Raw genomic sequence first — 72,089 nt, forward strand, 5'->3', positions numbered from 1 at the left:
TTAGTTTTACTAATTTACTTTGGTTATTACAGTTATTTCCTTATATAACAAATAGAAACTTAAATTATCAAAAGCAGTACACGAATACTACGGTATTCTAAGGAGAAAAATTAAATCTTATAATTTTACATTAACTATATAAAATATAAAAAAGCAATTTTAAATTTAAATTTAAGATACTTAAATAAATGTACTTTTAATTTCAAAAACCTTGCATGGAAAATACTTATTTCCTTTTAAGGTAGGAATCCAAAATTGTTTGGATTGTAGTATAAATCACATTTTTCAACTATTTCAAGTGACTAAATTGTTCATAAAATATTAATAAACTGATGACATATTTAAAGTAATACCATAAACATTCTTCACCCCAAATTAAAAGCTTTCACCTAAAGTTCTAATAGTCATCACCGAAATTAACTATAGATTTAGACATAACATTTGCCAATAATTTTGAGATATTCAATTGGTATAACGCTGTCAAATTAATATCAGCAGTAACAAAATTACCATTATATATCATTAATCAGCGTAATATATATAAAAGGTGTTTGCATATATTGATGATTGGTTTTACACGGGATGAATACTAATAAGATCGGTTTTATGCTTGCTGATTTACATTTTATGTGGTGATCTTTTGTATATTAACTAAGAAGACAAAGGTACGTTTTGTAGTAATTGAAAATAACTGATTTTGGTACTTACTTTATTGTCTATTTTTGGGAAATATATTTGTTTGATTTCCCAAAGGTGATCAGCCCTTTGTGAGGCCTATATCTCATTGCTGTTTTAATTCGTTGTTCGATTCCTTGACATGACACAGAGCAGTCCCATAACGTGTAATGTTAGATCATACCACAGTAAATTATCTTCTAGCAAGGAAGCCCATAGCCTGAAACGTTTTAGTAAAGAGTCCCATAGCAAGGTATTAAACGGGAAGGCCTGGTTCGTGACAACTTGGTGTCAAAGAGGGAAATTCTTCATCAAAGGGATTGAATGCCGTCACAAGTGAACGCATATTTCAAACTTATGGTGAAGTTAGCATCAGTATTTTGAAGCGAATTGCGTCAACGAGTGTTTCATATTTTTTCAGGTTTTGTTCAAGTTTTACTGTCGTTGGGCGCGTTCATGGTTAAGCTAATCTGATTATTATGAATTATGTTCGACACCATGGTTGAGTTTCTCAACAATATACATGCACATAGATGTATTTCACGTATTGAAATAAAAAACAAAGATATAAAGCCTCTATATTTTGTGGGATTTTATACCTACATCTTCAGGAAGCAAAATAAAAATATCAAAACAAAAAGAGCATAACAAATAAGAAGAAAATAACCACATATATAAATACGCAACTAAAACATTCGAATACCCAGTTGTTATATCAATAATGCCAAAAAAGGAAATTTGGAAGAGTTACTTTTGTCTCAAATGTAAACCATTTTGGTATTTAAAGTTTAGAATTAACTGATGGACTTGTTTGAGATTTTTTTAATTTTCACCTATTTAAATTTTCTTCAGGACAAGGGAAGACCTTATTAATCCGTTTAAGATTAACACTCTTCAATTTTATATTGTTGTGCTCAGCAGTATGTTTGGCCAATGGCTTCTCATTGTCTTTATGAAAATTATCAAATCTGTGACCTGTTATTCTGACTCATAGGTGGTTAGATGTTTGCCCAATGTACAGATTGTTCCAAAATTTACAATTAATTTGATAAGTTACATTTTTAGTCACAGTTTACTCTGTCAATGATGGAATATGTTAAACCAGTTACGTTACTTTTGAATTCCCTAGAGTTTTTCATACCCTTACTATTTATTTTCTTTATATTGATTAGGTATATCATACTTAAAGTTTGCTAAAATGTAAGGTGGAAAGTACACTTTTATTATATAGAGAAAATGTTTAATTTATAATAAGTGATACTTACAAGCTTATTCTAGGGTTTAAAAACCATACATGGAAACACATTTAAAGTTGCAATTAGATTAATTAAACATAGTAGGCTCTTTACACTAATTTAATAACATGTGATTGTACCGATGCATTTCTAATGGGATATTTCACAAACTTAGAGAATAGTAAATGATAGCCAGGAGGTATTCGAAATAAGAATATGCAAATATTATTACCGGGGATCCTATGAATGTCCATGCAAAATTTTTGTACAGTCGTTTTAAAAAGTTTACGAGTGAAAGCGTAACACACAAACTAACTTTCGCATTTATTTTATTATAGTATTACCATCTATGTATAATACAAAATAATAATAATGTATGAATGAAAATCCTTAATACCATGCTAATTCTAAACATATAAATACTGTTTCAGATTCACAATCGTTTACTTTGGGGTGATGTTTAAATGAGCTGATATGACAAGAACTTTATTCATAAAATTTTTAACCGAAAATGAGCTATTTTGATTCGGAGTGAGGAATAAAAGCGAATACTTCATTATTTACTCTTTAAGGGGAGTCTGAAATCCTATCTTACGTAATGTTAAGTTAATGCCACTTTTCTCAGGGTAGAAACAAGTTATAGCTATCATTTTTTGTCTATTGAAGATCACTCTTTTACCTAGCCACAAAATTGTTATTAGTTTAAAATGAAGTACTAAATTTTCACCAATTATTTTATAAAAAAAACGTTTTTTCTTAATGAAAAATGTATATAATGCAAAACCCTTATGAGGGTTGAAAGACCTTAGTAAGAAGAAAGTGCAGTGCAAATGTAGTGGTTGTAGGCCTTATAGTTACTGAGAAAAGTGGTCAAATATAAAAAACATAAATTTCGGAAAACCGCATTTAAACTTTATTTTATGATTTTTTATTCTACTTTAATAATTTAGTAGTTCCCAGCTAGATAGACTGTATTTTCATTTTCTTCAAACTGATCCTCCAATGTTTTTCTTTACTGCATCCTACAAACTCAAATCTTTTTTCTAAGTACATCGCTGTTTTCTCAGCTTTTTGTAGCCTAAGTTTTTCTAGCCGTACCATAGCTAGAACTGTATGTTTCCCCAGGCTGGAGTCCAAGTTCTTCATTATCTTTACTTTACTATTGAAACCATCATTAAAAAACACAAACAGCTGAAAATACTCCATATTTTTATGTTTTCAGAGTAACGAAGACACTTTTTGGTATTGTTTGCCCAAATGACATTATTCAAACTCTCATTAGGGTTTTGAGTTTTGCCTTTGAGACATTCTCTAATAGGTGAGTATCAGATAGGTCTCTAAAAATTTGTTTAGTGGCAGGTATAACAATTTCATTGATATGGAAGTGTGCATTATGGTCATAGTTTTTGTTTCTTTGTTAGCATTGGTTATATTTACACCAAGTATCGACATCGGTTGGGCAGAGCTGGTGCATAGGTTTTGAATTTGATGAAGACACATGGAGGTATGTGGCCCAAAAAGCTTTACGTTTAGCAGACACACGTTCAACAACGTTCATCCTAATGGCCAGGCCACAATACGTTTGAATCCTATGTACCGCTTCTCCTGTTATTTGATTGCGATCAGATAATTGTTTTTTCCATTGCTGAGAAAAGTTTTTGATTGTCTTAGTCTCAATAGTCTGCTCCCCATCCTCTTCTGCACATGTCCTATGCATTCTAATTTGTTTAAATTTATATTGCCATATATTTTTGCCCCATTTACTGCCATATAACCTTTAGAGTCACCATCCCCTAAATAGTCTGTATATCTCACATCATACAATCCCTGAGACCGACCGAACAGTTCAAGAGCACAAGCCACCTCCATCGCACCACTAGTTCCTGAATAGTGGACAATAAATTTGTCCAAATGTTAGTTTCTAAGGGCAGTGACAATACTTTGATATTACTGAAATGTCCAAACCTTTCCCTGTGTCAATTGAAGTTACTGATAAAATGCCATTCAGTGACACATGGCCTCTCTTCTGCCACGATCCGTCTACCGCTGCACATAAGTCTCTGCTCCCATATTCAATTCAACAGCCTCCTCTACAACATTAGTCATACTTTGTTTACATAGTTTTCATCAATTGTAGACCATAATAGACTTTTATGTTTTTTGAACATAGTTGGAGGATTGATAACACAATATTTGACCTGAGGTATAGCTTTTTCCGATGGCAAATAGCCTATTTATAAGCCTCAAGTTGATGTCATAATATGTTTGGTCTTTTCCATCAACATTTTTCTTGCATATTTTCTTGCTATTTACTGATTATTTTTGCATATTGAAGTTTAGCTACATAATATTTAATTTGAAAGCTAGGCCTACAATAACTTGTTTTACAAAACTTAGGTTATAATGGCAACTCCTACACACAACCACCTCATTCAAATAATTGCCAAGTTTGTTCAAATCTACAATATTATACTCTAAAGTCTCATTTATTTTCTTCATAATAAGTAACATTATTCTTAAATTTCAACTTACGGCTGGTTGAGTTTGATGGTAGGTTTTCTTCTGTTCCAAATAGGCCTAAGCCTAGGTTGGAGGTAAATGGTGTTTCTAGGTTGGTTTAAGAAGATGTTTGCTTCCTTAAATGGACCTTTCTTCTTTTAAAAAAGATGACCTACGTGCTTCTTTTCAACATTTATACATAAATAAACACTACACACAACCACGGCACTTTCTGTAAAGTAAGAATGTAAACAATAAACAAATAAGCACTTGTTACTGCTATTTTTGTGCTCTCAACAGTGCAGCCAACATAGTAAACTTGAATACCACAAAAACAATTATCTGTATGTACTATATGAATGTAAGGTGAAAAGCTAACAATGTGTATCCTAATCAGAGTCAATCAAAGCCCGTTCCATGATTTATAATTTTATTTTTAATGCGCTTCTGAACAACTTAGGAATATGATAGTTATACCAAATTACACAGACATTTATGGAGTATAATAAACAGTGTAAAACAAAAATAAACTAATATTTTTAATTTTTCGATTTGTACTCCCCTTAAAGAAAGTTTAACTGAAATGTATAAAAACACACTTAACGAACAGTTATAAGGGAAGGTGAACTGGAACGTACAAAATTTTCGTCCTTCGATGGCGGTGAATACAAAGCATCAGGAAGATTAGAAAGATTGAGGGAGGAACTAAGAACAGTTATCATAAAGTGTCCAGGGCGCGCAGCGATATCGTTTAGAATCACTTTATGTAGGTGTCAACCGTGTTTTTAGTCCTTTTACATGATTCTTAAACCAACCTTCTTATAAATTCATGAAAGTTAATAGCGTTCTAGTGAACCTTGCTCTTAGTAATCTATGTAAAATGGTATAATTTGTACTAAGCATTCGATATATATGCTTAAAGTTTAAAGTAAATAATATATAAGTAAAAATTGAATCACTAAAAGTACTTGCTCCGCCGGGACTCAAACCCTTATCTCTCGAACCGATATATATATATATATATATATATATATATATATATATATATCAATTATTAAACTTCTTGATACAAAGTTCCTTTAATATTTCGGCTTTTTTGCCGTTTTCAAAAAGGTATAATACAAAAATAACAATACAGCAACAAAATGTACAAAAGTAAATAAATAAAAACTGACATAAATAAATAAACAAGAATTTTTGAACATGTGGTTAACACCAAAGAGAAATAAATAATATCATGAACAGAGAATGAATTTAGAAAAATAATTTAGAAAAAATAATATATAATAAAAACAATTGATCATTTCATCTTTTATTATTATTATTTTTTTTCTTTTATTCAGACCATTTTTTTTTTAAATAAATAAATAAAAAAAAATAAATAAATAAAAAAAAATATTTTTTCTAAATTATTTTTCTAAATTCATTCTCTGTTCATGATATTATTTATTTCTCTTTGGTGTTAACCACATGTTCAAAAATTCTTGTTTATTTATTTATGTCAGTTTTTATTTATTTACTTTTGTACATTTTGTTGCTGTATTGTTATTTTGTATTATACCTTTTTTGAAAACGGCAAAAAGCCGAAATATTAAAGGAACTTTGTATCAAGAAGTTTAATAATTGATATAAACAGAGCAATTCTGCTTTTATACACTCGAAGTGAATATATATATATTCACTTGAATAACAGATATAACACCGGTATATATAATATATATACCGGTGTTCGCTTCAAGGGCTGAAGCACCTTACAGCGGACGGCTCAGGTACTACAGTACGTAAGTACGCTGTACCTGGCTGGCTCGCTCTCGTCGTCGGAGTCACCGCCCCTACGTACGACACGATAATGTGCAAGTAAGTTCTAGCCGTAGTAGATACTTATTTTATCTGCCAAAACACGTTTTTACCTGCACTTGCCCAGTCACTAACGATACGATAAGTACATGATATTACGTACTTAAGCTACTAATAGAATATTATTTTTAGATATAAAATATAGCAAGAAAATAAATCAGTACGAATAGGATTAGATTCTATTATTAGTAACGAGGAGTTTAAATTTAGTTTATCGTTTCGTTTAGAGGCCGCTGGGTCGCTTGACGTACGTTGGCGCCAGCGTTCCTGAGCTTCGGGCTAGGTGATTTTAGTTTTAGTTTAATTGGTTTATCGTTTCTTTTCGAGGCCGCTGGGTCGCTTGACGTACGTTGGCACCAGCGTTCCTTAGTTTCGAGCTCTAGTCGAGCTAGGCGTGATTTCGAGCAAACTAGTGTTCGCATTTAATTTTTATTTAGCTTATCGTTTCTTTCGAGGCCGCTGGGTCGCTTTATGTACGTTGGCACCAACGTTCCTTGTTTTCGAGTTTCAGTTGAACTAGCAACTGTCGTATTTGGGAACGTGTAGGTAGGAGAACAGTCATCCTAAAGCAAATGCTGACGCCCTACCTTTATTTCCTTTCGTTTCCGAGTCGGCGATGATGAAAGCATGTTGATCCGTTGATCATCGGTGCTCTATTTGCTTTGGCTTTTGGTTTTACATTAATTCGGTTCTGAGCTGAACTTGGTAACAACCTCTCCTTCTCGAACCCTGGATTTTACCCCTCTCAACTGTTCTATCCGGTGTCTTAAGGTTATATATTTTTATAAACTATGCCTGACCCAATTAAACGTTATAATTGTACTTTATAATATCAATACAGTAGGAAAACTATATATTTATTTGTATCACATATAAAAAGTATGTTATGTTGTAACATGTTACTTTTTTTTAAACATACAAAATTTAAATTTAAATTTAAAATATTATTAGTAAAATTGTAAAATTAGAACAGACAATTTTTTTTAATATTACGAATAACGACTTGGGTTTTAGAATTATCATAAAAAGGAGCGAAATAATTATTTTACTGACGATGAGTCAGACGCTATCCTGGCAGGTTCCGTGCCCGCACGGATATCGCCGCTTCCCCTCCGATCACGGTGAGAGGAGAAGGCTTCCCCCCACCCCCGCGATCGCGCGAACCTATATAATGACGGCCGATTAAAGACACGAGAGAGACAGCCAGTGACCGCGACACCGCCGACGACCGCTGCTCACCACACTACTTCGACCCCCTTCCCCCGACCCCGCTCGCTGAACGACTACATCGCGACTCGACGCCCGCCGCCGATATCCAGCACCAGGTAAGGAACAACGACCCTGTTCCTTACTAAAGTGTTTTATCTCCGCCATCAACAATTCTTCCAAATTTTTTTATGTGAAACAGAATTTAATATTTTATTTGTCATTTATGAAACTTAATCGATCTGAAATATATTAGTAATGTTTGATGGTTATAGATTTATTTTGATAAGATAATTGTTTGATTTTAAATATACTCTTAATAATTTATTTGATATTTAAGGGTATCATTAAATTTAAATAGAATATATTTGACTTTCTCAATTTACTGAAACTTTAATTACTTTTTCAACTTGAATTACTAAAGTTATTCTTTTCTTCAATTTAACTTATATTTAGAATTTCAATTACTCAGATTATTTTTTTGTCATTTCGACTAAATTTTAATTACTGTGTTAAAATTTTCTTTTCTAAATTTTTCAGATCTCGCATTTCTTTTCTGGCGATCGATCTGGCACCTCATCCCGAGTTTCCTTTACGAACTTTCCTACCGATTATCTCCTACCCCGGAAAAAATTATAACAGTCGGGACTTCGCCTTACCACTGCTTTCTTTCCGGCGATATATACTGGCATCCTATACCCCACGACTTCCTTTTATAAATATTTTCTTCCCACCGACCCCGTCCTCATAAAACTAAATCTTATGTTCAATCGATGTAAATTTTTTATATTAGGTATAAAGTTTTCTCGACCATCATTCTGTTGTCTGATTATTATCACATTTCTTGGCGAATCTCTAATCTACGCGGAAATATTTTTCTTTCTTATTGAAGTTCAATCTAATTTTCATTTTATTAATTATTTATATTTTTGTAAGTGATTATCTTTATTTTTCTCCTTTATCTATTTCGGGACTCGCAACCCTTTCTTTTTATTTTTGCGAACGTCCCCTGACACCCTCACGCCCGATAACCTCCATCAAAATATTTATTTAACGATATTTTAATTTATTTTTCTGGTGAACTGTGCAGATAGGGTGAGTGTTCAATTTTTCTTTGATATTCATAGAGCCCTAATATTTATAGTAATTTAGCTTAGTAGCCTTATTGCATGGTTTTAAATCATTTACCTTTATCTTAGCTTCCATATGGTAGGGTAATTCTGCATGGTGTGTTATAAGTGATTACTTTGTTTTTTTTATTTTCCAAAATTATATGCCTGAGACAGTAAACTTGATATTTTTATTTTGGAGCTATACACTTGCCTACAGAATAAATACAGCTTAGTATATTTTTTATATTATAAATTCATCTAGCTTTTGCATCTCGTAGAAATATTTTTGTTAATGGGTTAGTGCTTGCTTTATGTATATAGTAGTTGCACTGTGATATTGGTGCATGGCTAATCTTTAATTTATAAGATTGTATTTTTGCTATTGGTGTTATTTGAATATTGCTTTTTGTTTGCCATTGCTATTCATATTTTGCTTTGATTTTGTATTTTGCTTCTACTAACCATCATTATTTAACCGATTAATTATTCCAACCCCGGCTCTTACAATAATTACTGTATACGACTCCCCGACCAAGTTATCAGTGGAGACTACTCAGCTTACTTGTAATTCCTCACTGACCGACGTATTAATAAACAATACAGTTGTTTCCGAAAATCGAACTCGCTTGAACAATAACCTTCCTAGAACAAGAAAAATTTTTTATTTTTCTGAGCAAGATTATTTTTTTTTTTTACTTTTTCAAAATATTATTGGAGTTGACGTGATGAAGTAAGCCCAACGTTATTTTGGAAGTATCAATTTCTTCCGCAGGGCCCTCTGATTCGACTCCTAACAATAAATAATAGTTATATGAAATTCTCGAACCCTGGAATTTTCTAACCCAGCTCGACTGGCTATCTGGCAAGTTGCGAATATTTTCGCTTGCCCCGAAAATAACATCGCAATGTGTTGGGAAATTAAACGTTCGTTATTGATGAAACTCTATAAGCACACATTGAATAGCTTTAGTTGCTTGTATGAAGCTGATTATTTTTGTATCGACCTATCCCCGAAAAAAATAAAAACTGTGACAATTATTATAGAATAAGTAAAAAAAATTGTATTATAGGTCTCCATATTGTACAAGGCTGGTGTAATGGTCTATCACCATTACATTCCTCATTTTATTGAATATTTTTCTATTTTTTGTACATAATTCAAGCCTTGATATCCAACGTGCGGCTATTTACAAATCTTGCATTTCTATCTAAAGGCATTAAAAGCACAGTTTAAAGAGCACCAATAGGACACATTGTCCAGTATTATTGTGCAAGCCTAATAAGACTGGTTTTTATGTATTAATATTTTGAAATATGAATATAAAGTAAAAGACGTTAAAATACCTCGGTCTTTTCTAGGAAACGTGGGGTTCACTACTTAAATTTGAAATTAAGAAAAACATATTATCTTTTCTGTATGTATAACCGTCACACATGTGTAAAAATGGTAGATATTTATCTTAATTTTTTGGAGACTTGTAATGTTTTTTTTTTATCAAACTTGATAGGTTTTTATTGATTCGATACAAATTTGGCAATATTTTAAAATACCTTTTTATTGAGTGGAAACAAAGTGACGATATTCTTTATAGATCAGATTCAACACGGATTTTACATTTCAATTATTTACATTTATTCTAAGTTTTTTTTATTCTATAGTACTTAAAAAGTTTCTGTTTGAACATACATTGCTTGTAAAATGATTTTCTATTAGATATCGTTTATTTCTCAATAGATTTTGTTAAAGTTTTTCATTATATTTGTTTTATATTTTTTGTTATATTTCATGAACTAAATCTTTTTTTATCGAGTTTATTTTGATATTTTCCTTTCACACTGATTTTTTATTCTAATATTTCTCTTAATAAATGGAAACATAGACAGAGTTAGAGAGTTCAGATCACTTTCTGCTTAGTGCAGTGTCTGCTATTTGACGCTGTCACAGACTTTACTCCTAGAATCTGGAGTCAATTTAGTCTGAAGAGAACCAAAACAAGTCAACGTAGGTAGAAACATGAAATTACTATTTAAAACTAAATTATAATGAGCTGTTGCACAAAAATAAAGACAATATCCACCAAAGCACTCTAACTTTCTAAACCACCAGATTCAAAATCTACTTTTAACCGGTCTGTACGACTATTGTATTTAATTTCTAATTGGAACAACTTTCTGAATATAAGTAACATATATATATTTTACATGCTTATTATGTGGGAAGCGAATGTTTTGCTAAATATGTCTTTGTGTTGTTGTGGTAACAAAAAGTCCAATCACTTTACTAGCCTTTTCTATGCCTAGGTATTTAAATCTACTCAATTTTCACATTTTAAACAAGTACAGTCCATGTGCGAATTAATCTGAACAGAGAGGTAAATTTGGATTTTCGGCGTTGGCCAACCTGCAGATGTGGTGTTATTTCTTTTGTACATGTGATTCATTGTTTCTACATCACTACAACACTTTTTGAGGTTATGTTTATGTTTGCACATGGTTAAGTGATATTACTGTCTTTGTGTCGTCATTTTTTAACCTTCCGATTATTTTGGTGAGTTCTTGGGTTATTTTCGATATTAGTTTATTATGGATCTAACTCCTAGGAAAAGAAGCAAGATAGTAACTTTGCATGAACACACTTCTTTGACTCAAAGACAGATTGCTGAACAATGTGGTGTTAGTTTGGGCTCTGGAAATAATATTATTAAGTTAAAAAACGTAACCGGGTCAATATCTCCCAAAAGAAAAGGGTTTTGTGGAAGAAAAAGAAAAACTTCAACCAAAGATGATGCAATTTTGTTAAGAAATAGTAAACTTCACCCTGAAAAAAACAATTTTGATCTTAAAAAAAGACAGAAGATGCTGGGGTTCATATTCATGACTCAACAGTCAGAAGACGTCTTTTGGCCGTTAGCAGAAAAAGCCAGAAGGCCAATGAAAAAACAACTGTTAACAGCCGCTATGATGAAAAAACTGTTGGCTTGGGCCAAAAAGTACAAATTTTGGAATGTTGAGAATTGGAGGAAGGTTTTATTTTCTGACGAGAGTCATTTTTGAAGTCCAAGGTAGGATGTTGTCCCATGTAAGAAGGTCAGATATTGAACCTGTGTCCACCGAAACATTTGCATCAAACAGTAAAACACCCAGTTAAAAAAATATTTTTGGGTTTGTTTTTCGGCTTAAGGCCTTTGGTACCAATATCTGGAATGATGAACAGTGAGAAATATATCCCTATCCTACAAAGCAGAGTGATTCCTGAGCTTAAAAAACTAGAAGCTGACTATCACGTAAAATATCCCGTGTTTCAACAAGATCTTGCACCCTGTCACGCATCCAAGGCAGTTAAAAAATTCATGGATGAACATGGTATTTTGTGCTTGGAATTGCCTGGAAACTTGCCTGATGTCAATCCAATAGAAAATCTCTGGTCCATTTGTAAGAAAAGATAAAGAAAGAAACAAGGACTGCACAACTAAAGAAAAGATGATTTCAGCCCTGATTCAGGTTTGGTTTTATGACCTTGAAATTCAAGAAATGTGCGAGAAACTGGTCGATTCAATGCCAAAAAGACTTGAAATGTTAATAAAAGCAAAAGGAGGCCACATTAAGTATTAAATGTATGTATAATGTGAAAACTTGTGTAATTAGCCTAACAAATGTTTGTTTTTTAACTGAAATTGGTTTTGTTCAGATTAATTTGCACATGACTGTATAAATGAACCAAATGTTTACTTGTCCACACTATATTGCACACATAAGTTGTTTAAACAGTCAAATTATGTAAATTTTTCAGTACATATTTGATTACATACAATTAATTATAAAAAAGCTGCAAAAACATGATATTTTCTTGTAAAATAAGCACTATGGAGAATCTCAAAACATAACACGTATGAAACACGTAAGTGTTATTACTTATGTAATACAGGTTAAATAAAAAATGTTGTGTTAATCAAGAACTTCATTCAAAAAATTGCCATGCAATAAGGCAGCTGACTCAGAATAACGCAACACTACATGAAGGTGTAATTTGCTACAATATGGATTATTATGTCAGAGAACCATTCATGTTATCTATAATCAATTTGGATAATTGCTGTTGAATTAGATACTGAAAGAGTGGAGCAAGTAAACAAATAAATTCGAGTTAATGTTTAATGGGGTTTTCAAGGAAACTGTAATAGTTTTGCAATTAACTGCAGACACGCTTATACTAGTATTTCATTGGGTTTAAAAATATTTACTCAGTCAATTCTAAAATTAATAGCATATATTTTGTTTTTAAAAGTTGGCATTATAATAAATATTTGATAAAGCATAACTATTATTCGTAATAGATAGTTTTATTTAACTTTCTTATTCTATGGTAAACTTAAATCCTATGAAAATTGCATGAGTAAATTTGGGAATTTTGTTTGAAATGATGTCTATATAAATATACCTAGAAATAATTGAATTACCAGTGCCAAATAAACTCGAATTAAATAATATAAAACAGAAAGCAAAGAATATATGTTTTATCTTTACAAATACAAACCCCATCCTCCTTTCCATTATAACGATGATTGATCCGACGTATAAAGGCGAATTTCTGGAAATGCAAGCAAAGTATATTCTTTAACTATCTGACGCCATGTCTGTGTTATGGATTGACAGTCGAAAGGGTTCAATGGGAGCCTGGGCCCACCTATATGTCCAAGACCATATCCTACCTATATCTGTACGTAATTTGTCCTACAAACTCCAATCTAACCGAGGGAGTTGCACACCATTTATGTTGGATGAAGAATCAAGAAACTTCATCCGCAGTCTTTTGTAGGTGGGGTTTAAAAGTTACCGAGTTATGTTTTTTTAAATCCTAGGCACTTCATTCTGTTAGGTTACGGTAGTTAGCTGCCGGCTGCGCATCTGAGGCTCGATTTTAACATGGTACCAACTTTTCTGAACTTATTTGAACATCTTATAATCCTAATACATTTTTACAAACACATTAATTTGTTCACTTGTTTGTCACACACAATTGTTTTATAATTCGTATTTACAACAGATTTCCTCTTCACAATCCATGAGTTATGGAAGAATATACAATATATAGTCTTTCTAACCAAATTTTATGGAAGAAAATCGAAAAAATGGACAGAGCTAATCTATTTATATGTATAGACTAAAGTAAGTTTTAAAAAACTTATATCACCTTTTGATATCGATTTTGGGGTTAACGGCTGTTGAAACTTCGAATAAAATTGTATTACATTGTTCCTCTGTACACAAAGCTTACAAAACATCCTAAACGAGTTACGAGCTTTCATTTTTCAATCATTTCAATGAAATCCATTGTTTTCATAAGTATTGACGCTCATTTTGATAGAATTTGTTTTTAGTTTCTAAAAGTACAAATTCCAAATACTCGTAAACTTCTGGCCTACGGTTACATAACTGTATTACATAACTTAATAGCTGTTAATATATTTACAAGTTTAGTTCGAAATGTTTGTGCAATAAAAGGCTACATAATTAATTTAACCCAAAGTTATACTGAATGACAGCTGGACTTTAATATTGTTAATACATATGTACCAGTGTAAAACGTATCATAAAACCCTAATCTAATTAGGAAGTGACCCGGTTTAACATTTTCACCAGCTATGTTTAAACTTTGCAGTAATGTGACACAGTATATCACTTATCTGAGACCCTACAGCAGTAACTGTGTAAAATGTCAGCACTAAACTGGTGATAAATAAAGTTTATATCGTCCCAGCCTGGGTCGACTCTGTGTAACGGTGTATCATTATGCGGTAGTCCAACTCATCTTTTACATTTCATCTCGTAATTATTGCAATTATATTATATATCAAGGCATATGCTTCAAGCTCCCTGTACAGTAAAATATAAAAAATAATCAGAATATTTAAATGTAATGTATGTGCTGGTATTGATTCCTAAAGCCTGTTAAATCGTAAATGTGCTTACTAGTCAAATAAACAAAATGTAAAGATTATAGATTTTATGACACTCGCCATCCTTTAATTTTACAAACATTCACCAACACTGTTGTGAGATCTGTAAATTGAATCGTTGGATAACCAACATAAGAAAAGGTTAGTGCGCATAAGTCAGAAATCACTTTCATATTGGTAGCTTTTGTCATTCATATGATTTGTGTGATTAAACTGTAATATATTTATGTGTAATATTTAGTTAGATTATCAGGTGGATACCTGAGGATGAGATGAGATTGCACATTTTAAATGTGTTGCTGATTCTTTCTATAACTGAAAGACGAAAATGTCTAATAATGTCTTGTTACACCACTCTATGCCACCTAATTAAGGGTGTTAGGCTTTATGTTCTAAATTAGGGTATTCGAATTAAAAATTTTTGTATTTTAATTTCTTTATATGTTTCAAACAAGTATCCTTTCTTACTTGCACAAAAAACAGTAGGATTGTTTTTTCGATTGCGTATTAAATTATAGTGACAATAAGATAGTATAAACTTTTATGTTTCAATTAATTGTATAGGTGAAAATAATAATAAAGTCATTGATTTTTACCTTTAATTCTACTTAGATAATCAAGAAGTAGTTTGTGTATGATATGCAGGATTTCTTGCCTTGCATTATTCCGCGGCTATGAGCAGACAGGAACACTGCGTTTCACATTTTTCATTGCTATGAATGCGCTTCATTAAATCCACTCTCATTTATTTTAAATCACCCAAAGTAATGTTATAGCGCCAGAATAATACATAAATATTTGATGCGATGGCAAGCGATATGGTTGGTATGACTCTCTCTGTAACCGACAAAAATAATGAGGTTCAGACACAAGCTTGTCACCACTTCTTAAGATTAAAATCGACTATGATATTTTGAAATCCTTTCTTACTAGCTCTGCAACTAGACAAGAATCCGAGCCAACAGTCTTGAATCAGTCAGTAGTACTTATATTAACAATGACTGTGGTGGTGGAAGCACAATAATTACTCGCTCTGTTACCAGACGACAGTCCCAGTCCAATATCTGGAGAGCTCCCTGAGGTTCTTCACCGTGACTCGCTCTCAGATTCTGTCTTCATCTATTGTGATGCCATCGAGGCTGCCTAATGTGTTCTTTTCACCTTGTTTATTTTCGAACAGTAACAAGATATCGCTCTCAGATTGCATTTTTAACGTATTTACTAAAACTTTAAATTATTGGAAATTTGAGTTTTATAGGATATACCAAAGTGGAATATCCTATCTCAGCAGTGTTATAGGTATCAATACTTATATTCAACTATTATAATTATAGATTAATAATTTACAGATGGTTTAAATTGATTGTTGATTTATTTTGTTTCCAAACAAAAATTTTACTTTACTTATGTTAACACGGGCGATTACAAATTGCGTTCCAACTGCTACGCCCTTATTATCACGATACAACGAGCTGCTTCGCTACACGACATCTGATAGCTGTAGATGATAATACGTTGGTCTGTGTTTATTTGAACATTTAAAAATCTACAGAAGTGCTGTTTAATTGCACCACCACGACACAACACACAGATCCTTGATCAACGGACAAAAAAGAAACTTTTGTTCTTTTGATTTTAAACATACGTAAAGAGAGTTGTAAAATGAGCCTATATATAAGAATAGAACTGGGCTTCCCGTAATACTCACTGGGTCATTATTGGCCAGTCATATTTTCTATTTAAGAGTGTTCCGTTTACATTCCTTTTAAGTGCACGTGAGTCAAGTATAAAGACTACGCTTTGCTTTCTGGACACATACAGATGAAATCACCTCTGTCTTGTAAAAAAGTGAATTTTATAGATTATGGTAATTATTTTTAAATTATATAATATCTACAATATAACAAGAACCACACCTAAAATTATTTGAAAGTTTGTTTGTGGTTACTAATAAAAAAGTAAAAATTTATATTTCACTTCTCCCTCATCCCCCAATATCTCTTCAATATTCTTTAGACATTAACAAATATAAAAAAGTTAATTTATTTTATTTTGGGTCTGTTTGCGACTTTTATTCTTTTATAATGTTTTCAGACAGCGGCATATCCATGGAAAATCGATTCCTTGTAAATGTATGGTTTAAAACCGAGAAGAACGAAATCATAACCAGTAGTGTGGAAAACATAGTTCACCGTTCAACCTGGATGACACCTCAGTAAATTTTATTTAGGAAACCGCAGCTTAAGGGCCGAAAATCCCCTGTGAGGAATTATCTACAAAGCTATGACAAGACGAGTAGCAGAACTTGTAGGCAGTAGTACACAGAAGAAATTAAGTTCCCTGCTAATGTTTGAGTGGGAAATATTTCAAATTCTCATCGATAATCTCTTGCTCCTCGTCAATCGTTCGCACTTTATTTATTAGAGCTCTTTATTTATAATGCATTAACCTCTGTTGGTAATTCTGTAAGCTTAGATTGTTTTCGTACTTTACGTAAATTGAATCAAGCTAAAATTTCTATAATTGCAATTGAATTTGCTAGCGAATCATCTTCTGAGGGAAACTTATAACATTTACTTCAAATGACATCTCAAAGGATAACAAAAAGTGTACATTTAGGGAGGAACCTGGATTAATTGAAACTTACTTGAAAAAATGTGTTTGATGGGACCAATGGGCACAACCAATAAATAGATGTCAGGATGTAGGTAATAATAGGAGTGATGAATTTTTTTCTTAGCAGCGATGCAACCTTTGAAACTTATTGATATTAAAACAAGTAGGATTTTGTGGACTAATCCAAAAACATAATCTACTCTCTACAGTAGACCCATTAATTTCTTATTCCAAAAAGATACCCCAGATATTTTGAGTAATGAGGAAAGATATATGAAAAAACAAATCGTAACTTGATATCTGCCATGTTATGTCAAATGACCAAGATATTGGTGTATAGTAAACACTTAAGATATTAAGTTAACTTCATGTACGGGAGTGTATCCTGATCTCACACGTATATACTCTATAATAACACTTTATAATACACTAATGCTACTACTAATTGTGTACTTTTTTGGAGCTACACCCACGTTTATAGTAGTGAAAAGGTACCCAAACGTCCTCATCAGTTGTAAAATACCGATTTGGTTTATTTGCATTGTTAGATCAGGTTTTCAAATGCATCTTACATATTCGGTATATAATACCTATAAAAACTTGGTAAATCCGAGGAAAAGACAGTAAGCAAGTTGTAGACGAAAACTAAAAGTAAAAATATTTTAAACCTAAACCTGGTTACGGTTCAACGAACGATGGTATCATGGCGAGATGCTTCTTCCCAAACTTTTATCTCAGTTAGAACCTTTTGAATGAAACTAGGCAACTGTATCTTACTTTTATAGGCCACTACATGCGTAACAGTATACACAAAGTACTTGTAAACGGGTGTGAAGTAATTGATTCATTTTCTTATTCTATTAACCAGTTCTCTGAGGACGCACTGGAAGCTAGGCATAAGGATGTTAAAAATAATAGATTATATCACACACGTAAGCGATCTAGAGATTGCTCTAACAGAGATCTGATGAGGGTCTTTCTTTTTTTTTTCACCTAAGATCCTTTAATTGCTTCAAAGAGGAAAATCGCATCAAGGAAGTATGTTGACTTTAGTGAAGGATTAAAATACTATTTTTTCCAAGAAACGCAATGTCCCCATTAAAATATTTTAACTTCGATTTAGCTATGATTTCTTCAAGTGACGAAGAAGGATCCCTTTGCAGGAATCTGATTAAATTTCTTGTCTTAGGGCGTTACCTTAGATTTATAGTTTTGAGTTGAGTTTGGAAGAAACTACAGTTAAAATTGTACTGCATTGTTTAAGAAGCAAACAGTATGAAAATTTTGCATGGTATAATATACTTTCTTTTAGTTTGAATTTGTTTTTGAGGTAATATAAAGTTAATATACAATTACACAAAATAAAGATTCGAAGTTTTAAGAAAATGGCAGTGGAAGTTCTACAATTTCGGATGTTTAATTATAACTATTTCAGTCTCTCGTATTAATCCAAGACTTTTGTCCCCGTATCCTCATAACAATCACTGCAACTAGTGACGTGAACGAATCATGATATTCAGTCGTAGTTTGGTAAATGAAAAACTCTCTCTCTCTCTCCTCATCTCTCTCACGTCTCTCTCCTCAAGGACAAAATTTTATTCCTTGCAACAACTATAAACTAAAAAAATAAGGTTGACCTGATGATATTAGATAATTAATAGTAAACACCCAGAGTCAAGGAAAAACACGGATTTTGCCTCCTCCATTCTGTTCTGCAATTAACTTCAGAGAGCATACAAACAATTTGCAAAATGTAAAAATCAAAGAGGTACACGACTTGTCTTCACTAATTTTTATTCATCATGTAATAATGGTGACCGCATCTTTAATCGTTTCAATTAAATTTGGTAGGAAAAGTATAATTCATTTGATTAGCTCGTTTGCCAGTAATTTACTAAACGAAAACTTGGTTCACATATATAGAATAGTTACATATCACCATATTTGTCACATACTCCTCTACACGATTCTGCAGTTCAAAAAATTCCTAGTAAATACTATAACCCACGAAAGCAGTAGAAGCACATATTTCATTTTCATCTATCTCTCTCTTCGCATCGTCTCCTCTCTCCCTCACTTCCTCTCTCCATCTCGTCTCGTCCCTTCCGCAACCAACAACATGCACCGCGCGAACCAGCCAACACACGATATCGCCACCTCCGGCTCGCTTCTCCTCTCTCCCTCCCCGACGTCTTCTCTCTCACTCTCTCATCTCTTCAATGGTTTGTACATATAACATTATTTTTTATAACTGTTGCTCGATTCAATTTATTGTTAGGTTATACAGTGGGTTATCTTAACTTGTAAAAGGAACGTATTTAACATATTAATCTTTTTGGATACAGAATGTGGTCTACCGGAGTTTAGTTTGGTTGGTAGATTGAGAGAGCTCATCGAAACCACGAACAAATCTCTTATCTCAAATGTCTCTCTCACTACGTTATACATGATTTGGAATAGGAAAAGCTAATACAATACTAAATATTAAACTTCGCTATGTATGATAAACATTTAGTTAGTTTTTTAGTTTTCTAAAATTGCATAATTTTTAGATTATATTCGAATTCGATTACTTATACGTAAATTTTTAATAAGCATGGTGGTAAAATCGATAACCAAATATAATATTCTGTCAATATCGCTACTTGAATCGATGTTCTAAAACGCAAGTCATAGTCCATATATTTCATAGACCTTTGGCTTATTTGGGGAGTGGATCATTTAAATCCATGAGTAAGGAACATTTAGGAGTGGACTCTTATATTAAAAAACTACCAGCCTCAATCTCCGAGAGTTCTCGGTACAAAAATTCCTAGTCAGGGAAAGGAAATTTGTAAGTTCAGGTTTTCACACCTAAAAACCATCATCTTATAAACTCTTGTACATTCTATCAGCAACAATGTATCATAGACGAGGCTGGTTTTAAAAATTTCGCCTCTCAATTTTATTAAGAAAATATTTAAGATGTCAAATTAAACAACCCAAATTGAGTCAATAGGTTCATACGAAAAACTAATTAGATTTTTTGTGCTGGCAAATGTTATACATTATTCCCAAGACCAATATAATTTTTTTATTTTTTTGAAGCAGAATTTACCATCGTTGTGATAAGCTTCCCCCCCCCTCTCTCTCTTTCACTCTCTCTCTCTCTCTCTCTCGATCTCTCACTCACAACTCTCCTCTCTCCCTCCTCCTCTCTCTCACATCTCTCTCTCAACCTCCTCCTCTCTCTCTCGTCTCTCTCTCCTCTCGTCTCTCTCTCTCACAGAAGCGCAAAATGCATTCATAAGATATATCTCAATTTAAGGTGGGTATTTCAACATGTAACACCATATTATAAAGACCTAGGTCTTATTGAAAATTAAGGAGCGGTTGAAAATTGAATCTATAAAATCGCAATTGGCAGTGTAAAGTACTTAAAAATGGAACAACCATGGTAATTTAGTTTTGAAAGATACAAACGAATTGACTGGTGTACATGTTAGAAATACTCATTTTTTTCAGTAATAAACTTTACATAGAATTCCGATTCATAGAACTGTTATCCACAAATAAGTCCTTCTTTAGTGACATCTATTAATTAGATATTGAATGTACTAGAAAAAGAGAACTGCAGGAAAGTGATCAGGGAAAAGCAATGCCAGCTTTGGTGAAGAAAAGTATCAAACAAAATGAAACCTTTTAGAAAGATAATGAATTATAAGTTCATAGTCACATCAATACTGTGTAAAATTATTCTTTCTTGTGTAAGATAATTTTTTCCTGTATGTATAGGAATTTAGAATTGAACAGATACAAAAATAAGAAAAAAGAAAAAAAAGAAATTAATGTTTGTATATGAAGAATAAACATATAAAGCCAAAATAGTAAATAATATATAGAACTTATCTGTAAGCAGGTGTATTATTTAAAGTGATAAAAGTAGATATATATAATATATTATAATGATTTAAATAAGAATATAGATGTAACAACAAGAATTTTATAAGCACATAATAAAATTGGAATCAAGATAATAGATATAAAAAAAAAATGTAATTTGTAAAATAAGCCTACCTGCTCAAACAGATGTATTACAATATGAAATTTGTGTTTGCCTTGTCCCATGGATGGAGTGAGTAACTATTGTGTTCTAAACCCATGGCAGGAATAAATAAAGAAAAGTATCAGTAATCAATCTCTCTCTCCTCCTCTCTCTCTCTCTCTCTCTCTCCCTCGTACGTCTCCTCCTCATGCTCCTCTCTCCCCTCATCTCTCCTCCTCTCTTCTCTGCTGCTCTCTCTCTCTCTCAATTCCACTCTCCTCTCACTCGCTCATCTCTCTCGTCCTCTCTCTCTCTCTCTCTCTCTCTCTCGTCTCGTCTCTCTCTAAACATCTCTCATCTCTCTCCCTCTCCTAACATCGTCTCTCTCCATCACTCTCTCCTCTCTCTCATCTCTCTCTCCTCTCTCATCGCTCTCGCTCTACGCTCTCATCCTCTCTCTCATTCCTACTCTCTCTTCATCTCCTCGCTCTCTCTCACTCTCTAAAATCAAATGATGAAAGACAGTGAATAAAGTTTTACAGTCAATATATAAGGACGAAATGATCCTAAATAACTTGGGAAAATTACAGAGTATCTAAGAAATCAAGTAAAACGTAAATTAAAGAACTCGAGAAGAAACGCGTGCATTTTGACTCTTTTATTGAGAAGAAACCAGATAAGCATTGCAAAGATATTTGGAATGTAATTAACAGTCAAGGAGTAGGTATACAATGCTAATGTTATGTCAATGATGTAGTTAGTACAACTAAATTAGTTGAAATAGTTAATTTTCTGATGGTGTTAGACATAGTAATAAATGTAGAGTTGATTGATTAGTATAAAAGACAAAGAGGTTGTCTTTAGTGGTATTGCTGATTATGTTTATTTTTTCTGTAGAGTACCGAAGAGAAGAAATTTCCTAAAATGATTGTAGATATATCGTCTAATCTGTTGGTAATGATGAAACTACATATTACATTTTTAAAATTGGTATTGTTGAAGAAAATCAGTGCAAGTGTTGTGTCAGCATTTTTAATACTATTCCTTTATATAAATTCTTTTTATCCAATTCAGTGGGAATAAGAAGCTCTTATTATACCATTAGCAAAAGATAAAAAAACGACCTTCAGAATGAAAAGACATAAAGCCTATAAACATATTAAAGTGTATTAGGTAAGATTATTAAGATAAAATAGTTTAATAACCAAAATTTTGTAATTATGTTTACTAGGAATACGTATCTTTAGATAAATATCATCTTGGTATCGAATCCTTTTTACAAGTACACAAACCGCACTGGTTAAAATAACAAGACAGAGCAGACATTCTATTGAGTTAACAGAGAGATAACATTATTAATGCTTTCCTTGATTTTAGTGCCCGTGCCTTTGTTGACTCTGTACAATCATCATATTAATTATTGTCTGTTATAGAATCTTACAATGTTAGTTCCGCTGTGGTTGATTGGTTTCGAGATTAACTTGACCAATAGACTTCAGCGGATCAAAACCAAATAATGGAAATTTTTCAGATATGAAAGAATAACTCTGTAGTTTTCCGCACAGGGATTCCACACTTTCCTGCTTTGCTTTTTTTTCTTTATAACATTCATAAGATTGGTAGATTCTGTTATAATTAGTATATATAATGGATGTCTTATGCAGATAATATTCAGTTATATTTTAAAACAGTAAGGCCTAATATTCAATGTGTAAATGATGCCTGTATCTGTATGAATGGCGGATTTGGGTACCATTACATACATGGTTTTAAAGGATCATGGATTACAAGCTTAAATAATAACAACAGTGTAAGCCGTTATTGTTTTGGATATCCTCAAGGTTTGCTACCTGTCACATTATGTTAACAGTTTGTCACCTCTTGATGAATAAATCAATGTACAATTTAAATTTAGAGAGCTCAATTGTCAATTTTAGGTTTTAAGAATGTCTAATGATTTATTCACATGGCGTAGCAACAAGTAAATTTATATTGTTCGGAGTGTATTCCTTCAGTGGTTTTGATATAAATTTAAGAAAATTGAGCTTTAATTCCTCCGAATTTTAAAATTAAGATACTTCTAGGTAGCAACACTAGTATAACATTACCCTTATCTATTTTTTTTTATTGCACGCAAAAATAGCATTATTGTGACATAAATTAATGAGTGCACGATTAAAGTTTACAGAAAAGCGCCAAAATGCAGTGCATGAAGATATATCTAAAATGTAATAGTGGGATCAACATGAAACACCATAATATATCATAAAGACCTTGGTTATATTGAGGTTAAGGAGCAGATGAGAATTGAATATAATTAAAATTGGCAGTTAAAGTACATAAAAATGAACAACCAGTGTATTTGTATGAAAGATGATACAAAAGAATTGACCTGGATGTACATGTCTAGAAATAACTCGTTTTTCAGGAATAACTTTACAAATTCCCCGATTTCCATAGAACTGTTTATCTACAGTACGTCCTTCTTGTGACATCTATTTGTAAAGATTATTGAATGTAACTAGAAAGGAGAACTGCGGGAAAAGTGATAAGGGAAATCAATGCAGCTTTTGTTTAAGAAAATACCAAAAATGAAACTTTTAGAAAGGGATCATGATATTATAAGTTTTCCTAGTACATCCAATACTGTGTAAATGTATTCTTTCTTGTGTAAGATTAATTTTTCCTATATGTAATAGCTGTGGAATTTCGAATATGAGACCCATACAAAAAAATAAAAAAATAAAAAAAAAAGAAAATTATGTATTGTATTGAATAAACATATAGAAGCAAATAGTAAAATATAGAACATTAACTGTAAGGTAGGGTATATTTAAGTGATAAAATTAGATATTTATATATATGATATTAAATGAAAGAATAAGAGTTGTAAGAACAAAGATTTTATAACAACATACATAAAATTGAAATAAGATAATAGATTATAAAAAAATGTAATTTTGTAAAATCATGGTGCTACTGATCAAACATTGGTATTGACATATGAATATGTGGTTTGCCTGTCCATGGTGGTGGAGTGGACTGAATTGGTCTAAACCATGCAGGATAAATAAAGAAAGTATCAAGACTCTCTCTCTCTCTCTCTCGTCTTCTCTCTCTCACTCGACACACACATCGAGCACCACACACACACCCAATCACACCACTCACACACACACCACCCCAAAATATTTTCATCATAAATATTAATTTTTGGTAAAAAATTAAATATAATTAAAGTAAAATTAGTAACTACGTACGTTCATAGACTGAAAAAAATGTTAGTTTTATAGTATACTAAATATTACATTTTGACAACATGATATTTTTAAATTGGTTTGTTTAGTATAATTGTTTAAATACACGATAAAAGACAAATATAAATTTTAATTATTAAGGCAATTTGAAATTCAATGTACCCAGAGTATTATACAAATTAAAATATAATTAAATTTTATGTACACATCGTTTTGAAAGACTTTTAACCAACGTGATAAAATACGGTAATGTTAGAGAAAGAGATGTAGTTAGTCTTTCTATACCAGTGAGTTATCCTTACACAATTGTGGGAATTTAATCATCTGCACATTTATACACAAGTTCATCCCATTAAGAATAAAACATATTTCCTGAAAATAATTTAGTGGTCAAAGATTTTAAATTTCCTTGCACAACTATATAATAATAAAAATAAAGGTTTCTGATGGAAACTTAGATAATTATGTAAACACCCAGAGTCAGAGGATAAACACGGAGTTGTCTCTCCATTCTGGCAATTAACCTTACATAACAATGACAAACAATTTTAGCAAAATGTAAAAAATTCAAAGAAGGTTACACGACGTCTAGTTTCACTATATTTTTTATTCATCAGTAATTAAATGGTGAACCAGCATCTTTAATCCTTATTCAATTAAATAATTGTAGGAAATTAATTTCATTTGATAGCTCCGTTGCCATATAGGTTACTAAACGAATACTTTTTCACAAGATATAGAGATATTTGGATATCACCATATTTGTCACATTCTCCTCTACACGATTCTCTCGCCAGTTAAAACAATTCCTAAAAATACTATAACCCATGAAACTGAAAAGCAAATATTTCATTTATTTCTATCACTCTCTCTCTCTCTCTCTCTCTCATCACTCGGGTCCCTCCTCTCTCTCACTCATCCTCCTCTCCTCTCACAGTCTCTCTCTCTCTCTCTCTCACTCTTCTCGTACAATGTGTCCAATAACATTATATTTTATTAAAACTTTTGCTCGATTCACTTTTATTTAGTTATACATATTGTTAATACTACTTGTAAGACTATTACATATTAACTATTGAAACTAATTGTACCTAGTTAGTTTTGGTGAGATTAAACTTAAGCGAAATTTCAAAAATGTAAGCTACGTTATAACAGTTATTTTCGGAATAGGAACAAGCTAAAACAATACATAAAAAAAACCTTCTCTATGAATATAAAACTTTTAGATTGTTTGTTTAGTTTCTAATTGCATTGCAATAAATTTTAGATTATCTTCGAATTCGATGACTTATACGTAAATAATAACTAATATTGGTGGTAAATCTGAATAACAGAATATAATATTCGGTCAATAATCGCTACTTGAATCTATGTTCTAAATAAACGCAAGTCATAGTCCATATATTCATAGACCTTCCGGGAGTGGCACAGTTAAAATTCCATGAGTAAGACATAAGGAGGAGGACTCTATATAAAAAATACAGCCTCTTCTGATGAACTGCGTACAAAATTCTCTAGTCAGGAAATTTAAGTCCAGTTTTACCTAAACCCATCATCTTAATACTCTTTGTACATGTCTGTCCAGCACAAGTAGCATAGACTAGGCTTGTTTAAAAATTCTCCTCTCAATATTATTAAGAAATATTAAGATGTCAAATAAACAACCCAATGATGTCAATAGGTTTCGCATACGAAACCAAATTAGAATTTTTGTGCTGGCAAATGTATACATTAATTCCCATACCTATAAATTTTTAAGCAGAATTTACCATCGTTGTGATAAGCTTCCCCCCCTCCTTCTCTCACTCCTCTCTCTCTCACTCTCCTCTCATCTCTCTCCTTCGCTCTCCTCTCTCTCCTCTCTCACTCTCTCTCCTCTCTCTCTTCACAAAAGCGCAAAATGGCAGCATAAGATATACTCTATAATTTAAGGTGGAATCAACATGTAACACCAAATTATAAAGACCTTGGGTTTAATTGAAAATTAAGGAGCGGAATGAAATTGAATATAATGCAAATTGGCAGTTAAATACTTAAAAATGAACAACCAGTGTATTTGTTTTGAAAGATACAAAAGCATGACTGGTGTACAAGTTAGAAAAACCTCATTTTTCAGGAATAGACTTTACAAATTCCGATTCATAGAAACTGTTATCCCACAGTAAAGTCCCTACTTAGTGACATCTATTAGAATTATTGTAATGTACTAGAAAAGAAGAACTGTAACAGGAAATGTTGATAGGGAAAAGCAATGCAGCTTTGGTTAAAGGAAAACTACAAAATGAATACTTTTAAGAAAGATATGAATTAAAAGTTCATAGGTACATCAATACTGTGTAAATTATTCTTTCATTGTGTAAGATTAATTTTTCCTATATGTAAAGGAATTTAGAATTGAGAACAATACAAAAAAAATACAAAAGAAAAAAAAAGAAATTATGATTTGTAATTGAATAAACATATAAAGCAAATAGTACAAATATAGAACTTAACTGTAAGTTAAGGTATATCTTAAGTGATAAAATTAGATATAAATATATATGATTCTTAAATAAGAATATAGTTGTAGAACAAGAGTGTTTAATAACACATAATAAAATTGAATAAGATAATAAGATTATAAAAAATAATTAATTTATGGTAAAAATCAGGTCTACTGCTCAAACGATTGTATTACATATGAATATGGTGTTGCCTGTCATGGTGGTTCGGATTGACTATATGGTCTAAACCATGCAGGATAAAATAAGAAAGTATCAGTATCAAGTTATACAAAGTCTCTCTCTCTCTCATTCTCTCCTCTCCTCTCACTCCTCTCTTTCTCTCTCTCCGGTCGTCTCTCATCGTCTCTCTCTCTCTCTCTCTCTCATCGTCACAAAGCGCAAAATGCATGCATAAGGATATATCTATACTTTAAGGTAGGGATCAACATGTTAACACCATATTATAAAGACACTTCTTGGTTTAATTGAAAATTATGGAGCGGTATGAAATTGTGGAATATAATCGCAATTGGCAGTTAAAAGTACCTTAAACAATGAAACTACCAGTGTGTATTTGTTATGAAAGATACAAAAGAAATGACTGGTGGACATGTTAGAAATACTCATTTTTCAGGAAATTTAAACTTTACAAATTCCGAATTCATAGAACTGTTTATCCAACGATAAGTCCTTCTTAAGTGGGGACATCTATGAGATTAAGTTGAATGAGTACTAGAAAGATAACTAGCAGAAAGTGATAAGGGAAAAGCAACTGCAGCTTTGTGATAAGAAAATACAGATGAAAACTGTTAAAATGTATTATGAATTATAAGTTTCAATAGTAACAATCAAATACAGATGTAAATTATTTCTTTCTTGTGTAAAGATTGAATTGTTTCCTGTATGTTATAAGGAAATTTAAAATTGAGACAATTACAAAAAAAGAAAAAAATGAAAATTAGCAACGAAAATTATGTTTGGTAATTGAATAAACCATTTAAAGGCCAAATAGTAAAATTTAAACTTAACTGTAAGTAGGGTATATTAATGATTAAAATATAGATATATATATATAAATATATATGATTTTAGTATAAGAATATAGTTGTAGAACAAGATTTTTAATAACACATATATAAAATTTGAATATAGATAATAGATATAAAAAAATGTAATTTGGTAAAAATCAGGCCACTGCTCCAAACCATTGTATTACATATGAATATGTGTTTGCCTGTCATGTGGTGTGAGTGGACTATTGGTCTAGAATCCAATGGGCAGAGATTCAATAACAGAAGTATCAAGTATCAAGTCACTCTCTCCTTCTCTCTCTCAACTCTCCTCTCTCTTCCCTCTCTCTCATCTCTCTCCTCGGTCTCTCCTCTGCTCTCCCTCCTCGTTCTCTCTCTCTCTTCTCCACTAGCTCTCTTCTCTCGCTCTCTCTTCTCTCTCCTCTCTCGTCTCTCTCTCCTCATCTCTCTCTCTCTCTCTCTCTTACTCTCTCCGTCTTCCTCATCTCTCCTCCTCTCACACTCTCTCCTCTCTCTCCCTCTCTCTCTCTCCCAGTCTAGTCTCTCTCTTCTCCCACCCTTCCCCCCTTCCTCTCTCTCACTCTCCTCTTCTCTCTCCTCTCTCCTCTCTCCTCTCTAAAATCATGATGAAGTAAGACAGGGATAAGTTTGTACAGTCAATATAATAAGGAGACGAAAGATCCTATAGACTTGAAAATTACCGAGTATTAAGGAAAAATCAAAGTAATAACGTAATATTAAGAGACTCGAGAAACCGTCATTTTGACTCTTTTATTGAAACCAAAACATTGCAAAGATATTTTGGAATGTAAATTATCCAGGTCAAGGTATTAGTAAAAAATGGCTACAATGTATATGTCCATATGTAGTTTTGTAACAACTAAATGAGTTGAATAGTTATGTTTCTGTGGTGTTAGGCCAATAGTAATTCAAAGTAGAGCGATTTGATTGATTAATTATAAAAAGTCAAGAGGTGTCTTTAGTGGTATTGGTGATATGTTTATTTTTTTTCTGTTAGTATCGTAGAGAAGAAATTCCTAAAATGATGTTTAGATATATCGGTCTAATGGCTGGTTGGTAATGATGAAATACATATTAATATTTTCATTCATTGCCTCTACCTTTTTAAAATTAGAGGTTTGTGAACAGAAATCAGTGATGTGTTGTGTCATATTTTAACTATTCTATGATATAATTCCTGTTTTATCCATGTCAGTGGAAGAAGAGCTCTTATTATACCATTTGCAAAGAGAAAAACACCTTTCACATGTAAAAGACTATAGCCGATAAACATATTAAAGTGTATTGAGGTAAGATATTAAGAATAAAAATTAGGTATTATAACCAAATTTTTGTAATTATGTTAGCTAGGAATAGTATTTTTAGGATTAAATCTATCATCTGGATATTGCGATCCTTTTACAGTACACAAACCGCCAACGGGTTAAAATAACAAGACGATATCAGACATTCTATTGATAACAGAGAGATAACATTATTAATGCTTCTTGATTTTAGTCGGTGCCTATGACTCTGTAAAATCAAATATATTTTATTGTCTGTTCTAGAATCTTACAATTTTAGTTCCGCTGTGGTTGATATGGTTTCAGAGATTACTGACCAAATGAGACTTCAGCGGATCAAAACAAAATAAATGGGAAATTTTTCAGAATGGAAGAATAACTCTGTAGGTGTATTCCACAGGGATCACACACTTTCTGCTTTTGCTTTTTATCTTTATACAGTACATAAGGATTGGGTAGTCTGATGAATTAGTTTGTAAATATATGATGTATGCAGATAATATTCCTTATATTTAAACATAGTGCCTAATATTCAATGTTAAACTGATGCTGTTAAACTGTATGAATGCGTGATTTTGGGTACATTACATACATTGGTTAAAGATCATTGGATTACAGCTTAATATAACAAAGTGGTAAGCCGGTATTGTTTGGAATCCGTCCAAGGTTTGCTTACCCATCACATTGAGGTTAACAAGTTTTGACACCTTTGATGATAAACAAATGTACCATTTAAATTTATAGAGCTCAATTGTCAATTTAGGTTTAAGAATGTCTAATGATTTATCATGGCGTTCACAAGTAAATTTATATTGTTCGGAGTGTATTCCAGTGTTTGTAAAAATTTAGAAAATTGAGCTTTAATCCTCCAGATTTCTATTAAGAAACGTCTAGTAGCAACACTAGTATTACCTAATTTTTTTAATTATGCAAAATATAGCTTAATTGAGACATAAATAATGAGTTGAACCGAATAAGTTACTGAAAGCAGCAAAATGCATGCATAAGATAGTAATCCTATAATTTAAGGTGTGATCAACATGTAACCACCATAGAATTATAAAGAACCTGGGTTTATTGAAAATTAAGATCATGGAATTTGAATATAATTAAATTGGCAGTTAAAGTACTTAAAAATGAAACAACCAGTGGGTAATGTGTTTTGAAAGATACAAAAGAATGACTGATGTAAACATGTTAGAAATAACTCGTTTTTTTTTTTCAGAATAACTTTATCAAATTCCGATTCATAGAAAACTTTTATCTAACAGTACAGTCCTTCTTATGACATCTATTAATTATTGAATGTACTAGAAAAAGAGAACTGCTGCCGTGGAAAGTGATAGGGAAAGCAATGCAGCTTTGGTACAGAAAATACAAAATGAAACTTTTAGAAAAGATATGAATTATAATTTCATAGTACATCAATACTGTGTAAATTAGTCTTTCTTGGTGTACATATTAATTTTTTTCCTATATGTAAAAGGAATTTAGCAATTGAGACCCATACAAAAAAATACAAAAAATAAAAAATAAAAAAACAAGAAATTATGTTTTGTATAGAAAACATAATAAAGCAAATAGTAAAATATAAAGAACTGTAACTGTAAGTATGTATATTTTAGAAGTGATAAAATTAGATATATGATATAGAGAATGATTTTTTAAAAAGAATATGTTGTAAGAACAAGAGTTTTATATACACAGAATAATAGTAAATTGAATATAAATAATAGATATAAATAAAATGTAAATTTGGGTAAAAATCAATTCGGATCAAACGTTGTAATTACATATAAATATTCTGGTGTTGCCTGTCCATGTGGTTGGAGTGGACTATAGGCCGAAACCCCATGCAGGATAAATTAAAGAAAGTAATCAAGTCTCTCACTCTCTCTCTCTCTCTCGCTCCTCTCACAACACACACACACACACACACACACACCACACACACACACACACGTACACAGCCATAAGATAGTTTGTCATACATAAAATATGTGGGGATGTGTGTTGATAATTAAAAGTAGAATTAAAGTATAAATTATAAACTCGTACGTTTCATCAGACTGAAAAAATGTATAATTTGATAGTATAACTAAATAGATTACATTTTTTACAACAACGAAATTTTTAATTTGTTTGTTTAGTAATACTTGTTAAAACACGATTAAAAGAAAATAATATTAATTATTAGGCAATTTGGAAATTCAATGTACCAAAGTATAATATACAATTAAATATAATTTAAATTTATGTTCATCCGTTTTATTAAATGACTTTTACAATCGTATAAAAAAGGTAATGTATGAGAGAGATTAGTCTATCTTTCTATACAGTAAGTTTCTTAAACAATTTTTTGGAATTTAAAATCATCTGCACATTTAATACACAAATTCAGCCAGTTAGAAATAAACATAATTTTCCCTGAATAGATTTATGGTTCCAATGTTATTCCTTGCACAACTATGAAATAATAAAATAAAGGTTGCAAATTAGATAATTATGTAAACACCCACGAATCAAGGATAAACACGTGAGTTTCTCTCCATTCCTGCAATAAACTTAAGAGAGCATGACAAACCAATTTCCAAATATGTAAAAAGCAAGAGGTACATACGACTTGTTGCACTATTATTTTGTTCATCATTAATTACTGGTGACCAACCAGCTTTAATCTTTTCCAATTATAGTTAGGAAAGTAATTTCATTTGATAATCTCGTAGCCATAATATTACTAAAACGAAACTGTTTTCCACATATATAGATATTTATATCACCATAATTTGTTCACATACTCGCCTCTACACGTATTCTGCATTTAAAAAAAGTCCTGAAAAATACTAATAACCCATGAAACAAAAAGCAAATATTTCATTCTATTTCCAAAACCGTGCTAATCTCCATACAGCTTTTTACTTCCATAAAGTAACTAAAATATATTATTTTTCCAAAATGAATAATATATCTCCATACCTACTAGCTTTTGTAAGCAAGCAAAATATAATTTTCCTAAAAACATACCTAACATGTATTCAATGAATTATTGGCCATGATAAATAAGGTTGTTTGCAGGAAAAAAAGCTTTAATACTCCGAATCATTTTTCAAGTATAATAGTTTTTATTTTAAGATTGGTATCCCTGCTCTTCCAAATGGAAAAACAAAACAGAATTGTTGTTTTAGGCTCATTGGCTTGGTAAATAACAACAAAAGCCTAACCTAATTAGCTATTGTTAAAGCTGTGCAACTAGGTGGAGTAAAAATAGATTTATAAACTTGTAACCTAAAAAAGGGACGCTGATAACTGTGTGGGAGAAAATTAGTTGAGCGATTATTGGTGATGTACCTGAAGAACCCTAGTGAAAAGGTTTGTAATACCTATAAAGAGGTAACTGTGTGGAGCCGTGACAATTGGAAAAAAAGTCGAGGATAAGGTTAGGAAACGCATCATAAAGTGACAATGGGTTTTCAAATTAATTTGTCAAACAGTAAAGATTTAGAACTGCGTTGTGTAAAGCGGGCAAAAGCTTAACCATATGAGAAGTACACAATTTTCATGATAAGGTACTGGAGCTTACCTTGTATGCCGTGAAGGTTGTATTTCGGAAGATAAATTCACGTTAGTACCATTTCAAGAAATAGGATTACGGAAGGTAGTCGACCAAAGACAGAGACTGTGGTCAACTAGTTATAAAAGTAACTTCTGAACACCGGGTTTGATAAATGTATGGCACAGAAAACTTTCATATCAGCATTTTAGAGTGTGAAATTCGCAGAAAAATTAGAATAAGCTGTCCCGTGGACATAATACTGCGTTCCTGACGGAAAAATTACTTAAAATCTGTGTTGGGGCCAAGAATTAGCGTGTTGAAGACATTACAGGAACTGACAATAAAACTCCATAGATAAACTCCATCAAATTTCCGAGAAATGCAATTACGGAAGAGGAAAACGCACAGGGCGTGCATACCTAGCCAATCATGTTAAATGCCAAGGAAAAATTGTTGGAGTTATTTTCTATGCCCACTGATGATGGAATAGATTGTGCAAGTACTATACATATTACCGTGGTTTTTCAAGACCAAGGTTTGAATCTAGGATTTGGGTCCAGCAAAAGCGATGCGCTGCAGTGAGCGTTTGCATACAATTAAAAAAATGAGGCTTAAATAGAATAATATGAATGATGAAGAAAAACGAGTTTACTTCTACTAATCTAAAACATTCATAAGGATAGGGGACAAACAGGTTTAATCAAGAACTTAACACATTTCGAGATGGTAAAATTGACCAAAAAATTTTGATCTGAGTGCAAAATTCCAACCTCCTACCACAGACGTCTAATCAGTGAGGGCTTTTTATGCCCCGTCAGATATAGTAATTATATATTTGCTGTTTATTATCCATAGTAAAAAGGGCTCCTTAAAACAAAGATACTGTTCATCTAATTTCCTACAGGTGGGTCGAAATGGGAGTACGGCAGAGGCAGTAATGAAATTATGTCTTCCCTAAGGCCACCTTATTAACCACCATGCTATTTGCACCCCGTCGCGTCGCTGATGTAATTTAACAACAAGCTTCGTATGTTTATGTGATTCACGCTTCAGGGAGACCAAAATAAAAGAACTATGTCAAGGATAATCCCATGATGCACAAGTTCTGACTTTCAATGAAACATAGAACTATTGATAGGTTGTTTCCAATAAGAGGTCACTCCTACATGCCAGCAGACCCGAGCATTTGCACACACACATCGAAAAAAGCTAAGACCAGAAAGATACAACCTTGTTGCCAATCTGAATACTACGCTCTTTTTGTGGGGGGTGGGTCCCTGCATGGTAACTTTACATGGCCGTAGGTTTCTACTTTTATCCTCCAAGCCAACTAGCAAACCGCTACAGGGAAAATATATCAGAAACCCAGAAGAATTTTCAATTCACATCAGCTACACATTGGGCTTTTGACCTGAAACATAAAACCAAAGTATGGTTTCAAACCAGTTTAGCTCAGTTTAGCTTTAATTAATTTTTATCTTTTAAAAGACCAAAGCACCATATGTGAATTCTATGAAATTTTTAAATCGTCGCCATCAAGGAGCAAGGCCAGCCGTATAACCAGAACCGTATAACCGTATAGGCCAAAGCAAGAGAATTGTTAAAAACGCTTCCTACGTGATCATAGTGGTCGAGAGTACGCAGAGTAACTGATTTTTTACAAGAAAGCTTATGACAAATCCAACAGAAGGTGAAAGTTGAAGACCCAGAGGCGTTGTCGTTGTTTTAACACCTTGTCGAGGTCCAACAGTTTTTTTACTTACTTAATTGTAGTGTTTTTTAGACATAACAAGGGTTTAGAACACACGGTGTGACGCCGAAATACCTATTTGCTAATTTGGCAAGATGTAGCAATGGTCGGATGAAATTTGAACCCATCAATCTAGTATAAATAGAAAACACATTAATAATTAAAAAAACCCCTCGCACACACAGTGTGAGAAACATAATAGCCCTTAAGCAGACCGCTTTTAATGTCACAGGAACAAATCCATTTCGGGATGAAGATACAATATTAAGCACCCACAACTCACAAACAGTATCAATGTAACATAGCACACACACACACACACACACGGGCCCTGGTGCTCACCAAAGTAACCACTGAGATGTCAAATGTTTGGTTAAAATCCTTTGAAAACAATTTATGATTATGTTTAAAAATTAAATGTTTAAAAAAAAATAATAAAAAACCAGATTAGCAGGCTAGTTTTATATACATTTAGCTGTATCAGACATTAATTTCAATGTAAAAATAGCCGCTATTATGATTTTTTTGTATCGTAATGAGTTATGTGTCCTTATACAATTAGTTACAATTGCAGATGTATAATTAAAAAGGTTTAAATATTACTCTTTTTACTTTTCAAAATTTTTAATATTTACATTATTATATGAACGTAATTATAATATATGTAATTTTTTAATAAATTCTTGGAAACAGAAGTCATAAACTAGATATACGTGTCTGTTTTAATATTCCACATTAATATGAAATCGGAAGAAAATGTCCTTTAATTAGTAATTCCTAGTTTTATTTGCGTAACATTATACTTTATGATAAATCTGAAACACGAACAATCACTGGTAAAAAGCTAAAAACTAAAAATTCAAAATCTATTGTACATGTGCAGGTGTTTTATGGCTTAAATATGATTAATTCGCTTCCATGAATACCTTAATTTGTATTTTGGCGATTTTTCACAACATTTCGAAACATTCCGATGCGTTTTTCTATGTAACAAATACTCTCAATTTTGTAATTAAAGTTCGTGAAATGCTTTGTCTTTGTCGATGTAAAAATATTTTGTGTGGGTGTGTGTGTGTGTGTGTGTGTGTGGTGTGTGTGTGTTGTGTGGGTGTGAAGAGTATGATAGAGAGAGAGACGGCGAGAGAGAGAGATAGAGAGAGAGAGAGAGAGAGAGAGAGAGAGAGAGAGAGAGGAACATGATACTGTTCTTTTATTTACTCCCTGCCATGGTTTAGAACCAATTTAGTCCCAAAAAAACTAAACTCACACCAACCACACAACAGATGCAACAACACCATATTCATATGTAATACTATGTTTGATCAGTAGCCTGATTTTACAAAGTACATTTTTTATATCTATTATCTTATTCCAATGTTTAATTATGGTTATAGAAAACGCTTGTCCTACAACTATATTCTTATTTAAATTCATATATATATACCTATATATAGAATATATCTAATTTTATCACTTAAATATACCCTGACTATACAGTTAACAGTCCTATAATCTTTAAACCTAATTTGCTTTATATGTTTTTAGTCAATACAATTACATACATATTAGGAAAAATTAAATCTTACACAAGAAAGAATAATTTTACAACAGTAATTGACTGTACTCATGAACTCTATAATGTATATCTTTTCTAGATAGTCTTCATTTTGTATTTTCCCTTAACAAAGCTGCATTGCTTTCCCTATCACTTTCCCGCAGTTCTCTTTTCATAAAGTACATTCAATAATCTAAATAGATGTCACGAAGAAAAGGACTTTACTGTAGATAAGCAGTTCTATGAATCCGGAATTTGTAAAGTTTATTCTGAAAAACGAGTATTCTCATAACATGTTACATCAGTCATTGTCTTATTGTATCTTTATCACACAAATACCACTGGTTTGTACAATTTTTAAGTACTGATTAACAACAGCCAATTTAATTATATTCAATTGCCCATCCGCATCCTTAATTTTCAATAAACTCAAGGTACTCCTTATAATATAGGGTTTACTTGTTGAATCGCCCCAACCTTAAATTATAGATATTATCTTATGCATCGCCAGTTTGCGCTTTTCCTGTAACTTAATCGATTTCACATTCATTATTTATGTCACAATAAGCAATATTTGCATAATCCAAAAATTAGCTCTTCCCTCTTTGATTCCTCTCACCACATCTATGGATATCGTTGTCTTCGTGAGACCCATACTGACTTGTACTATAAACAATAGCATCTGGGTTGAGACGTTTTTCATAGTTTAAGGTTATCCCTAATTCTGGCTGTATAAATGAACGAAGGTGTATTTTGCCTCTTTCATTCATTTATTGATTCCACTTAGTGGTACAAGGATGGTATATCTAATGTCAGTTGCAATATTGAACAAACGTTTCAATGTTTCTCAATGGATACTAACTGATAAAGCCAAAAACCATGGCCATCATCAGCCATACTAATTCACATATGTCTTCCGACATAATCCCTGGAGAAAATGCAGGTCTTCAAGAGTTTAGGTTGATGTGAAACTGATAATGTTGAAATTAGACTATAATAATGATCTTCAGGCACTCAAACTTACCACACAATTTAGCAAGAGCCATGGGAAATTTCATGTTTTGGTTGGCGAGTAGGAGAATCTTAAGCGCTCGCACGGTACTTGGAAACTTCTCATCTTTAGGTGCTTAGTGTTCAGGAACAAATAAGCCCTCATGTGTTTGCTCCTTAGTTTTATAAACCCATTGATTAATATTAAATCGTAACTTTTATGTTATAACTAAGTAAAATCCAGATATTTCAATACTTGAAACACACTTTTCATTTAAATAATAATGAGTGATTAAAATTTTTATTTTAAATTGGAGTTTTCATGAAATGGAAATAAAATTTGCTACAGAAAATCAATCTTCCTTATAGTACACATAAATTATTTATTCAATTAATACTAGATATTACATATTTTGTCACTTTTTATATTTAAACAACTCAATAAATTAAAACTATTTCTTCTTTCAAATACATGGAAATAATAATAATGTTATCAGGTAATAATTAGTTTGGTTTTAATTTCTATTACAAAATAAATTAAATTGTGTTCCAGCTTAATTTTAAATACACTTTTGATGAAACTTTTGCCTTTGGGATATCGTTTTACTTCACTCTAATGTATTACGTAGATTTTTTCATTAACTTTGACAATAAAATTAAACACTAATAGCAGAGCTCCGATGCAATTAGAGGTATTGTACACGTGACGTAACTACTTCAGTAATTATAATTCTACAATTATTTATTTGTTGGTAATAATTGTGTACTTTTGGGAATCTCAAACAACTTATTTGTATATGTAAGGGAAACAGCATTTAATGATTATAATTATTAATTGTCACTCGTGTTGAAAATAGTTTTCCGAACAAATCTTTATCCTTCTAATATCAAAGTATGCTAAATAAAACTATAAGAAGACTGTACACAGTTCAATCTCTTCGACCAGTAGCCTTTTTAAAGGACGTCATTAATGTGCCAATCTAATTTCTGTGACAATAAGACATATCACTAGAAGGTTTAAATAGCAACAAGGAAACATAACGTATTCAACTACCAAATCAACCAAATCAACGACAACAATAATGAACAATAATACACGTGTTTAATTTATGGTGTTGTGTTTGAGGCGAGTTGTTAACGCCTTGAAAATTTTGGCATTTTGGTTTCTGTTGGGCAGGGTGTGAACTTGGGAAATGTATAGAGAACGAACATAATGTTACTGGAAATAAAAGACTCTCAGAAACTTCCATATACAGAGCTAAAATGTACAGAGAAATAATGGGTAAATTGTATTCAGCTTATTAGAGACAAATCAGAAATCAAATAGTGAATAGTGGTTCACAGTTTACTTACTCTCTTGAGAAACTGTCTGACCTAAGGTTGGAGTGAAGTATACGTAGATTGGCCGATCATGAAGCACAATTAAACGGTGGACAGACACAGTGGATTTAAGAAAATAGGCTTAGCAAGAACATTTAGAGAAACGCGGTCACATGGAATCCTACTTATACTTATAGTCCAAGGCCATCTTAGGTTTCTATATAGAGTGTGTCCCGTTGGGAATATACGGCCATTTTGAAGCCGACTTGCATCGCAACAGACTCTTTGCTAACTTGAAGGCCTTCTACTTTCAGTTCCTATTGTGAGATGTTTAGTGATTTTAGGACATATGATAGGCTTTGAAACCGATGGCTTGTTTAAGTTAATATAGAGTGTGGTATAGACCCTTCTGAAATTTATTAATCAAAATAAAACAGCATAAAACCTCGTTCATGAGACCACTTACTGATTGCTTTCTTTCAGTAATTTATTTGGTATAAAAGTCCTAATAAATACGTTATATTTATACGTTGTAGTCTGTACATTCTATTAAAGTCTTTTTCTGCACCTCGACTCAAGAAAACCCATTAAGAAGCTTTTCTACAAAAAGTGTATTACTTTAGGTATTAAAAGTATTTCAGGATAAATAGAGTCGGAATTACAATAGTTGTCTTGAAGCCATGCAAAAGAGACACAATATAAATGCGAAAGGTAATACTCACAGGTAGGAGAGGTGGAAATTTTATTAAAACAATAGCCGTACCTCACAAAAGTTCAGCTAAAAAAAAATAACTGTTTACACAAACAATTACATGAATACACCCATGCAAACAGCGTTGTTTTGTGTCATGGTTGACTTTTAAACGTATTTCCTCCGATTAAATATACACTTAAATTAAATTAAGTATAAGTTAATCCTTATCCTAATCGTTATGTCCCAACTGAAAATCTTTTTTAACACATAATTATTTCAGAAGAGACAAAGCTACTGACATATATTATTTATGTGATACTCACTATGGTAAAGACATGAGCATTGGGTCATTTTGGCTCACAGCGTCAGTAAACTCAACCTTTAAAGGTTGTCATTTGTTGGTCATTTGTTTATATCAAATTTTAATTATATTTTTTAGTAATATAAAATAGTGATTGCGGCTGAAGGTCCAGGTAGTCGCCTCACACTCACGCACCACATCAAACATGAACGCAGAGGGTTTGGGGTTGGGGCCGGCCCTACACCTGCTAATTACGGTCCCATCAGTAAGTAACCTAGTGTCGTTAACCTAGGGTTATTCAGTAAAAGCTTAGAATTAGGACTAAAAAATTCTCTGCAACAACGTTGATTGTTATAAATTTTGCTCGTTATGTGTCTAAAACCTATATACACCAATAGCTTTAGGATAAAAAACATATAACAAAATTCCGGAATTGGTTTTGGAAGTGCGCTAGGTGAGTAATAGAACAAATTGATGCCGCTTCTACTTTACTGTGTGTGTGTGTGTGTGGGGGGGGGGGGGGGGAGTCTGTGCGTGTGTGAGTGTGAACCCACCTGGGCCTCGCCGCAATCCTTAATTATTGCTACTACCAGTATACTGGCACTAATAAATCTACGAATGTTCAGTGTGTTTCTTATACGAGCATATTTCTTTCATAAATCAACGTAAAAACTATTTAAGTAGACACCAAAAAGACATTAAGCAAACCCCACCAAACCTTTCAGGTATGTAATCTTTAAATAAAGCAATTTTTTTTTACTTTTTTGACGTCCTCATTTGTAATAAAAGCATAAAAATATCATATTTGGATGACATTAACATTTATAGCTTTTAATCAAGTTAGCTATGATATGAAAATTTAACACTATTCAGTGAAACTGAAGAGTTCTGGATGTTTAAAAATTTAAAGTTGTTATAACCAGAGTCCCAATATATTTGTAAAACTGGACTAATTATTGAAAACATTTATTCCGGCAATAAATTATTTTGGTCTTTAATAAATCTGAAGTTAAAATTTTGACTTGTAACTAACTTGGATATAATTTTTAAGGCAAAATATGCATAAATGTGTTCAAATAATGTATGATAGTTAAATTATACTAATACATATTTTATTGAAATATCACTCGGTACGATATATTGTCTTTAGTTATCTGAAATGCACCGATTTTATATATTTTCTAATTGTAGACTAGAATTTTACTTTGTTAAAGTTATAAATAATATTCATATTTAATTCTTTTAATATAGTATATTTTAATGACATTTTTAAATAATGATACATTAAAGATATTTTTCCAGCTTTTAAAAGTACTTACGTATTTATAGATGGGCAAATAACAGATCTCGTGACAGGTCTTATCATCCCGTAATGAAAAGTATTGAACACAATTGAATGTGTCAAATAATGTCTGTAAAATACGCTAAATGAGCAGAAATTGATGCTCTAGCACAATTTGCACAAGTAAAAGTTAATATACTGGAGGTAATTATTCGAATACTGTTAAGAGGCTTGTGCTGTGTCAACCTATGTATTAATACCTCTCTGAAGCGTCCCAATCATTATCGCAACCGTAGTTTGTGTCAAAGCGCCAAGTTGCGTCCGTTTTGTAAAAGAGCCCTTTTAATAACATAAAATAAAGGTGTAATATATAAGTTAACAACGATTAAACGCCCATATAACACTTACGAACTGATAACTTATTGATCAAAATGCTATTTAATTTACACCTATTAACACCAACAGGCTTGAGGTTGAGGTTCTGAATAATATTTCCATTCTATAACATATCCTTTTTTCGCTCAATGAATTTTGAAAGTGGTTGTTTGGCTTAGCTGGAAATCTCATTAATACATGAGTGACAATTAGAGACATTTGTGTAAATGAAAATGAGATTGTTATATCAATTAATAATATAATTTGACAATATATTCCAATAGCATTCCAAACGTCAATTTATTTCATTCAAAATTTTACACATTCAAACAACACAATTCTCATTGAGACATAAAGTTTTTACAAAAATAAACATAGTGGAGTCGGTCATTCCAACCGTGTGTGTCTCCCAGTTGAACTAAAAAAAAACTCGCCTGTATTATAAAATGCCTTTGACGCTAAAATGTGTTTAATTCGAGTTTTAACGATTTTTGATTCAGTTGGGCAGTTTGTTGAGAAATTTAACGCCTTACTGTGAGGGCAATCGCTCACAACCTACAGTTCTGTGTCGCCCCTTGTTATTCCTGCCCCGTTCATGCGTATGCTTGGCCTCTCGTTAAGACACATTTGTAAATACAAAACAAATTTGTTTCTAAAATTTAGAGACAAGCCAAGTTCAGCAGCTGCAATTCCTTGAAATCTGCCTGCAAGACTCCTAAAATGTCTGGTAAGAGGGGGGAGAAGAAATCCTGTTTGGAATGAAGTATTTAGCGTTTGAGTTAATGGACTATATAGTAAGAGCTTAAAATCATCATTTTATCAGTCACGTTAACACAAGATTGAACTAGTTCTATTTTTTGGAATGGAGCTGCTGAATAACTCGAATAGTATCATCATGAAGGCAAGAAAAGCTGGAATATCTTAACTTTCTCAACTGAATATTTGCATACCACTAACTAAATTAAATATTAAAAAATTAAAAATATTTGAATAGTTACGTATCCATTACTACCATTATTAGCTGTACATTTCTTTATGATTACTCAATCCAAGAATATTTTACCACTAGAGAACCATATCGTCTCGATATTTCAGAATCGTTTCATGTGTTTTCTAAGAGCAACATAATCTAAAATTCTGTTATAAAAAGCAAGATTACCCGACACGTTTCAAATCAGATTTCTTCATTGGAGACTTACATAAGCAGCTCTGAAGGTGACGGGCCTAAATAAGAGCAGATCATGCATATACGTCAGACAGAGACTTTACTAAGAACTGAGAAGTGATTCGTATCCACAGGACGAAATTGGTCTTTCATCCTGTAGTGACAGGAGACCTACATATTTTTTAAATAAAGATTTTATGAATTAAATGTACAGGGAGACATATAATTCAGAATATACTTATTTTTCAAGTTAAATTCTGATATATTTAAGTTAATAAATACTTATAGTAGCTTCACATGTAATATTTACTAAACAAGTGGGTATGAATCAATGGTAAAGGATGCAAAACGAAAATGTTTTCTACAGCACTAACTTGAAACATTTAATAGCAATGCCTTCCAGAATTACCTTAATAAAACCTTTATAATGAAAAGAGCGTGCAATAAACATGTTTTTCAAAAGAAGCTCGTATGAGAGCTTGCCATTAAGTGACCAACTTTGAGGGAAATAGTCGCCTTGCAGAATGCGGGTTCATGTTTTACCATGCCAAAGACATTTTTCTTCTTTACAACAAAATAGTTTATTCTGTTTGGCCACAGAATGCATCACTCTCAAACTCGGTATTCCGTCAACTATTTAATATCATTTTAAATCATATTATATCTAAATACTAAAAGATTTTTCGGTACATAAAAATAACGCTCTTTGATTTGTTGATTTTTCAACAACATCATTTTTCCAATTAACATCATTGTTGTTATATACTTCCTTAAGAGAGAATGAGAGGCTTTTTTATGTCAATTTATTTGTAAATATTTTTGATTCCTAGATAAATAATATAAAGTTATGTATAACAGTATTTTGTTATAACATTCATTATTTTTTCTTAGATTATTCATTCACAATTTAATTTTAATGCATCAGTGTAAAATAATAAACGAAAAGTGAAAAAATGGTACTCTGGCGAAATTCTCACGAGCAACAAGCAACGGTAATTCAAGGGTTATATTTTTGACATGTAGTTGTAAATAATAATGATGGTTGATGTTATGAACCTAAGAATCCTGAATCATTAGCATTAAGTAATGATAATAATGTACGTATACAATACCCTAAGGGATAAAATACTTGAGAAGATAGGCAATTGCCAAGAAATGTACGGAAAACATCACTGGATAAATGACAGTTATTGACGTAGAAATGTTGACAGTATTTTCATTTGGTGGTGTCAAATATGTGAGTATTATGTTTAATTCAATTTTAGTTCTGTTTCATGTAAAAAAACTTACATATTGCAATATTTAATCAGAAATCTGAAAATTGTGTACACTTTGAACACCTAATGACTTTTCTGAAGTTTTAAACTATGAAAATAAATAATGTTCTAACCATTATACATTTTTTCTCGTCAATAGAATTGCTATTAGAATAAAAAAATAATTAAACATTATTAATGGTAATATTTATAAAGAAGAATACGAAAATTGCAACATACATATAAATTTCAAAGAATATTCGACATTATTAATATTATATAGCTCTTTAGAAGGAGACTTTTTTCCGCTGATCTACAAATCAGTGTGAAAAATAAGAATCCCGCCTATTAAATCTATTTATACAACTTACACATAAAGATATTTTATGTTTCATTGGATGCAACCATTACTCGCGATTAGACAAGAATTGTAGAAGAAATATTTAACATGGACGTGAAAGACGTTATGTTACAGTTTCGCATTAAGTTAAATAACTGTGTACATCTGCCATAGTAAAGTGTTATGGTAAAGGAGACATGACGTTTCGATAACTGTACTCTGACCTATTCTTCAGGTGTCACATGACAGAGCACAAGTTTAAGCATTCGAAATGTAAACTGATCAATATGCTGTGATGAACACACCGAAGTTGAAATCCGTAACCCTATTACCCCTTCAAATCTTACTTAGTTTTACAAAGAATGAGAGTCTGAACGAGATAGAATCACACATATATGAAATAAAGTCTGTTGAAGATTCAGACAGCACGTACTGAAATTACAGAAATACGACAAAGTGACATAACATGGTATATGACCGAGTGTAATAAAGGGATAAATGTTAGGGCAAGATATTTAATGTGTAAAACGACCACACCCTACATGAAATTAGATAGTAATAACTTGATTTTAAAATAACTAGATGACTTTCCTTGAAAAATACATTATGTTAAATAAAACCTGTATCAATGTAATTATATATTTTCTACAATTGAAGAGAAAGTATGAAGAAAGCATATAACCGGCGCAGCATCCGCCAGGAACAATTAACAACTCTGTCTATCCTTATAATGGAGTAAACGTATCAAGGTGATTGCCTAATCGACTTCCGCTTGGCTCCAGATTGAGACACCGGTTAAAACATTTTACGTTTTTTAGATTTTTTTAATTAACACTTATAATTTATCACACGATGTGCATGTTGATACTGTTACTTACTCATTCTTATATCAGAACATGTACTATATATTAAGAACACTACAGGTTCCGTCTAAGATCGTGTCATGGTTTATTACTCTTTTCGTATGTGTGATAAATAAATATATATAGAAATGAGCTAAACACTCGAAACTTGGTACATAGATTCTACTTGGTCCAAAAAAGTTGCATAAAAAATAAATACGGATATATCTGTATACTGCGTATTATTATAGATTATATAACTCACAGATTTCCTATTTATATTGCTTCCAAGCTAATCATACCTATAAGGTAAGGGGAAAATATGTATTACTAACCATTTCCCAAAATTTTAAAAAAGGTTTAACATTTTAAGTCTTTTAATTGCTTTGTGACCTTAAATTGATATTATTATTTATTTTTTACCTCAGATTTTTTTTATACTGATAATTGCGTTCTATTGTCTGCTTCATCTCAACATCTGTCTGTTTGGTCGTCTGGATGAATTTCTTACCACTCCTCATTGCTTGGAATGTTCCTTTACCATCAGTAGTGTTAATATTACAGTCAGCATTATCACATATGTACAAAATGGATAAAAGTTTCAGGTTTTATTTCTGGCGGAGCTGCAAGTTGCCAAAGCTTACTATAACGTTGCCTCTTTGAATGAATCACAAAAGCCTAAGAAATGACATATAACTTTTTTGGATCCAAATTTCCTATGAAACACCACAGCCAAAGTAATTTACAGTGGTGATAGAAGCGATCTTGGTCATACAGCTGATATTAGAATATGCACTATAGATTTAAATTTCTTTTCATATCTGTGAATTGTTTCCATGTTTTTTTCTTGTCTTTTAATATTATTTCTAATAGTAAAACTTTAAATATTTTTAATTGATATTTAAGCGTTTTGTCACTTGGCGTATGATTTTCACTGTCGTACACTTGAGCTCTTATGCCTTTTCTAATAATTTTGTTAGTGACTTTTAATATATGATAGACCTCTTCTTATTTATTATTATAATTTTGATTATAAAAACTTTCTGTTAATACATCGTGGTTGATATTTTTAAAACATAAGTTTTAAAACTATCAACCATATATTACCATATATAAATATATATATATAGCCTAATAGCATTAGATCCACATTTAGTTGAAATAACATTATCATCGTTACAACGTTTTGTTAGTGTATTTTTAATTGTTTTCATCCGGGATATGCTCTGTAGTTGTGTCATTTTCTTAACTCATGCATGGTAATTTGGCAATCATCGTTATCTTGTATGTCCATGTATATTTGCTGCAACTACCATCAAAAATTCTTGTATAATTTCTTTTTCATTATTACTTTAAGGTGTAGAATTTTTGAGCAAATTATAACAATCTGTATGAAATTTTGCTCCAAATGTCTGTAATACTGTTTTACTTGAAATTCTTTTATGAATTTACTGATATTAATCATTCTTTTTTATGGAAATAAAACTCGCGATGGATTCATTTAAAGTTGGAGTATTTTTATATATGAAATCTGTCTTCACCGATCTTTATTCAGTTTTGCTTCTTTTGCCTTATCGGTTTCTTTCCCGGAAAGGAAACTTTTTTTCAATCGAAGTTAGCTATATCCACCTTACTTCGGAGCTGAAAATAAATAAGATTCACTTAACTTTTTTATAAATTTCAATGAATTTCTTATTAATATATTTTTGACGATTACCTATATGCGCATAAACAAATTCAGTTTGTAAGTAAGGTAACAATCCATCCGGTCCTTCTCTTGAAGCATCTCTTAAACAGGTTATTGCTGCACACGTTTTTATCATTTCACTAAAACCTGAATATTTTCGGAAGTTGATCCCAGATTTTTAATTATATCGCAGCTATACTCATCAGTCCCGCTGCTGGTCATTGGTTTATCCATTACTTGAAAACTAATAGAAAATAACTAATAGAATTATAATTAATCTATTACATGTTATTAATTATTCTTATATTTTATGTTTAGATTAGATTTTAATCGTCGATTTATCTATTATTTAAGAATCATCCACTAACGAACTGAAGTTTAAATCAGGCTACTTGCCAACCAATCGAAACAATACAAATTGATTAGTAAATTTTAAATAGAAAAAAAATCGTCTTGAATAGAGTTTCTGTTGAAAAATATAATAAGGATTGCTTGACAAAACACAGAATGTTAACTGTTATAAATACACAACATGTACAGAGCACTTATCATTTATAACTAAACTAGCCGGAACGTTCCACTATACTATGCAACTGCCGTTCCACGCTCCCCTTCACGTTTTATCTTATTTATTCAAGGTCCCTACGACTATATATTTACACAATTATCTTTAATAGATATTTCTCTGAATGTAATGAGGAAAATCATATAACTAAAAAAAAACTTATTTAAAGCGAAACTATATGATCAAAAGTTATTTTTTAATAATAATTTGTTTAAACTGAGAAAAAACTCGAATGCACAAAAAGTTTTTGATAAACAGTGCAATATATAGTTTAAAAAAATTTAAGTCGAACATATAAATTCATTTACTGTAATTGTATAACAAAGTGAAAACCCCCAGGCGTGCCACTGTAAGAAATCATCGAAGTTCATCCTATAGCTTTTAATGTTTTGGTATATTCCAGGAAAACACTTACTCCTACTTTTTTAACAGAGAACATTAAAGTTCTGAATGCCATCACAAGAAGTACAAATAACCGTGGGGAAGTTGACTAGTTCGTTACCAGGAATAATGCCATATTGGATGTAATATAACACTGTCTGCTACTGGCGAGTGTTTTGCAAATAATATGAGCATTCAACGATTTACAATTTAAAGTGTATCACTGAAGTAATTAATAAATTGTAAGATGCATGAATTAAGAATAATTATTTAGAGAATGCTTTGTAGTAAAGCATTAAAAATATAATACATGAAAGTTAAAAATAATAATAATAGATGGCAAACAAAACCTTGGCAGAAAGATGAAACAATATAAGACTAATTTGTATATAATTCGCTGCGAAAACTGGAAAAAAGTATGAATTAAATTGTTTTGGTAGTTAGTTGATTATTTAAAGAGCAAATAAAAAATAATAATACATTACAAATTGGATATGAGTGAATTGGGTGTTAAATGTAAACTTAGGAATTTTATTACACGTAACATAGTGAACTAAAATGGAATAATACCATATTAAACTCACTTATACATATTATTTAAGAATAAAGCTCAAAACATTTTGAAACGGATAGTAAAAATCTCATTGTTGAGTTTAATTTACATTTAAACTCCTTATCTTAAATAAAGAGAATACTGAATTATTTTTGTAAATACAATATTGAATGCAGACTTTAAAACCATTTAAAGAAACAGTAAAATATTATATACATTAAAATAATATGACGATTTTTCACGTATTATTTATTATAGTTTATACACACACACTACCTATATATATATATATATATATATATATATATATATATATATATATATGTGTGTGTGTGTATATTTATATATATATATATATATATATATATATACGTTCTAGACACCATACGTCACGTGAGTACTTGAGTAGAGAGAGCCGTAAGTCGGGTACGCTGGCTGTTTTTTGCCTTGTGTCAGAATGTTTAATCTAATCATGTCATAAATACCTGTTGAGGTTAAACATTCTGACACAAGATCCAAAACATCCAGTGTAAAGTTAAGTAAAGTAAAGATGTCTTATTTTACTAGGCGAAGTAATGGCTAAGAAGCCCTCTCTAACACTTCACCTGGGGACCAACGGCTTAAAGGTGACTTCCGAACCACCACCAATTGTCGGGCAGGCGGGCTGCTTGCAAGGACAGGATTGCTCAGCGGTCACCCATCCAAGCAGCAGCCACGTTCGACGTTGCTTGATCCGTTTATCTTGCGAAAACCGTTGCACCCGCTACACAGCGCCATTGGCAACCCCTTAAATCCTGACCAACTCTAAAACATTTTGCAAAATACAGGACAAACGATACCAGTTTACAAACCCTCATAAACCAATAGAGGATATCAGAATACCTCCAATTCGTCCGAAACCAACAACCAGAGAGAAACAAAAGATCCCTTACTTTGTAGGAGATTTTTTCAAGTGGTGTAGTGACATTGCGAAAGAAAACAAAATAAAGAACTTGGTAGACAACAAAAAAAGAGATAACACAGCACACCAACGAACTCATAACCACAGAGGACATCAATCATCAAAACCTAATTACTAACAACAATATAAAGAATTTCAGTGGTGGAGTATTAATCATATTAGGCAAGGTCCACAACAGTTTAAACATTATGGAAGGCAAATAGGATAATAACCAAGAATCTCATACCCACCTCTCTAAAATAAACCTACGCTTTAACAATACGAACATGGAATTAGTTATATTTATTTCAAACCATTACCACGATAACATGAGTGAAATTCTCAGAAGTTGTCCTAGTAATACCTTACCAGAACACGTAATACCTAAAAGTTACATCACCAGTATCCTGGAAAACTTACTCATACTCACACTATCATAAAACGTAACCTGATATATTTCAAAATCAAAAAATTATTCTTATAATACACCATAAAATTCGCTACTTTCACTATCACAAAACAGTACATCCTACTAAAAATCTAAGTTCCTTTAAAACAGTCCATACTCACATACAAAGTATATAAAAACATACCCTTCCCTTTCCATTGCCAAGACAATCTATGTTACATTACACATGGAAAGTCTATCTTCATCCGAACACAAGATTACACCACAGCCATCCATCCACATGAAAGGGTGTTAACCAAAAAAAAACTCTCACTTTGTTTAATTCCCAGGGCAACAGTCAAAAATTTATCAGTCCTTATAATGCCAACACAGCATTCTCAACACAACCAAATTACCTACTCTCCCTGTTTCAATTAGGAACCGATGCTCTTCTTAAACCAAGTCTCAACTAACAAGTTTCTCATAGCAAACATCTATACAAAACTGAAAGTAGTTAGCCAGCATCAGAAAACCAAACACTACATACAGAAACCAAGCAACAAAGGAACTCTATAGATCATCTTACCACACAAATGTTCACTACATCACGAAGACTTAACACTGTAACACCATGCAATTCCAATAACCCCAAAAACTATCAGATAACACAACTCCTACCCATCTCTTGGTAAAAATTCAATCCATAACAATATTACCTCTCGAAAAAGAAACAAGACAAGAATTCCAATACTACCATAAAGTCTTAGATGAAAACTGGACTGTATCGACGTCCACCTACTTTGTAAACAATCTATAAACACTATTTCCAGCTAAAAAATAACGACGACAGCATTGTAAAAAACAGGGATTATGTTTACATTATTAAACATTATGTATGTCACATTAGGTAATTTTTTCTTATTGGTAATATTCTTAACTTTGATGGATTGAGAGTGAAACAATAATAATTAGTGATATAGGAAGCAGTTAGTGTCTCTCAGTATGTTCACAATAACGTCTATGACATATAAATGCACACATGGATTAATGTACAGAATTTACTTATACTAGATACAAATAATATTTGGCCAGAAATAAAATAAGAAACGTTATTAATTTACATGAACGGAAGACATTAAGAGCACAAAAGGCATGTTTCACATACAACATAAAGTCCAAACGTCTTCTATAAGTACGTATCTTCCATACGGGATCATTTACAATATATTACCACAAACAATGACTAAGTCTAATACACCATGTACAACAAGTATTATATTATAGATATATAGACTTAAAAGTAACTGAATTTTGTTTAAAATGACATATAACATCAAACGTATAAAAAAACAACTGCTTCTGTTACAGTAAAATATTAAACAGTATGCTAAGATATTGGCTATAAGTTTTATTTTTCACGGTGACTTTAATGTAAGTATTTCAATTATAAACATAAAAGTGGAATACTAAAAGTAACACAGATCGTAATTAATGCTATAAATCAACTGTCAACATTATTTTGCAACGAATAATGTTGCCTTGTTCAAAATCAACAAATAACATTCAGCAGGAAAGACATGTGCTGTAGACAGTTACAGGCGGACAGTTGGTTTTAATTTAGTGAAAACAAACACTTCTACCCTTTTATTGAAAACCAAACCTCTGGAAAAGAATGTTATTTTCAATAAAACTTAGTTCATCCAATAGTTTATAATTTTTACTGTCATTCATATATTATACCTGTATTCTTATGTATGTCATTTGCTTATATTTAACAACCTAGTTAACCTCAACTTACATTTTTTAGGATAACAACACATCTTATAGAAGTTACATACGAAATAACTTATCTTACTACCTACGCACTACAGAACTTTAGTGGGTTGGGTGGCGAAACTACTTTTGTCTGCTCTGGTGGATAGCATTTCACATTTCAATAATGTCGTGAAATTATCTATTCTGTACAAAGAGACATTCCAATTATTCCAAAAATTTTGGAAAGTACGCTATGATTGAATTGCTCGTTTATTGGTGAATTTGAAAGAGGTACGAAATACGAAATATGTGATAATAATTTCACGAACTTTTGAATTTTGCGATAATAAAACGTAACGTGGTTATTATTAAATTTTTATATATCTAACTATATTTTATTTTTTTTCATAGAAAATATCACTGTCTGAAAGAATCATTCACCGCTGAGTATTTTATCAGAGTTGTGTTTCTAATGTGCAAATATGTTTCTGTGTCATAAATACTTCTTAGTTGTATCGGTTACAGAATACAGGTATATAAAACTTTCTTAATTTTAGTAAAATTAGTAGTTGACTTAGCATGACAGCTGTAAAAGTAAAACTGTGAATACCAATGGAACACACTAAAGTTTCTTTTAAAATAATAAAATGACTAAAGTTAAAGTTACTTTGAAATACCCCTGAGAAGGCGACGGAAGTTTTGTTATTATTTCCTTCGTTTAAATTATTTTATAATTAAACATTTCCTGTTTGATTTGCTAAACATAGGCAAACAAGCAAGCACTTTGTAATAAATACTTCAAAACTGCTTATCGATATAAATGTTTATGTATTAAGTAAAATATTGTTAAGAAGAACAACCTGAAGCTTTTTTCTATTAAAATCTTGAAAAGTACATGACAAAAAAAGTACAATGACATAAGAGATTCCCTCATTTAACGATATTTGTTAGTATAATATTTGAGTTTGGTATTCTAACAAACTTTGTATTCCCATTTTTTATGTTACGGCGTAAAGGAATACATTTTTGATATCACATACGATTTACGTAAACTACTAACCTGTAAAGAGGCATTAATATTAATAGGTCTGTCCGATATTTCTTGCATGAGTGAAAAAAAGATTTCTCTGGACACTTGCTATTGTTTAGTGGCACAGAAAATCCGTAACACCAGTATACAGGGGCTATGCTAACCTGTTACTTTTGCCAGGGCTTTATTGATTTCCTGTATCAATAAACTGTGGTAATACCCTTGAAATTCCTGTTTCCTTTATAAGAATACCATATTAAAAACAAACTTGAATTAAAGAATTGTGTTGTGAATTGTGGAATATTTAGTACCTACAATTGTAATTTTGATTTAAATGTGAAGTTAATAAATAAATTTAAGTATAAAATATCATTGGTATAATTTTAAATATATTGAAAACTAAAGTAAATTGAATGAGAATAACATATTGTACAAAGATTCCATGAGAAATAATAAATTTTAAAATGGAAATAAACATGTTTATCTACTGAAAGTATGTGATAGGAGGCAGAGTGTGTGATTTTATATAAAGTGAGAAATGATTAACCATTTTCATTACTGAAGTTTTCATGAAACTAATTTAACGAATCTATTTGAAGTCATAGATGCTTTAAACTCCAAATCCTTTGTACCATTTACGGATTGTATCACTATTTTTATATTTCTGATAATATATAAAACGGATAATTGAAGGAGATGGTTGTTTGGTGGATTTTTTAGTAGCGGAAGAAATGGCCAGGAGTCTGTGACCGTTACTTAGGGCAGTGTGTTTTAGGTCTGCTACTGTAATTTATAATTCGTATCTTTGTGTTCATAGTAAGATAACAGGCAAATCACATATGATATGATTTTTATTCGTACTATCATCATTAGTATTACTAATTTACTATATGATATTTAAAAGTAGCTTAGTAGCCCGCCAATCTTATATGAAAAAGGTTTATCTAAAAAATGTTAATTAAAAATCCATAAATATTGGGTGATTAAAAAAGAGCGCCGGTTTTGAAAAAGCCGGTAAATTTTATTTTATTGGTTGGCAACAATGTTTGACCTTGATTTTATTTCTAGCTACATTCCGATTGTTGACGCAGCTGATATCTCTCTCATTAGTGCATTCTGTGTCGAACCATGGAGAAGTTTACTTGTGCGCAACGAGTGTTAATAGTGAAAACGTTTTATCAGAGTGGGAGAGTTATGCGGCTACTGTTAGGCGACTTCGCGGTACTCTAGGACGTAATGAAGCACCGAATGAATCAACAGTTCGCAGACTCATGAAAAAGTATCAAGAAACGGGTTCAACAGTCGACCTGAAAAGTTGCGGTCATCGTCGTTGTGCCCGAACTGAACAGAACATTGAGGTGGTTCGTGACAGTGTGGCTGTTAGCCCAGCGAAATGAATTCGTCGCCGTTCTCAACAATAGGGTTTAAGATGTTCTTCTGTACGGATAATTCTTCGGTGCGATCTCAAATATCACCCCTATAAAATTCACCACCAGAAGAGACGACAGTTTGTTGATTGGGTATTGAGAAATTCGCAGAAGGAAGAAAAACTTCGCAATGAATATCATCTTCAGTGATGAAGCGCACTTCCAGTTGAATGGCATTGTTAATAAACAGAATTGCCGTATCTGGAGTTCAGAAAACCCTCGCATGATTAACGAAAGGGAAATGTATCCACAACGAGTGACAGATTGGTGAGGCTTTTGGTCGGGCGGCGTCATCGGACCTTCATTTTTTGAAGATCAGGAAGGGCAAGCTGAGACAGTGAATGGAGACCGATACCGTACGATGATTAGGGAGTTTTTGTGGCCTCATTTGGATAAAATAGACATTGACCAGTTGTGGTGTCAGCAGCATGGTGCCACCTGCCACGCTGCCCATGAAACAATTGTGTTGCTCCGTGACCGCTTTCAGGATCGCGTCATTTCTCGTAATTCCGACCATCAAAGGCACCAAGATCGTGTGACTTAACACCTTGTGACTTTCATCTTTGGGGTTATCTAAAGTCGTTAGCTTATGCCAATAAACCCCGAACCATCAATGAGTTGAAGGAAGAAATTCGACGGGTTATCGGCCAAATTGAAGTGGAAACTTGTCGTGCAGTCATGGCTAATTTCATGGGCAGAGTTGTTGCGTGCCAGCGTAGCTGAGGAGGACACATATGCAAGACATTATTTTTCGTACATGAAATCGGAAGGTTAGATGAACATAATTATGTATTTGATTTCAGATTTTCATTAAAATAAGTCTCTTAATTTGATATATCAAAACCGGCGCTCTTTTTGAATCACCCTTTATAAAACTAATAATGGCTGAGTGTGGCAATGTATTACAATACTGACACAATTCTGAGAAGCGTCATAGAAATGGTATTTAAGTATCAGCGGTAGCACTAAGCAGCCAGCAGGTCAGCAGAACTTTAAGTCAAGTAGGAGCAGTGTGACAGATAATCAGGGCCAGCTTGCGGCTGTGTACGAGGTGGCTTAATTACCCCACACTGCTCTAGACACAGGCCATGTCTTGCCTGACGTAGCATTGCTACTACACATATGATATTACTATCGTTATAATACATATTAATACTAACTCTAAATTAATTACACTATAAATTAGTTTTAATTATATTTATATTCTCTATTGTGCCAATAATAAGACTAAAGGAAGTACTACCTGATCAAAAATATTTAAAATTTAGGTAAAACAGTTTTTACTGTAAAGTAAGTACATATGTTGTTATAATATTTCTGTAATTAATTTATTATATTTTCAAGGGGAATCAAAGTGTCGTATGCGTAAACAGCAAGTTATTTGACTTTCTTTGAACTATTGTAAAACAAAATAAATTTTACTATTTCTAACGTTTAAGGAATTATAGTTTATTTATATTTTACTAAAAGAAGTTTCTGTAAACACTGTATGTGATGTGTGTGTGGGTGTGTGTGTGTGTGTGTGTGTGTGTGTGTGTGTGTGTGTGTGTGTGGCGGTGTGTCCGTGTGTGTGTGTGTGTGTGTGTGTGTGTGTGTGTGCTGGGACGCGCCCCATTTATTGTCCCATTATGTATACTAAAATGAAATGGAACAATTTGCATTATTATTTCCAGAATCTAATAGTTAGGTATAATTCTTAAAACATTCAATTTTGAGGATTGTCATGCTTTTTTTATTTCTCGAACCCTGCTAATAAAAAATGAACTCATAACGACCAACGGAGAAAGATGTCAACATAGTCGGTCCCGAGGATTCTATCACGACGATTCTCAAACACTCGGCGTTTCTTATTTTATTTTATAAGATCCCTTTATAATTGCTTGTCCTGATTCCTAGAATATTAGTATGTCAGAAATAATAGTTTATAATCCTATTTTATCTCGAGTTTCTTATCTTGAATTCATTTTTTGTTTTCAAAATGTCGAACCTTGTACTGAGAACATTTATATTAAACACATTACAAATCGTTCAAAATCTGTCAAGAGCATTGAGATATCCTCAAATACAATGAAAATTTTCCAATTAACAAATTTAATTTAAATCGTCTTTTTAAGATAGGATAATAAATAAAGTCTGAATACAATATAATTCCATAAGCTAAATAAATTAGTCGAGAGTTGGAAGATTTCAAACTTCTTCCTAGTAGTCAAGTTAGTTAACAATCAATCAGATCTCTTCTCTTTATCACGGGATCAAATATGGCTAGTAAAAAAACCATGAAAAAAATTGTGGTATCCTCCGTGGACTAACGGATATAGTCTTAGCTCTCTAACTGCATGACTTCGGGTTCAAATACCTGGATCGTGCCAACATGGTTAGACATGATGTGCAGTAATTATCGAAGCCGACATTGAAAAATAAAAAAAAAACTGATATAGTTTAACTATCTCTAATTGAGCCTTCTCAATCAGTGAGTAAAACATGTAAAACTCTCTTGTATAGAAGATATTGAACAAAAGATTTTAACATATTTTTTCAACCCTTATAGTATAACTTGCAATAAATTAAAAATAATACTATATTTGGCCTTTTATGAATAGTAAATTCATATATTAAAATCAATTATATATATGTGTGTGTGTGTGTGTGTGTGTCAGACCATCTAGAAATCGAACACGTGCAACGGCATTGGATGCCCTTGTCATAAGTAACAGAGCAGTAACTCAAACCCGTCGATTGGTTGAGTCTACACGTGTTTAATGCAAACTTAAAATCATCAATTTATAATACTGTATGAGTGAGTAATTTCAACTTTAGGTAATAGATATATTCACCACTCCGCTTGTAATTTCCATTAAAAAATAAATATATGATAACACGTATTTCGAATTAAGTAAAGCCTTATCGTGGACGTTGCCACATTTTTAAATCATAACGAAATGGTATTGGACATCCTGAAGTTAATGGACTGTAGTAGATTTAAATATCCATAAATCTTAAACGAAAATCTATTTTAAATCAGAACCTACAGATGCTAGGATAGAAGATCTGTTCCAAGTTACAATTAAAATCATAAAGTTATCCAAAGTAAAGACGATATATCTCATGAAGTTATGAGATACGCAACAAAGATTTTCATTTTTTCAAATTTTAAATTTTCATTACAACTGTTGTAAAAGTAAGCCCGAGTATGTCCGATGGTGTCTCTGTTAAAGGTCAGGATATTCCGTGTTGTTGCCGTCCCACGCATTCTTAAATATATCATAGTATAGTAGTGGTTGAGAGTAGAGCCGCTTGCAAAACTTTTATCCTGGCTTTCAAATGTTAAAATACATTTATACAATTATTTTATTAATTGTATTATTTTATTTCATAGTTGTTGTAACGTACTTGAATCTGATAAAGGTTATTAGGTTTTTACTTTTAAGATCAGTTAAGGATATACATATTTCCATTAGCAATCGCCGATGGATAATTGTAGATGCTTTAGGGTGATTGATTTATGATTAAAATGAAAGAAATTCCTGCAGTGGCCGTAGGCCAAGGAGAAATTATGCGCAAAAAAATTAATTTTAAAACATACAGCTTGTTCGTGACACTAGTGTAAAATCCAGTTTCTTTTTTTAGCTCGTAGAGTCAGATATTGTTCTCCACCTGCAGGGACTACATTTAAATCTCACACCAGATATTTACGATTTGGAAATGGTTCTAGAATGATTATCATTCTGCTCAAACATACATAGGTTTTTGATTCAGAAAGGGTCTTATTATGACTAGATAATACAGCAGGAAATCAGGAAAGCCTGTGGTTTTAACTACTAAATGAAAATTCAAACATTTCCCATTTCTAATAACCGATAAACGATTTGACAATAAATAAACAAGATGTTCAATATCCTTTAAAGTTCAAAGGAATGAAGACAATAAATGAAATGAGAATAAAACATCATTAAATGTAGCCTTTTTGACAAAAGCGTTAAATAAAAAGCGATATTAATAAGAAGTGAAGTGAACTGGATAGCACTTTTTGTTGAATCACAGTAATAAAACTGTTCGATTTAATCCATTAGACTTCACAAGTTCTGACGAGAGGCAAGTTCACTTATTGCACGTCGACATAACAAAAAAGTTATCCTGTGGTAGGAAAGCAGTTTAAATTGTACTTACTTTATTTCTACAACACTTTCATTTTTTAAATCTAGACTTATATACAAATACTTAAATAAGTTGAGAGTTTTATAATGTTTTATAACTCTAAACCCATAATGTTTAGGGCATTTTAGTATTAATTTCAGATTCCAATGTTTCCTTTATAAAATACAAATAAATAATCAGCAACTGATGTATTATCACAAGTATAATCAAATGAAATACTTGCTTATATAACTCACAGTTAAAAATTATCTCATACGAAATTTTCTACATAATTCAATGTACTCCTAAAATAATTTTTTTTCAAGAAATGTGGCCCTATGTTATTTTGTTAAAAGTCAACAGAAACAATGTATATTATAGTATTTCATTATTTACAACTCTAGTGGAAATAAATATTGATTAATACTGCTCGTTTTAAAAGATTCTTATTTCCACTTCAATCCGTGAGCGCTTGATATTTTATGAATAACTTTTGGTTTAAATTATAAATATGAAGTTAAAAGTTTAACATAATTATTTAACTTAAACAGGTCATCCTCAATAAATCAACTCAATCATGAAGACAGCCTTTAACCTACTTCAAAATTCTCAAGAAACTAAAGACTTATTTTCAAAATCTCCAAGAGTTGTATTCAAAAAGCCAGCCAACATTAAACAGATGTTGGTCTGTACTGATCCTCTAAAAAAGGTAAATAAGGAATCACAGTCCTTTGGTTGTAAACCTTGCCAAAAACCTCGTTGTGGAAACCTGTAAGATCATGTCTACAAGCCAAAATTTCAAAAGTAATGTAACCAATCATGTATATCCTATCAAAGGAACTATCAACTGTGACACAAAAAACCTTATTTACCAATTTGACTGTAAATTTTGTGAAAAACAGTACGTCGGCCAAACATCGAATCCTTTACGAATACGGGTAACTGGCCATCGATTTGACATTGTCCATAGCGATATAGAAAAACCTTTAGCCAGTCACGCTATCAATGTCCATACACAAAATCAGATAGAAAATTGCAACACCATCAAAGGCATAAATAAGATCCCTGAAGATTCAAACGAAAGACTTAATAGATTGAAATTGAAAAAAAAGTGAAACTGCACACCAATTGGTGCTTCAGACAAGATATCCAAGGGGTCTTAATTTAAGATAAATTTAGTTTTCGTCAACTTATTCACACACGTCATGCTATGGCCCATCAGCTGCTGATCTACTGTATTTATTTATAATGTTTGTTTTTCTTGTTTGAGTTCTAACCTAATGTTTTTTTCACAATTTATGTAAATATTTATACATGTATATTTATCTGAAGAAGTGTACCTAGATACACGGAAATTTATAAATGTTTCAAACCAATATACCGTGGTTTATTTGTTAAGAAGAGAAAAAACATTTTTCTGTCTATATATATATATATATATATATATATACATATATAGTTTTATAATTTTTGTTTCCATAACATAGACTTGTAACCTGAGATCTCACATAAGAAATCTTCCATGAAACCCTTGTTAAACTGTTTATTAGAACATCCATTTTGTTGTATAGACGTAAACAAGTTTGATTGAACAAACACTCCTGATTGGGTTTGTAACTATTTCCTGCAGTGATTCTATAAGTTTTACTTGTAAACCAATTATAAGGAGTGAAGAGACCCTTTATTGAAAAGAAACTAATATCGAATACTGACGTCTATTTTATGCTTTCTTGAGGTGGTTTGTTATGTCCATCCAGACTTTATATTTTATTTACGGAATTACTCGATGGGGCATCCTATATATTATTAACATAGTATTAACACCTTCATAACTGTGTTGTAACTTTTGTAACATCTAACGAAGATAAATGTGCAAAATTGTGTTACCCTTTCAAACCTTCAATCGTGAATAACAAACTTTAAACAAGGAAATGAATATTACATTTTTTCCTGAATAAATTACTGAGCCAAGCTTGCATAATTTTCTACTAAACATTAACATATCTTTACTAAAAAGGGTTAATAATTTGTTATAAAATGTTACAAGAAATGGAAGATGGAAAAATTTACACATTATTAGATTGTAATATCTACTATATAGATTTAGTTATATTGATATAACTGGTCATGATTAACCCGTTATATACAATATGTAACTTTTATAAGATTCCACTTTCCCGTCTGTATAAAAGCTGTTATTAGCCTAAGAAAGAACTATCTATGAAGTTTTTCTAAAGAAAGTGAAAAACCAATACATATACCAGTTGTGTCTCAAATTATAGATTTTTAACCCAATTGCGTATACAAAATTATTACTCTATGTGTCTTCTCATCAAATTGAATACTGTGTTTATGTAAAGCATGGATTTAAAAATATATACGGTCTACTAAGACGACTTTGATATTTTTACCAAGACGATCAAAATGTTATTACTCCCTCGTATAAATTGATACTTTGTATAGATTTAATGTTCGGTGAATATGGAAAACACGCCCATATGATATTTAGCTACTCTCAGTTTTGGTACTTCCATCTTCAACTTGAAACCAATCTCTTCTAAAACTATAAATGTAAAACCTGGTATCCAACTCCAACACAGTGATGATCAACAGTAATTTTGGTTTACTCTTGAACCATAGCTGATATTCTCGAGTAACGTTAGTAAAAAATACTTTAGGTGTGTCAAAGTATAATATATTTATAATAACTAACGTGATAACTGCAGGAGCGAGGTCTACTAATTTAAGTGCTGCATTCACGTCAATTGAAATATTGTTCATATGAGAGAATACGGTTGATTTATAGAGCATACGGTGTTAACTGACTCAGTTACATCTAACCGGATTTAAGACCACCATTTATGCTGTTTTATTGGATGACTTTTTCTGGAGGAAGGCGACTGATTAAAAATTCCTTAAAATATCAGGGATTGACAGGGAACTATCACAATGATCATGTTTGTTCCAAACTGTCATCGGGGAATTATGTTTTGAGGTCTTTAGACAAATATTGCCCCATTAAGGTACTGATGACGCTTTATTATGGTTTGATCTCCCCCCACCTCACCTACGGTTTTGTAGTGTGGGGAGCCAGCGAAAACTACCAGTTCCTTCAGAGCATTCAAATTACAGAAGTAACCCATTCGCATAATCACACAATTAAGTTTCAGAGAAACATAGAAGGAAGCATTTAAAAAACTGATACTGTTGACTTTGCCGAGTCTACACTTTGAAGAAAACCTTATTGTATATGTTGAAGATGGAGCTCGCATTGGCTACTATTAACTTAATTACATTTTAAAGACACAAAACCGATACTTCAAAACTTTTATTTTTGTGAGGCGTTTCGATAGAAAGGTTATCTTCGTCAGACACATCACAAAAGTAAATAAAAATGTAAATTTGATTTTATAAATAGTTAAACATATGTGATTTTAATATTAATTAGTCCTGTGTGGGGTAGTGTGTAAAATAAATCAAATCATCACTTGAAATATACTATATAAGTTTTAAATGTTGTTTTTGTAATCTTCGTGAATTTAATATTGCATTTTTATTGGACATCTACTCGATTTAATCAATCTTCTGTGTTCGCATGATTGCAACATAACGAATCCAAATTCTAGTAAAGTATGGTAGAGATTATGTAACTAAAATTTCGAAGTGACTTATGAAAATACTTGCAATGAAGTAAGATTAGGGATATCCCATTGCTAGTACATAAGTTTGAAAATAAAATAAGTTTTTGAATTGAACAGTTTTGATTCGTACATAGATTTATTTTAATTGATTAGCATGATCTTTCTAATGTTAGCGATAAGTATCCAAGTATTGATCAATGCCACCTGATTTCAAATTGCATAGAAATAATCGTATACTAGGTTATATCCTACCTTTAATCCAATCCAAAACAATATGGTCTTAATGGTTATGGTGACATTTTTAGAAGGTTACACTTCATCGTCAGACCTCAGTAGCCGTGGTGGAGGATTGCTGTCATAGAGTTGAAACTACACACAACACAATAAAGTCTCGTACATATAAATAAGTACCACTATCACAACATACACAAATACACGATCGCGCTCGATGTTTCCTGCAGGCTGCAGCGCGGGAACGACCGGTAGATAACTGGAATTACGTAACGAAACTCTCTGGTCCCCGTGTGGTGTTATCACTCCGATCAGCTGTTCTGATTGGGACTTTGCCCTTTCCACTGTTGAGAACAGTGTAGAATGTGATATTGGATTTGTATTGTAGTTTTTAATTCAACAGATTAATGCCGTCGTTACCTTTAAAAACTGAATAAATTTCGTATTCTTCCAAACTTGATGACGTTCCCTTGTTAAAAACGTTTTATTACTTCTAGGCCATCTTATACTTAATCCATATCGTGGTTTTCGTCCAATAGATGTTGGGCAAGAGAAGACCTTTGTTTATTTAATTTTACAATTGGATGGTGTTCCTTGTATCTTCGTTTAAATGAACGACCGGTTTCTCCTATATAGATTTTAGGGAAGTCTGCATTTAACCTTATACACTCAAGTTCTTTCCAATACTTCACAAACCTGCTTATTAGTTTGTAATATGTTGTTTAATTTATTTTTTGTTTTAAAGGCCATATGTCATGTTTCATAATTATTTAGATATAGTACTTTGTATAGAGTGTTTGAAATCAATACATACATGTTTTTTTCTCATTGGAGATGTTCACTTCAGTTTTGTAATTTTTTATGTTTGTCTTCAGTTTATCGACCATATTGTGAGGAAAACCGTTGGATTTTGCGATACATTTAATTGTATCAAGTTCCTTGATATAGCTTTCTGGGCTTAATGGTACCTACATTTAAAATTCTGTGTATTATACAGTTGTGGGAATTTTATTTTTAGATATTGGATGTTATGAGGTTGAATGGATTGTTTGGTTTGATGTTGTTGGTTTTCTGTATATTCTGTAATCAAATCTATTTTTAGACTTCTTTCATGTTACATCAAATAACATTAAGCTTGTTTTTTCTGTTATTTAGACGGTGAGTTTGAGTTTTTGTGTAATATTGTTCACATAACTATAAAGCATGTTTAACTTCCAATACAAACCATTAAATAATACTGAAGGCCGGCAACAAAACGGTGGAATAGGCCTATTTCGATACTGTGTTTATTACCTTCTGAGAATATCTTCATTTTCGATACGGTTTAAAAATATGCCAGCTAATAAACCTAAGAGTAGTTAGCCTATAGCTACTAAATTTGTTGTATATAACATTTACCCTCTTTAATACCTACAATATATCCAATATAGTAAGTTTTAGTTTTTCATATTTCTTATATGACTCCTTGTTATTTTTAACATACATCATTCCTACAATAAGTTACATCATTCCTAACAATAGTGAATAGTGTTCTTTCTGGCCACATGTGAAACTCTGACACTGAATGTTATATTTAGCTTTAGAATGTTAGATTTTTTGTTAGTTTTTTTTTTAACTTTTGTTTATATTTAATGGCATCAAACCCTGCATGTATTGTCGCATATTTTATATTTCGCTAAATAGAAATGGTTTCTTGTGAATGTTATATATTGCTTGCTATTCTTAACACTTTTGTTCATATATTATAATGGCATCAAAATTTGAATGTATTGTAGCATGTTTTATATTTTGCTAAATTGAAATGGTTTCTTGAGATGTTTTTACATATCCATGAACATAGGCTACGCTAAACTTTATTTTTTCTTTCGTTTTGTATTTGCTCATATGTATATGTATTTCTTAGTAGTATATAATTAACTCTATAATTTATACGCTACTTTAATTAAGTTTTTTTACGGATCCACCTGCATGTTGCACTTGTTTATGAACTATATTGCTGTTGTAATTTTTTCTTTTTATTCACGATGTTGATTTTATTTGGCACTTGTTTTGCTTATTCTTGCTTTTGTTTGCTTTAGCACGTATGCATGTAAACTATTTATGTAAGTTGTTTTTATCAAGTCTCTTGTATTTTCATAATACCTATATCAAATTTAAAATGGTGTATACCGTATGTAAATTAATAAATAAATAGTTACATCATTCCTATGCCTAGATCAATACTGGTGACCTTATCCTAGTGACTGTTGTACCTATCGTCCGATTCAACCGCCTTCTTTCATTGGTAGACACATCGCGTGTCCCCATCTGTCTGCCTGTCATCTAGGAGCATCCCTTAGACGCCTAAACGTTCTGTTTTTCGTTAGAGCCGTTCTGGAGATGTGGTCCGACCGCGGTATTTCAAAAGTCCTATGCCCTGTTTTCTCGTACTCGTTAGCAGTGTATAATTGTAACGTAGGAGCCGTTCTGGAGGCATGGTACGGTTGCAGTTGCTCACCCCTTTGTTGTAGCGATAATCGAGGTGTCGCCCCGGGACTTTATGCGGTAGTTTATTGTATTCATTATATAGTGTCTCGTTGCTCCCGTCGGAGGTGACATGGTCTGATTTCAGTAGCTTTCACTCCGTGATGGTTCTTACCTACACTTTTTCCTACCTCGAAATTGTGAATATTCTTAATTAAAGTGACTTGTAATTCCCTGGATACACTGCAGCCCTAGATGCCCTGGCTGAGCTAGATGAAAGCGAGGCAAGAACCAAGATCAAAATCAGTGAGTTGGCATCCATCTTCAAATGCGCCATTTTTACCTCATGTCCCATCCGTCCTTCCATTTATGTATGTCTCCGTATTTTAACTTTATTTGCAGTTTTCCCTTCTCGTAACATTTTAGCCTCTGAACAGGATTCTCTTTGTCTCTCCAAACGTAAAACACCCTCAAAAGATAAATAATTTTGTTGGAAGACTTCACTTGCAAGAATAATATTTCATTAATGGCTTCCAAGAGTAGTCGTGAATTATTGGTCAAGTTGTTTTTTTTTTTATTTATTTTATTTCAAGTGTTTCTGCAACGGGGATATTAGTTTATAAATTAGTTACACCAAACGATATTTTAATTGATGGATATTTACCTGTACGATGTTAGTTCCACAATGAATTATAACATGTAATATTGACATACATCTCAATAACTAGTTAAAACTGACCAAACCGGAAATATACAGAAACAATATTTGCAAGCACTACAGTACTTTCTACATTAAATATGTCTGCATAAAAGCCCTGAAAAGAGAAGGAGGGACATGAAACATGAGATTACTTGGCATGTTTCCAGGGCGATAAGTTCCTGTATCAGTAAGAGTGTTAGACTCTAGCGCGTACATTTTAGCAATTGATGTCGTCTGATAAAAGTTTAGGCCTTAATTTCGGCCTCCACCTCAAAAAAAGGAGGAACAGAAAACAAGATACTATTCCATGATATTAAATTCTTGTACTAGTGAAAGTAATTAGCTATAGGACAGGTTTATAATTTGTATTATTGATTTAATGTTTTGTCCAATAAACTGTTTACTTTAATTCTCTTTATCGCGTTTATGCTTATGATGGTGAAAATGAAAATCAAATTCTAGAATTGTTTAATATAACCTATTTAATTTACTAATGAATAAATATAAATGGAAAGTGTAGTATCTATTCATATAACAAAACCTATGCATAACCTAAATTAGACAGTTATTTAACATTTATGGCTTAGGAAAGAAGAAGTGTGTTTTAAAATGTATAAATAAATTACATAGTAGAACCATGTGAAAAATAAATACATACTAATTATTAAAATTATAATTTTTCTGATAAATAATACGTATCATTCTCGATTTTGTATGTTACAGAATTAACTGGAATATGAATACACGTTTTGGCAGAACAAGTATACTTCTCAAAATTGAAGTAGCAACATTATAAACGATTAGGATAATCTTCTTACTTGGCTTTCAGCCATTTCTGGATTAAAAAGTGTACAATATAACACTGTATTTAGCTTCAAAGTGTTTCGAACACTTCGACATGTATACAGTTTAAATATGTATTTACATAACGTTTACCACAAAGGATACCACTTGTTTCCATTGAACCAAACGATCAGAAACAACAATTTTAACATTTTATACAGATACATAAGTTTTTGTATCGGTATACAATTTGTATCGGAGAGTACTTTTGCGAGCTACTAAATGTAGAGGACCAAACTAGGGACGAAGAGCAAGTTGGTGAATACTATCATGTTTCAACCAAATATAGAACCACCAACCATAGAAGAAGTAAAGGATGCAGTCAAAGCGCTAAAGACCAACAAAGCTTCCTGGGAAGGATGAAATAACAGCAGAATTCTTGAAGAAAGGAGGAGAAATAATAGTGGAAAATCTATGGAAACTAATACTTCGTATTTGGGAGAAAGAAGAAATGCCAGCTGAATGGCAAGAAGCAATAATAATACCTATACACAAGAAGGGTGGAAAAGAAGAGTGTGGTAACTACAGAGGCATCTCACTACTCAGCATCCCATATAAAGTTTTATACAAAATTGTTTTAAACCGACTTGAACATTATACAAATGAAATAATCGGGGAAGAACAGGCAGGGTTTCATAAAGGGCAGATCAACCACAAATCAGATTTTCATTTTCAAAGAAATATTAGCTAAATATTGGGAATATAATAAAGAATTTTTTGCCATATTTATTGACTTTCAAAAAGCATACGATAGCATAATCAGAAAAGAGTTGTGGACAAAACTAGATAAAATTTGGCATCCCGAGAAAATTAATAAATTTAGTTAAGATGAGTGTCACAGAGTCAAGAGGCTCAGTAAGAATTAATGGTCGGGACTGTGTACCTTTTGGGATAAACTCAGGAGTCAGGCAAGGAGATGGTCTTTCTCCAATCTTATTTAATATTGCCATAGAAGAAGCACTTCAGAGTGTAGCAGAGAGGGATTTAGGGGTGGAAGTTGGAGCTAAACTAAACATCCTAGCTTTTGCAGATGATGTTGTCATATTTGCAGAAAATGTAGATGATTTGAGGTCACTAACTAGACTATTTATGAGTGAGGCAGAGATAGTGGGGTTGAAGACGAATGATGCAAAAACTAAATATATGCACTTTAAAAGGAATCAAAATCAAAGAGGAGGACCCCTACAAATTGATGGGCATGTTTTCGAACAAGTATAGAACTTTAAGTACCTTGGGGTCACAATATCAAATAAAAACACAGATGAACCAGAGATACAAAATAGGATCAACTCAGCAAATAGATGTGTATATGCATGCAATAGGATACTTTCAACCAAATCTCTCTCTCACAAAACTAAAACTAGAATATACAAAACAATTATATGTCCAGTGCTTTTGTACGGATCCGAAACGTGGAGGCTAAATAAGAAGGATGAGAAAAAGCTTCTAGTTTTCGAGAATAGAATTTTACGTAAAATTTATGGGCCATCATATGAACAAGGGGTATGGAGAAGAAAACATAACAGAGAAATCAGGGAGCTCTACAATAGTACGGATGTAATAGGAGAAATAAAGTGCAGAAGACTCCGTTGGGCAGGCCATGTTTTGAGAAGAGAAGAGGAATGCAAACTGAGGAGGGTAATGTACGGTAACCCAGAAGGAAGACGACCCCGTGGGAGACCGAAAGTGAGATGGTGGAACCAGGTGAAGGCTGATATGGAGAAGATGGGCGCTTCAGAGGAAGATGCAGAGGACCGTTCAAGATGGAGAAGCTTTGTTGGTGCGGCTAAATATCACCTCCGATATAAATGGTCCTGGGAGTAAGAGTAAGAGTAAGTACATAAGTTTTTTAACTTTAATCTCCACACTTTTGCAAATGGGTTTGAATAGGTCAGTGAAAAAGTTAAAAAATAATCGGATTATTTTTACAAAAATGGAAGACCTGGTTGCAAAAACCAGACAGCTCAACTTTTTTTAAATTGTCAGGACAAACAAAAAACTGTTTAAAAAATACTTCTCATTGTGTGAAAATTAATGAACATAATTTATGATATATTCAAAACCATCCTTTAATACTTCCAAACTTTATATATTAAAATGTTTGTTTGGTTTAAACAAAATAAATTATATAAAAGTGGAGCTACCATGTTTTTGCACCTAATAAGCAAGTATAGCTGTCTGGGTTTTGCACCTGAGATCTGTAATTGGAGCTGCCTGGTTGTTGCACACAGAGCCAATCCAATTCACGTATAAGACTCTGTCACATGGTATTTAGTAATTTTAAAGGTACAAAATAAAACATTAATTCATTAAACACGTAATCCTAATGTATACATACATTTAAACAATTTTCAAAATGCAAAATTAAACACTATTACATTGTTTTAATCAGTGAGTTAACCACACTTAGTTAGGGTGTTTCTCTTCAACACCCTATAAATTCTTTACTCATTCAGTAAGACTATTATAAAACCAAAGACATTCCAGAGGCACATATTTTTCTGCAAGATCGTTAACGTCTTTTAGTTTTTTTGGATTTAGTCCCAAAGGTCTACAATACAACCTTTCGTCTGGTCCAGGTAAAGATAAAACTTGCAATCTAGCTTCAAAAAGACGAACTATATCAATTAGGTGCATCAACAGTACAGCTCCTGGAGCAATCTGATTCTTGCACTGACTTATGAAGCATGAAACACGACACAGCGGCAAGAACAAGACAGCTCCTGGAGCTATCTGGTTCTTGCACTGTTTTACAAAGCATGAAACTACCAGACAGCTCCTTTCCATCTATAATACCAATACTGTTGCTCGGAGCTGTCTGATTGTTGCACCAAATTGTAGAGTATTTTTTTCTAAATCTGACGTCATGAAAAATTGTATAACGAAAAAAAGTGGAGCTATCTGGTTTTTGCACCTAGGTCTTCAATTTGGTGCCTGTTAAAAGTTTTAATAGTAAATAAAAAATGTGAATATTTATAAAAAAATGCACAAGTTACCGACTGTTTAGTTTATTGTACAATAATTCAAATAGTACCTCTTAAACGAAATCCATCAATGGATAAGCGAGCTAAATCACTTTATAAATAGGCTTGCACAAGCCGGGAGCAGTAAACATTTGGTCTTTTAATAGGCATCAGCTCTTTTAAGTAGGTTATAACAATTTTAAAACAAAATAAATATTTAACAATTTGTATAAAGATTCCAATGTTACTTTTTAAACGAAATCCATCAATGAATAAATGAGCACGACTACTTTAAAGACACGTTTGTAAGTGTCTTTTGATTTCGTTGCAAAAGGTATCGTATGAATTATTGTAAAACGTAAAAAATAGTTGGTTTGTTAAACATACAAAATAGATTAGGTTTTGTAATTTAACCATACAAATGTCCTTGGCATCAGGCAGTGTAATTCTATTTTATCATCTATAGCCATACATTTTTAATTCTCCCTTTTAGGTAATACAAGCTTTCCCAACGTTGTTTTAGTGAACTACTTACAGTTATCAATAGCGCAGAAGTTTAACTCTGTTTAACCAACTAAGAAATATTAGGGATATACACAATATCTTGTAAACCACTTATCGTATCGCTGGTATTTTGGTTTTTTTTAAGAATTCTGCAATCCTTATTCTAAGTTAATTCAGAAGGACTTTTTAGCTTTTTTTAATTTGTATGGATTCAGGATCGTTATCAAAATATATTTCGAAATTTTCTGATAAAGTTACATCAACATTGACTAGTAGCAGTGTTTAGAACTCCTTATTCATTACTTTCAAATTTTGTAAATTTTACAAGAGGTAGGAATATTTAATTTGGTTAATAATAAAAATTGTAGTACAATTTATCATTTTAAAATTATAAATTTATTTAAAAGTACACTATTTCATTTGAATTTTAATTATTTTGTTTCAATCATTAAACACACTTTAATATCCTATTAAGACATGTCAATTATTGGTTAGGTAATAAAATTCTAGTTTAGTAATACTGTGCATTTACTTTATAATATTGACGAGATAAATATTTTGTTTCTAACTTCACGCAAACTAATTTACAATTGAGGGTGTGTGTAAAATAATTAACAATAATAAATCATACAACTGCAGTATCACGTATCCAGGTGAGTTATACGAGTGTTAGTAAAGGTCTCTGCAAGCGCGGTTAATGTGAGGTAAGATGTATGTAAACATCCGGTTTATAATCATGTCATTGTGAAAAATGAAAACTCTGTAAATTATTCACGCACATTTCATAATTTTAGCAGGATAACCAACATTGCAATACATTTTATGTTGCAGAAAACCGCTATCATTCAGGCAACGAAAATAAGATATAAAATCTGTTCTTATTGTTACATTACATTTGCTTTTATAATTGCATCATAATAATACATTTAAAACCAATTTAAAAAGTAGCTGACGACCACTAAAGAAGACGTTTAAATATCATTAAAACCAAGAATATTTGATACAAATAACTTATAAAATAAAACAAAATATAAATCATTTTAAGGTTTTAAAAGTCTATAGTTGTTATCTTGCCAAAAGTAAAAACCTTATTGCGTATTTCCCAAAAATGTTTATGCTCTTAAAAAAACAGAACACACCTTCTTATGTTTACGTTTTCGTGTCTCTGCCCGAGGAATCCTCGGAATCCTAAATAATTTTGGTAAACTAAATCATATTTTATGAGCCTTAAGAATTTAATCATTCCTGAGATAATAATGAAAAAGGTGTTTCAAATATTTATTAATTCCAACAGGCCTTCCTAAAAAATAGATTTCTTGTTTAAATGTTTTAAATTAACCCAAGACACCCTGAGTATAAAACAGTTTCTGTTTATTCCGATTCATTTTTAGAATTTAAAGCTAGCCTTTTGTACTTAGTTGGATAAGTATTTCTTAGAATTAATAAATAAATAACCTACGAACAGGTTGTATACTTTAATATCACTATGAAACACACGTTATAGTATATTATGAAACTGTATCTTATGAAATAATTTTCATTATTTACACTCAGATGATAAATACTATGATTAATCCGAACAAGATTGAGTAATTTTTGTGACGATTTTGTTTTAAAAGCTTTCATGAAAACATAATGTTAATTTCTACACAATTTCCATAACATACAGACAATTATCATATTCACACTTAGCTTATTCAATCACGTTATATAATCAACCTTTTATACATTTTAAATCTCTTCTTTATCCCTGCCTATTATACAAACGTTTAGCATCATGCTCGAATAACACTGATTAGGATGTGAGAAGTATTTATACTGGCCACTGACTATACAGTAATGCGGTATAAAGTAAAGATTACGACTATAAATAAATTTGTTATAATTTCAAAAAATAAATCTTGGAAAACAGGACTGAAACTATTTTATAAGGATATAAGTTCCACTTTGTGATCTATATATATATATATATATATATATATATATATATACTAACTTCCTGGAAATGTATTGCAACTAATAAACTAATAATCTATATAATAAAGATTATAAAGTTTATATAGAGTTATAAAGATTCCAATGTTACATTTTAAACGAAATCCATCAATTAATATATGAGAACGACTACTTTAAAGACACGTTTGTAAGTGTCTTTTGATTTCGTTGCAAAAGGTATGGTATGAATTATTGTAAAACGTAAAAAAATAGTTGGTTTGTTAAACATACAAAATAGATTAGGTTTTGTAATTTAACCATACAAATGTCCTTGGCATCAGGCAGCGTAATTATATTTTATTTACAGGACTGAAACTATTTTATAAGGATATAAGTTCCACTTTGTGATATATATATATATATATATATATATATATATATATATATATATACTAACTTCCTGGAAATGTATTGCAACTAATAAACTAATAATCTATTGCAGCTTCAAATTCTTTGCACCTGAGAATTCTAGAAATGTATTCCCATTTACCTGTATAAGCATATCACCAAATGAAATCACTTGAAATTAGCTGAAAGTAAGAATAATTTCCCAAATAAAGAGATACAATATAAGTGCTTTATTTAATTGCAAATATCAAATATCAAATATCAAAGCAATATGAACTTTTTCCATATTCCAGTGAAAAACTATTCATATATTCTAAATAAATTCATGTTTTTTATTACATAAATTGCTATAATTGTATTTACTTCCCATAATTAATATCTAAATGATGTTATGTCATTTTATAAATTTTTAATTGACTATATTCTCGATTCAATTGAGGCAATCAACGGGATAGAAAAGGCTGATAACTTTATGTGTCCTTATTACTTTAATAAAATTCAGAAACAACTGACCACTATCAGATGAGAAGTGGCAATGAATTTCAAAACCTTTTCTTGTCTGATACGTCACCTGATTCAAATTTCAAAGGCCCAAATCGAAGCAAAGTGTCACTGATGCGATCGGTCTCGTCCATGATACTGTCTCCTGTAGGTGAGAACGAGGTAATCCGTGAGGTACAGGGACTCAAACATAAATAATCATGTGACATTAAAGGCATCTCTGTGTGGCTGCTCAAACGTTGGTTTAAGCAAATTTTGACACCACTCGGAAATTTGATCAACCTGTTTTTCGCGTAAGGCACTTTTCCTCCCCATCTTGAAAATAGCGACAGTCACGCCCATTTTCAAAAAAGACGATCCT

This window comes from Homalodisca vitripennis, chromosome X (assembly GCF_021130785.1).
Source record: "Homalodisca vitripennis isolate AUS2020 chromosome X, UT_GWSS_2.1, whole genome shotgun sequence".
Lineage (NCBI taxonomy): Eukaryota > Metazoa > Arthropoda > Insecta > Hemiptera > Cicadellidae > Homalodisca > Homalodisca vitripennis.